This window comes from Netta rufina (genome assembly GCF_964035555.1).
Source record: "Netta rufina genome assembly, chromosome: 1".
Lineage (NCBI taxonomy): Eukaryota > Metazoa > Chordata > Aves > Anseriformes > Anatidae > Netta > Netta rufina.
Window position 1 is genome coordinate 100908744 of NC_140123.1, and position 72089 is coordinate 100980832.

The window sequence follows — 72089 nt, forward strand, 5'->3', positions numbered from 1 at the left end:
TTAGCAGCAGGAAAGGATAAGCAGCAATATCTAACAACTGCTGTTTACCACACCTTTTATTCAGACCTAAGTCCCTGGCATGCTGCTGACGGAAATCGCATACAGATCATGTTTAAACTCAATATGTGGATGAGTTTGTCATGACAGGATTTCTGTCTCTGAAGCCTCTCATGACCCTGGTATCACACTTGGAAATACAACCTCTCATGGTAAAAGTTTGGTGGACCTATCACTAGCACAGAAAAATGGTTGGTATGTACTCAGCTGGAAAACATATTCTTCACCACTGAAGGCATTGGTAACCCAGCAAGCTTCTCTTGCCCCACCAAGAAGGAAATCTTTTGGCTACTAATGCTCATCTAATGTTTAGATCACTTTCTATCTGACCTACAGTACCTGCGCTTATGCATTCGTAACATGTATCCTTCTACACAGCCCAACTGATGTAGCAAACTCAGAATCTTCCAGACAGATCAAAATCAGTATTCTACAATTTGATCAGCAGTTTTGAAGAGTAAGCGTGGCATATAGGCTGTGATTTGGGTGAAGAAAGGAGACACCTACCTTTGCAACTGTTATTTCCATCCTTATGTATTGATAATCTTCCTTCATAATATCTCTCAAGAATCTCAGAGTGTTTTTTATCTCTTTTAAGTAACCCAGTACTATTTTTTTTTCCCCCACTTTGACTGACGAATATACCTGTTTAGTCCTTTGGAAGGAAAAACAGAAAAATAGGTGAGATTCTGGGATGGTCTCTCTGGTCCAATTGTGTTCAGTTCTGGGCTCCCCAGTAGAAGAGAGAAAAGGACATGCCAGAATGAGTCCAGTAAAGGCCCACAAAGATGATTGTGGGACGGGAGCATCTCTCATGTAAGGAAAGTCTGAGAGAGCTAGGACTATTCATCCTAAACAGAGAAGGCACAGTGGATGTTATCCATGTGTATAACTACCCTATAGGAGAGTAAAGAAGAAAAAGGTAGGCTCTATCAGACGGACCGTGTAATTTATTTTATTTTATTTATTTTATTATTTCATTTCATTTCATTTCATTTCATTTCATTTCAATTTCATTTAATTCCATTTTATTTTATTTTTCACTTCAGCAATCAAATTGATAAATCAGCAAACAAAATCTTGGTTAAAGCAAACCAAGTGCCACTTCAGAAAATCCTATATTTGAATGAAAAGGATGTTTGCAAAAAAAACAGCCAAACAAGCAAACCTGCACCCTGTAGGTAATGAGGAAAAAAAAAAAAAAATCCATCTGGAGGTTGTAGTGCAGCCTGTACTGGTTCACACTCCACTGTCTTGTTGTTTCACATTGTATAAAAACTGAAATACATTTAGATCCAATTAATCCTTTAAAGTTCTTGAACATGCCATTGGCAATTTTATATAAAAATTTTCAGAATTAAAATGATCTATGAATAAGAAGGTTATGATCCCAATACTACTTCAGAGCAAGGTTAATGATTAACACAAAGCAAAATAATTCTAGTAAAGCACCCAGAACAAAGTAGATTCAGCTTCAAATGCTAACAGGCAGAAAACAAAGTATTACTTTTTTTCCATTTTGTTTAAATATTTAACTATTTAAAGATCCTTAACCAAAAAAAAAAAAAAAAAAAAAAGTATAAGAAAAATCTTGTGAAGTTTCTATTTTCTTAGCAAAAGCTGTTCATCTAATACATTTCAGTTCATTACAGCTTAATGGATAACACAAATTCACTGACTTCTTTTTGCACCACATATTATTTCAGTCTACCAATAGAATGTTAAAAATAGAATTCATTATTTATCTTATTTTAACAAAAGCAACCATTTTAATCTCTACTGTGGTCTAGCCATCACTGAAAAAGTTTGTTGGTTTGATCATTTTCCACTTTCCTAGCAGACAGAAAGGTGAATAACCAGCAACCACAGTCCTTCTGACTGTGACGTCTTTAATGACTAGAATACAAACAGATGCCAAGTAATCAAATATGATTCTGATATGGTAAATGTGAATCAGATTTCCTCTGATCCAAGACTTACGGTAGAAAAGATAGCACCTTCTTATGGTTTATACCCTGCACAAAAACATAAACAAAAAACAAACAAAAAAGATTTTATTTAAATGTCTATGCAGAAAATCCTGGACAGCTTCATACTTGAAGAATAAATAGAGCAAGACGCAGCATTATATGCCTATTATATGCTGTTAGGGTGCTCAGGATTAAATAAGGACAACAACAACAAAAAAAATTACACCTTTAATCCAGAAAATAATCAGGACTAAAAGTCTCACATTTCACTTCTTCATGTGGGTGTCTTAACATGACATTCAAAAACATTTACCTAACGGATTCTGATTTCACTTTGAATGCTCACTTGCATACTAATGTAAATATTAAGAGGGGGAACAAACAAACAAATGAAAAAAAAGACAAACAAACAAACAAACAAACAAAAAACTAACACCAACTAAACAAAAAGGAAATGATCCTGAATTGCCTACAGACATGAGGCTGCAGTGACATAAAGTATATTCATAATATTTAGGAGTTCAAATTGTGTACTTTTTCATTTTTTACACAAGGGGATTGAATACTTTAACATTCAAGGTTTCATCAGAATATAGATTTCCAGCACTATCACTCATACTTTTTATTTCCCTTACCACTCATTTGCCCAAGGTGAATGCTGGTACTCTTCAGAAAATTAATATTAATAAATATTAACATAGGGTCCACCAGTTAAAGGATTGCAGTGTTCCTGCAATCTACTGTTACTGCAGTGTTACAGTTCATTTAGAATCCTGGACATACTTCTTCTTTTTAATAAAATTGAGAATATTTTGCTGTGTAGAAAAACACATTCTGGTAGATATCAACAAAAAAGATAGAAAGGATAGGATATATATATTCATATTCACTATACTGCTCACAGTCTTTTCAATATTGTCAAAATTATGCTCACAATTTGTCTAGCTGGTATCTCATATTGATTAACTATATTATATTAATGAGAAAAACCCCTGGGGATGAAGAGATGACCTTGAACGGATATAAACATACAGTTTATTTTGTCTAATTACCTTATTAATGGATTACACTTTTTTCCACTTTTTTTTTTCTTTTTCCATTTTTTCTTAATGTATCTTTAAAACCAAACAGTAAGAAATTCTAATAATCAACTTGAATCCTCTGCAATGCTAAATTCCTCAATGAACTTGCTGAATTACCAAGTAGCTTACTGTGAACTCCATTTAATACAACTGTCTTCAACTACCTAATGGGTGATGATAAGGAAGACTGAGACAGATTCCTTTCAGAAGTGTGCAGTGAAAGGAGAATGTTGCATCAAAAGAAATCCCTAACAGATATAAAGAATAAAAGTCACCAAGAGTGACAAGTCACCAGCTCTCAGGCAGGTTGTGGAGTGTCCATCCTTGGAGATTTTCAGGACTGAACTCAAGAAAGCCCTGAGCAACCTCATCCAATCATGACAGCATCCCACCTTGGGGCAGGGAGTTGCAACAGAAGGCCTCTAGAAATCCCTTCCAGATGAAATAATTCCTTGACCACATAACAAGCATGATGTAAAATTTTGATTTTGTCCTTTTACAGCACTGTTTACCAGGTCTGAAATAGCCTGAAATAGAAGGGGTATTATTGTCATCTGATAAACAGTTCAAGCCTACTTTGTACTAAACTGGTTGCAAAAAATAGTGGTACTGGTTCTTATCATTTGTCTGCAAAATACCACTTTCCCACTCTCTAATTCCAAACTATATAGATCGTTCTTTTTTTAGAAAAAACACCTCATTAAAATCCTTTCTACATAATGTAGTATGTTTATGAATGATTATAAAATGTATGCAAAGAAGGAAGAAGAATCCTTCTTGAATTCAGTTCATTTTGGATGCATTATTATTATGCAACTAGATTCAAAGCAAATATAATTTAATTTAACTAAATTGAAATGGAGCTGTCCTAAATAGAGACACATAATCTGAAGTTTCGTTTTCATCTCATGTGCAGGGCCTGAATGAAATGTTTGTCGAGTTTGCTTTTATTAAAAGCTTAATGCACGTTTACTAATGTAGGTTTAAACATGGCCTAATTCTTAATCAAATATATTTCACCAGCAGGAGGGCCAACATTCAAATAATGATTAATTGAAAACTTAATTAAATACTTCAAAATGCACATGAAAGTGTTATGATAAAGTTTCAGGTCATGCAGTCTGCATCTCAGTCTTAGATATGAAAATGAATGACTTTATCCAAAACTCTTTAAAGTTAGTTACTGAAATAGCCCTAAAGCTGCAGATCTTCAAGATTTGAATATTGGCAATAAAGATTTCTGGAGCAGTTTTGGATTACATGGAATAGGTAAACAAAGAGTTTGCTTAATCTGCCTCTTTTAAGTTCCTGAGCTTCTCTGTTTCCTGCATGGTGAAGTACCACTTTATAAAATTTTACCCCAAAATAATATATATGTATATATATATGTTTTTTCCCAGTCTAATTGGAATTGAGACCAAAAGATTGTTGTTTTCAAGTAAATAAAATTTTATGGCTTATGTACTTTATGGCTAGGCACAGCACACTGATGGGGAGAAACTTACACATTTACTAAAAACTTACAAATTGCAAAAACTTAAATCCACTCACAATAGAAAACATTTGTTTAGTTATTCTGAATTCATGCAGCATTTTCCCCCCACCGACGGGTGACTTTCAGGGATTCATTTTATGTGATATAACTTTGGTTTAGCACTGCTTATAGACAATTTGGTGAAGAATCCTACTGATGGTTCAGTGACTCATTTTAAAATCTGTTATGGAGAGATGCATTAACATTGAGAGTCCTGTATACAATTAAGACAATGTGCATCCTTTACTATGTAAACTTCTCGGGACAAAGATTCATTTAAGGCATAACTTTAACACCAGAAACATATAAGACAAAAGGTAAGACAAAACTCTTTGTAAAAACAAATAAACTAGTTCATAGTCCTTTGTGAATTTGAATATTGCCTTATTTGGCAAATGGAGATGTGCAGGCATTTTTTTTCACAGAGATAAGCAAAGCTGTAGATTGTATGTGTGTGTATGTGTGTGTGCTTGCATGCATCTGCATTTGCACATGTGCCCCTACGTGTACTGGCAAGAGAGGATCCAAACTTGCAGGTCTGTGGAAATACAAAGGACAAGGACTAGTTATTCCTTATAATTGTGAGGTTTTGACTTTTAACAGCTGAGAACAATATTTATGACTGAAAATAAATAAATAAATAAATAAATAAATAAATAAATAAATGGGGTGAGCTGTGAGCCCATTCTGCCTACAGAAGGAAATAGAATTGATCTGAATAATTTCTCTTACATATGTGTTTGTAACAGAGCAATGGCACAGATCAGAGACTGCCATACAGCTGCATGAAAGGAACACCACCTCAGGGTTAACCATTGGTCATATGAAGAACTAAAAAGAAGTTATTTCATATTTGGACTCCAGAACCAGCTGACTACAAGTCACTGCAGGGACCTCCACACAGTGCACTGCATCTTCTGCACTGCAAATGAAATCTTGAATTCTTTACTGCTAGTAGCACAGCTTCATAAGGAGCATCTTCCCTATGCCCAGATGAGGAAAAAGAGCTATCATCATGGAAATACAAAGATTAAAATAAGCTTAACAAGTAATAATGAAAAGTAGTCATGTCTGTTGTCTCAGCTGACATTCTTTTAATGAAAAAGTAACTAAAACCATCTTTCATTCTCTCTATTTGCTCAGTCCAATCGCTGGGTTCCACATTATCATTTTCATCAGTACGAAGTGAACTTAAAACGCTTAATAAGATCAAGTAACAAGTTGTAGACACTTTGAGTTTACACAATTTCTACAGGTGAATGGTGAAACAGCTTTCACAATATTTTATTTTTTTTCCATAAGAATTTGTGTTAGTTAAGAAAACAGCAATGTAAACAGAATTGTAATAGCACAGAAAGCAGCAGCTAATTATAGATGAAAAATATACTTTGCCTACCTCATAGTAAACTGTCATAGAAAGCCTGTTCATTCCTACCTACCAAGTGGGCTGCAGGCATGTTTGCTACACAACAGCACAGAGAGGCAGAGCCAGAACACCAGATCCTACTTGTTGGAAACCTTACAATCACACCCTGCCTGGCTTAGAGGCAAACACAACTGCTGGTAGATTTGGTGACCTAAGCACTTGTCAGCCTACCTAGCTAAGCCCTGTGAACTTCAGGGACAACTTCTTCTGGCTCACTGGAGTGAGGTAGTAGTCCCTAACCATCCTGTGAGAAATCAAAGGTGCCCAGATGGATCTCTTGTCACAGATGAACTTCAGATGCTGAGTGTTTATTTAAGGAGTAACAGAATTTGGGTAGGAACTAGGACAGGAAGGTTGAGGGTTGTTAGTTTAAAATTATATTTACATTGGCACAGTAATTATTCTCTTATTAAGAATGTGCATGGGTAATTTTTCATGCTGTGACACTTTGCAGAATTATACAGAAACAAATTCTTCACCCACCCCCTTTACTTGATATTAATTTGTCAATAAAAACAAGCACAGAGATGTAAATTAATCTCTGCTGTTACTGCATAAGCTTCTTCTGACATAAAGGGATTCTGACTTTTGGGACATGCATCCAAGGTGCAGCTCCCTTCGACGTCCCAACTCACTTGAATTTCCTAAATGAATGCCATGGTCCATTTATTGAATATTTCTTAGCACATATCAATTGGTCCTGGCAGTACAAAACAATATACAGCAGTGTTCCAAGAACAGATGCTTTACCAGACTGCTAGACATATATTTGGTCTGTGCCCCAATGGGTTTCCAGTGTCTTGTTAATGTGCATATAAATATGGCATGTCTCCCTAGTGGCTGTTATTAGGGTCAATTTCCTAAACATCTATGGATTTTAGTTTTCCAAATCAACTAAGTATTTCTTTAAATTGTTTGATCAATTTCCCATTTCTGTCTGTTTCTTGTTTCTGGATGCCTTGCTGTCTTTCTCTGAAGTATAGAAAGGAAATTACATGATTAAATACAAAAAAGAAGAATCCCATTTTCTCTGTCAGCAGCAGCAGCAGCAGCATGTTTTAAAACTACCTATATCTGACCCACATTTATAAAGAAATCTATACTTAATACCAAGTTAAGCTCCTGGACTATATAACCTGTCCTTCAACAGAGCTATATCACATTCTGGTTACTGTCATGAAAACCAAAACTGAAAAGGTAGTTCAAAGATAGATTTCTGAAGTAAACCTGAGATATAGATTGTACCCTTCAGTCATATGCAAGAGTCTGTCTTTAATACATAAGACAATGTACCCTGCCGAGCTTTTTATATCCTTAGCTATACTAAAGCTCACAATTTATCACAATTTTTAAGAGTCACCTCCAATACATACATGTATATTTCTTTTTATTACTAACCTCATAATAGAACAATTATCGCCATGAATTCAATATTTCCATACCCTGCCCCAATCATAGTCCATATCCTCAAAAGTGCAGACTTTATGGATTAACTTTCAACTGTAAAGCTGGTGAAAAAGCAGCTTCATATCATATGGGGCTCTGCTTGGAGAGAGCCCCGTTCCAGCAAGTCAACTGCTTTGTAAAATCATAGGTTTTAGATAACCAGAGTGACATCACCTTGGCAACCATCCAAACCATCCCCAGTGGAGTTGTTCAGTTATTTCCTCTCTGAAGCATCAGGTTGCTCAAATTTTTTGCAGCAGATGTTCTAATAGGCTGTGACTATGCTTGTTCCTCTTTAACTGAAATAAATGGAGCATTTATAATACATAAGTGATTGTTATGATGGATCAGAAAATGATAATTTGTTATAAAACATATTTAATCCAGATATTATTGAATTCTTTCCATTTGCCTCCCCTCTCACAAAACCATGAAGATCTAGAAAAAGGGAGTGGACAAAATCATCCATTTGTTTCTGTTCCCAAATTTAAACTCTGGCCAAATAGTGCATGTTTGTGGCAAGCCACCCTCTTTTTCTTTGCTTCTATGCTAAACCAGCAGCAGAAAACACGTATCACCCTGTGATCCCCACTTACGTAGCTTCATAGATGGGCTTGATCACCCAATTTTGTTGTTGTTTTCAATACCAGTGAGAACAGTCAAATTGTGAACATACACCTTGGCATTTTGCTTTCTATGGATTAGTTTCCTTACAGGCATCCTGCTGCCCTGCAGCCACCATCCCTTTCAGCTTAAATAGTGTGCACAGATGTTCTGTTCCTGTGTACCTACCTCAGGTTGCTGGCAGGTTGATCACACTAGGACTCTGAAACATTAAATAACTCTCATCATTGATTTTCCTGACTCCTCAGGGAACTTCAAGAAACATTTGCCTTACACGTCAGGTGCATCATCTCATATCAGTTTTACTCTGAACTTTCTCCCATCTCATTCAGTCTGCCTTACTGTCTGTCTGTGCATGGAACAGTGCAATATAAAAGGACATTCCATTCTCCCTTATCTTTGTGACACATTTGCATACAGTATTCAACACAGGGTGAAGGCAATCAGATTCCGGTGTTTTTTGTTGTTGTTGTTTGTTTGTTGTGTTTTGTTTTTTCTTTGACATTTTTATTTTTGATTCCATTTTGTAGTAAGTTGGTAAGTAAGTAGACAAGCTTATTTATAGTCCTTCTGAAGTCAGTTTGCATTGTCTTGCTCTTGCTTCACCATCTTTCTCTCTTAACTGTCTCACTAGCATTCACCTTATCTTGTACCTCATTTGGTCTACAGATAATTCTTGTACTCAATCACTTTTAGAAAATTCTTTGTCCTAATCCACACCTACCTTACAAAATATCTAAATTGGTATTTTCATTTCTGAAACTGAGTCATTTTATTGGCTTGATTCTTTTCAGAGCGGTTTTCATCTTTTCCAGACAATGCAAACTGAATTCAGGACTATAAATAAAGAGCTACTTCTGTGGTCTAACTCCTCCTAATTCTAATTCTAATTCTGATTCTAATTCTAATTCTAATTAATTCTAATTCTAATTCTAATTCTAATTCTAATTAATTCTAATTCTAATTCTAATTCTAATTCTAATTCTAATTAATTCTAATTCTAATTCTAAAATTCTAATTCTAATTCTAAATAATAATAATAATAATAATAAATAAATCATTCTAACCACTTCACAGGTGTCTTCACTGTCATAAACTTCTGTTTCTTCTGTTTCTCCTTTTTATCTCATCCACAGATGTAATTCTAATGAACATGTCCACATGTCCTTTGTCTAAACACCTTGTTACTACAGTTTTCTTCCAAACAATTTTCAAATTCCTTCCTTTCACTTCCTGAGCAGTATTCAATCTCACAGCATTTCCACTGTCTCCTATTTTTTCCTCCCTTCCCCTGACTGTCAGCTTTGACCTGAACACTTTGACAAAGAAATTAAAATATATTTTCTTTCATAGGAAGGTAGAATAGGAAGAGGAACATAATGATGTATTTCCACAGAGAGCAGTATTCTCAACCAAGCAAGTTAGCAATTCTTAAAAAATTTAATTGCTTCTGTTATGTTTCATGTGTAACATTTTTCTTGAAGAAAATTCTCCCTTACAGAGGAAATTCTGCAGATTCTGAGCAGATTCTGAGTATATGAGCAAATTCTCCCTTGCATGTCCTTTTTCGTCTTTGGCCTTTCTCAAACACAGTGTAGGAGTTTAGGAGCTTTCACTATGTATTTTATTGGAGTCCAATTAAAAATGTATATCATCAGTTCTGGCATTTTCAAAGAAGTGTTACCACTGAACTCCGGTTTCATCCATATAGTCCTTTGGAAATTAGGCTTCAATCTTTTTATTATTTTTTTTTTCCTGTAAAAAAAATTGTTCATCTTCAAATCAAGCCTGCAACAACTTCATTTTCTTGCTCTTTCAACTCTCTAGTGTACAGAGCAAAGCTGGCAGCTTCCTATTGTGTGTAACTGCTATGGAATTCTCTTTGCAATTTACAAGAGTGGAAACATTCTAGTCTTAAAAGAAAGTTTTAATTTGTTACTTTTTATAAAGCAATGTGTAAATTGTATGGTTTATTCTCAATTGTGGGCATCACAATTGTTTGACTCTCCAGTGAAGGCATATCCTATCTCTTTTACAGTTCAGATCAGAGCACTTTTCCTCTGTTCTAGAATAATAATGTTTATTTCTCTGTTAAGGGCATACCCTGTCAAATAATGAAGAAAAAATAAATTAAACAAGAAATTTTTCAGAAATCATTTTTTCAAAACTCCACCAGAGAAACGTGATACAGAAGGTGAGGTAAAGATAAGGATGTGAAAGTTTTATCTTCATTTACAGAAAAGGTGTTGAGTCACTGTGAGATATCTATATATCTATATATCTATATCTATATATAGATACTATGAATGTACTGCAATCTGAAGACTGGTATTGAGATGTAAAATATGTTGTTCAAGTTAAGCCACAATTATGACCACAGTGTCATAAGAACAATTGTACTGTAGATGCGCGTAAGTAGCTAGTCACAAGAATAGTATATTACAGAGCTAGGAACTGGTCTTCTTACAAGTCTTGCTCTAAGGACTCTATTTTTCCTCTGAAAATTAACATTCTACATGCATAGTTTAGGAACTGCCTAAGGCAATAGAACCTCATGACAAAATAAGATAAAAACAGATCATTTATACATATATACATATATGAAAGCAAATTCTTTCATAATTGTGATTATTTATTACAGTTTAGTGAAATATACACTTCAACATATTTCTTTTACTCATAACTAGTTAGATCCTCTGAGTACTAACATGAATATAAAAGTGGAACAAAAATCTAAACAATTACTTCATTTTTTCCCTGTCCAGCCATGGCAAATTTATAATTGATTTTAACATTTAAGCAACATGATTTTGCTAGAAAATAAAATAAAAAATAAATAAATAAATAAATAAAATAAAATAAAATAAAATAAAATAAAATAAAATAAAATAAAATAAAATAAAATAAAAAGATTAATTTGTGTGGATCTGTTTAATGTTAATGTTTAAAGATATTATTTTAAGAACTGGTACACAGACCTTCCTAAATTATTTTTCAATAAGTTTAGACTTATTATTTTCAACATACTTATTATTTTCAACATTTTCAACAGAAACTAATGAAACAGTTAAAAATTTTCTTTCTATTTTAAAATTTGTGACATTTTCCTTCATATATATATATGCAGGAAATATAGGATATATATAGGAAATAGGATAGGAAATAGGATATATATATATATCCTATATACACCTATTTTGTGGAAAAATATTCCTATCTAGATCTGTACAAAGTCACTTCTCTTTTTCATTTCTTTCTAACTTGGAAGGACATCCTAATATATTTGCTGGTAGCATTATTTTTAAAGAAAAAGATTTTGGTAATAGCTTTTTGTTTTACCCAAAGCAGTTGGCCCAAAATTTTACATGAGTTCCTTCAAAGCTCCTGTATTTCACTTTACAAAGCACATGCTTCTTTTATGGTGCTTAGTCATAGATGGAGTTCCCTGTAGTGGTCAAGAGGTTAAAGGACAAAATACTTTCTGCTGAAGTTTCTAATTTATCTTCGTTTTCACACTTTTGTCCTAATATATATATAACTTCCTTTCTACAACCTCCACCTCCCCATCTACAGCCCCTTTGATTTTTCTTTTTATCAGAATTTTTGTCAAAGAACCAAAATAAGCATAGTTAGGTCTAGTCTTCCCCAGTGTTATCTAATTTACTCATCTGCTCTTGCATTAAATACATTCCAAATGTAACTAATTGAAAATAACTGCACTCAGAATGATTTGTAATACTTTCAGTGTGAACATAAAACATTTTTTCCCAGTTAATATACTGCATATGTAACAAGAAAGATGCAGACACCTTTGATTCATATTTACACATGCCCTTTATTAGTGTTTTGTTTTGTTTTGTTTTGTTTTTATAAGATGGTTTTGACAGCTCATGTTATCAGAGAGCTCAAACATTGATGGATAACTTTTATTTGCAAATAAAGTATTTACAAAAACCTATTGTATTCAGAAGATCAAATTTGAATAAGGGATTTCAGCAACTTGTTTTTATATATAATGGATTTTCATCTACATTAAAAGTAATTTTTGAGTGAAATATGAATGGGCAATCACTGCCTCATGCTGAGGAAATGACCACCAATTGGACACATGCCAAGATATTCTTGACAGTTCTTAAAATTAATGTTGTAAGAAAAAAAAAAAAAAAAAAAAAAAAAAAGAAGACAGAGAGAGAAAGAAAGAGAGAAAGGAAAGAAAGGAAGAGAGGAAGAGGGAAAGGAAAAAGAATGCAAAAGAATTCCAAAAGAATGCATATAAGCTTTGCAGTTTGAAATGTTAACTGTGAGGAGTAATTTATTTTATGGCTGCAATATTTTTGTCTTTGCATTATTTTTATTGTAAAGAAAAATCATTTAAAAAAATCAAAGAAAACAAACAAACAAACAAACAAAAAAGACCAGTTCACACATTATTTTGTACATATTATCCTGATATGAAAAGTAGGTGCCTGTCTGAGAACCCTCCAGGAAATTTTCAAAACCTTTCCAAACAAATTTAGGAGGCCTGTGTCCTGTCCCATTTCTAGCAGAAATCTGATGGATCTGGGTAAAGCCAAATAGATTTAGGCTTTTGACTTCATTTTAGCTCTTTCGTTTGGCCCTTTCTTTTCTTTTATGTAGTACACTCATATTAAATTTTTATCAGCATTATCTTGTTAATAATGTTAGGAGATGGAGATGAAAAGAAAAAAAAAATCAGCAAATGAGCAGAAAATTAAACGAGTAGAAGTTTTTCTGTTTCATGGGCACCTATATAATGACAATAGTTGATGTTTGTCTTTGGTTAGGCAGATATAACTGGGGGACACCAGATTTAGCTGCATTAACAGGTATATATGTTATAAAATTGATATAAGAACATATAATACTAACAAACTGTTTTTTCTCCTGATTGTGAAAGAAAAGAATGCTACCTGATTTTTAAGTGTGGAAGGTACACAAATACTAAGAGTTTTGTTATGTTTCATAAATAAAAAGATAGGAAGACAGCTAGTTAAAATATGAATAAAACATTTTAAAGTTAAACTAAAAGCAGTCACTGCAAAAGACAATCCTTTTTCACCATTTCTGACCATTGGAAGAATCTGCAGCTGATCATAATATCATCGTTTTCTGTTTCAGATGCGAGACAAACTTCTTTAATTTGTCTTCTCTAATACAGGGATAAAAATAAATAAACAAATAAATAAATACACAAAAATACACAAACAAACAAATAAAAGTTAATGTTATGTACACACTGTTTATCTCCCGAGGAGAGATGGAAAGATAATACAGACTGTGACTGATTGTGTTAAACCCATTAGTTAGTGTATTTCTGGAAGATAATTTGATGTTACGTTATTAAAGGAGGTATAAGAACTCACACAGAAAGCAATTTCTTGTTCATTAACACTTGGTCCTTTATCATATGATTTTATCTGTAAAACTTTTGACTGCTCCATTAGATAATGTAGTATGAGAAACTTCACAGACCTTTTCAATAAATAAGTGTACCTTACACTTGCCCTCTGTAGTATGCTGCACGAAACTGAATGCAGTCATTAGAGCTCTCTTACAGCTCCAAAGCCAATGCACAGACACATTTTACAAAACCCTGGATTTCTTCAATCATTATTAAGTTCTTTACTTTGTAAATTGAGAATGAAGTATATGGTGTCACCTCTTTCTCATTGTCCTGAGAGTCTTGCACTCTCAGGTAGTATTCACTACAGGTAGTATTCTACTTTTAAAAAACAGAATCATACTTTTTTCTTCAAAATATCAGCCTGTCATTTTTCATTCTGGTTTTCTGATTAATATTTTACCTGTCATTTATTTAAAATAAGTTAATAATTGTGTTTCATATACAGGATTCATATTCCATGAGAGAAAATCTATTGGTGCATCCTATTGTAAATTTCTCACTTACTGCATCTTTATTCAGTGTCTCAATAGTGCAAAAAAATTAAAGATTGTTTAGTTCATTTTCCTGTTTCAAGGCTAGAAAATGGACTCATTTCAAGTTTGCATTTAGGTCTGATGGTGCCATCAGTCTTCTGCATGAAAAACTCCCATTACAAGAAAGACCTACCTCTGTTCTCAATGAAGCTGTTAAAGTTTTGCTATTGCATCTAAAGTTGGAAAGATCCAACAGTGAAAGCTATTGTCATGAAGGACTTGAATGATTAAGCTATTAAACTATTAAGCTTTCTACTTATCATTAATATCATCTAGAGGTTGTTGGTGGTGTTTTTTTGTTTTGTTTTGTTTTGTTTTTGTTATGTTTTATTTGTTTTAAGTTTTCCTGAATATCACGGGAGCTACATCTGTGAATTACGAAATCTAGCTATTTTGAAGTCATTAACTGTAATCACACTAGACAGAAGCAGTTACTCTAAAGCTATATCAGTGAGCCAAGCCTTTGGTCTAGTAAAATTTAATCTCCAATAAATATCTCTTCTATGGTTTAACCTTGCTTTAAATAAGTTTAATTCAGACTGATAATATTCTGAGAATAAATGATACATATGAACAGGGGCACATGAAGAATAAAATAAAACCATTGGTGTGACAATGGCATAGCCCTAATAACCCTACCTTCCTATTATTTGCAAACTCTAGTACAAGTATATTCAAAAACAACAACAAAGCAGACAGAAGCAACAACAACAACAAAACAGAAACAGAAGGAACAAGGAATTCTGTGACTAATGTCATGTATAAACATTTTCTTTCTGCAATCTAATCATCTGTTTGTTTCTTGCTGAAGAAGTGGCAATATGTCAAAGGCTAAAATCAATGGGGAGGAGCAATGAAGCAATGAAGCTAGCTCCCGTATGCTGCTCAAAACACAGTGAACATGGATAAAAGCTATTCCTACCGCTGTAGTGAGGCATCCAGAGCTGCTGTTTCTAAATAGTTTCCCTAAAAATTGTCCCCCTAAAAGTAAAGAACCCACAGAATAACCCAGACAGAATTAGAAAAACTTAAAGGAAGGATCCTGAGGTGAAGATTGCACAGAGGAATTCGTGGTCAGTACTGTTTACCTCTGAAAGCCAGGTCTTTTGCTCCACGGCTGCAAACACTGGAGATAATGTGTCACCTGTGGGCACAGTTGACCCTCACTCAGCTCGTAGGCTTAGTCTCAATGGCTTCATAGCCCTATTGCCTATTCCCAAAAGAGTGAGGTGATGGGAGAGTGTCCTGGTTTCAGTTAGAACAGAATTAATTTTCTTCCTAGTAGCTGGTGGAATGCTGTGTTTTGGCTTAGGATGAGAAGAGTACTGATAACACCCCAATGTTTTAATTGTTGCAGAGCAGTGCTTATACCAAGCCAAGGACATCTCAGCCTTTCGCTCTGTCCTGCCAACAGGCAGGCTGGGGGTGCAGTAAGAGCTGGGAGGGGACAGACCCAGGACAGGTGACCCAAACTAGCCAAAGGGGTATTCCATACCATCTGACGTCATGCTAAACAATATATAGGGGTGGCTAGCCGGGGGGAGGGGGCCGGACTGCTCGGGGTTAGGCTGGGCATCGGTCAGCGGGTGGTGAGCAATTGCATTGTGCATCACTTGTTTGTACATATTATTATTACTTTCCTATTATCACCATTGTATCATTACTATTATTATTGTTATTATTATTTTGTTATTATTATTTTCCTGTCTTATTAAACTGTCTTTATCTCAACTCACGGGCTTCACTTTCCATTTCTCTCCCCCGTCCCAGAGAGGGAGGGGGGAGGGTGAGCGAACGGCTGCGTGGTGTTTAGCTGCCGGTCGGGTTAAACCACGACAGTCTTTTTGGCGCCCAATGTGGGGCTCGAAAGGTTGAGATAACGGCAGATCTGACCAGAGTGTGTTAAACTAAAATTGGTGTAAGTATTAGACCTGCTTAATAGTCACTTGTCATAATGCTGATTGCTTTAATCTCAACTCTGCTGCGCCTGTTTTCCAAATTGAGTATTATAGTACATTATTTTCCGTATTTGCTCTCTGTCATGTTGTTTATCCTCTCCGGGCCCTGGTTTCAGATCATTATGGTACTGAGTGTTGTAGCAATGGCTTATGAGACGATGAGATATCTGGTCATGACTCTAACTTGGTATTTGTACTCAGCAACATCATCGACTCTGTATTTTGGAAACTGTATCTTGGAAACTATTAGCAATTATACCTATAGTTTTTTTCCATTAGGGAGTCAATCTGTGGAGGGGAAAGGGGAAGATATTTTTTCTTACTTGATTACTCTCCCTTTCTCCTTCACCACCCCTGTATCCTCCTGGATCACTATGCCTTCCTCCTTCACCACCTTCTTACCCTCCGAGCTTGCTACAATAGCTCTCCAAGATATTGAATATCCTTGGGATACTCAGACCAGCATAGTCTTGTTGTTCTGTCTCCTGAATGCACTTCAGGTTCTGCTTAAAGTTAAACAACTACTTAGGAAGCTCATCTGGAGATCTGCCCGGAGGCAGTATAGTTGTGGGTGGCAGGGAGTATGGGAGGATATGGGCAGGCATCTAGAGCAGTTGGCACCCCCAGTGTTTTGGAAATTCACCCCTGAACAACTGCAAAATCCTCAAAAACTGGCAGAATGCTTGAGAAAAAGGTGTCATGATTCTGGCAGTTCCAAAGTAACACAAATCATTGTAACATGCTGGGGCCTGGCTCATGCCTATTGAGCTGCCATTGATACTGCTATCAACTTAGTGACAGACCCTGCGGCCACTCCAAGCCCTGTGACAGATCCAATGGCCACTGTGACCCCTACGGTGGACTCTGCAGCCGCTCCAGTCCCAGCTCCTGCAGCCGCTCCAGTCCCAGCTCCTGCAGCCACTCCAGTCCCAGCTCCTGCAGCCGCTCCAGTCCCAGCTCCTGCAGCCGCTCCAGTCCCAGCTCCTGCAGCCGCTCCAGTTCCAGCTCCTGCAGCCGCTCCAGTGCCAGCTCCTGCAACTGCTCCAACTTCAGTTCCTGCAGCCACTCCAGCTCCGGTTCCTGCAGCTGCTCCAACTCCTGTGGCTGGGTCAGAGAAAAGAGCTGTAGCAGTGCAAGTTGACCCTGCAGAGGGTATTCCAACCCCTGTGGCAGACCCTGTAACGGGGTCAGAGAAACGAGCTGTAGCAGTGCAAGCTGACCCTGCAGAGGGTATTCCAACCTCTGTGGAAGACCCTGTAACAAGGTCAGAGAAATGAGCAGTAGCAGTGCAAGCTGCCCCTGTAGAGAAGGTGAAAAAATGGTATAGAGATTCAGGTCGTTTAGAACGCAGAGAGTCTTCTGCCAAATCTAGGTATAGAGACGACGGAGACGACGACGACGCTGGGCCATCAAGGGTTCAGGAGGAGGAAGATGAGGATGCCGAAAAATCAACAGTAACTACCCAAAGCCTAAACGAGCGTGAGTTACGAGATGTGCGAAAAGATTTTGGTCGCTGTATAGGTGAGCAGCTTGTCACCTGGCTGCTCCGATGCTGGGACTCTGGAGCCAATTGTGTGGAATTAGACGGCAGGGAAGCCAAGCGACTGGGATCCCTTGCTAGAGACGCAGGCATTGACAAAGCAATTGCAGATGGAGCACAATCTCACAGCCTCTGGAGGCATCTCCTCTCAGCTGTGAGGGAAAGGTATCCCTTCAAGGAAGAACTTTTATGTCTACCAGGCAAGTGGACCACTATGGAGAAGGGAATCCAGTACCTGAGGGAATTAGCCGTACGGGAAGTGATTTATGAGGATCCAGACCTCAGACAAACATCCAAAGATCCAGATGAAGTCAGGTGTACACGACCCATGTGGCGGAAGTTTGTACGGAGTGCACCATCATCATATGCCAGCTCATTGGCAATAATGGCCTGGAAAGAGGATGAGGAACCCACAGTGGATGAAGCGGCTAAACAACTCCGGCAGTACGAAGAAAGTCTCTCTTCTTCCTTACAGGCCTGCATCTCAGCTGTGGAGAAACTTTCTGAAAAGGTTCACCAACTTGAAGAGAATCTATCATCCTCCCCACCTGAAACAACCAGTGTCCACCGACCAAGAGAGAACACTTGGGAGAAACTTTCTGAAAAGGTTCACCAACTTGAAGAGAGATTATTCTCCTCCGCACCTGTGCAAAGCAGTGTCTCAGCTATCAGGGGTAGGCGTTCATCCACACAAGGAAGACGATATGGTGGGTACTCACCCCGTGCCACCCTGTGGTTTTACTTACGAGACCATGGAAAGGACATGAGAAAATGGGATGGAAAATCTACTGCGACCCTAGAGGCACGGGTACATGAGTTGCAAAAGAAAACAATCAAGAAAAAGGGATTCTCTGAAAAGTTTGCTGCTCCAACTTCCAGCAGACAGTCCTTCAAACACAGAAATGAAGAAGATTCTGACCAGGATTAGGGGGTCCCTGCCTCCAACCAGGGGGAGGAAAGGGACAATCGAGTTTATTGGACTGTGTGGATTCGATGGCCTGGCACGTCAAATGCACAGAAGTATAAGGCTTTAGTAGACACCGGTGCACAATGTACTATAATGCCATCGAGATATAAAGGACCAGAGCCCATCTATATTTGTGGAGTGACAGGGGGATCTCAGCAGTTGACTGTATTGGAGGCTGAAGTGAGTCTGACTGGGAATGAGTGGGAAAAGCACCGCACTGTGACTGGCCCGGATGCTCCATGTATCCTTGGCATAGACTATCTTAGAAGAGGATATTGCAAGGACCCAAAAGGGTTCCGGTGGGCTTTTGGTATAGCTGCCTTAGAGACAGAAGGCATTAAACAATTATCTACCTTGCCTGGTCTCTCAGAGGACCCCTCTGTTGTGGGGTTGCTGAGGGTCGAAGAACAGCAAGTGCCAATTGCTACCACAACTGTGCACCGGCGGCAATATCGCACTAACCGGGACTCCCTGATTCCCATCCATAAGCTAATTCGTCAATTGGAGAGCCAAAGAGTGATCAGCAAGACTCATTCACCCTTCAATAGTCCCATATGGCCAGTGCGAAAGTCTAATGGCGAGTGGAGACTAACAGTGGACTATCGTGGCCTGAACGAAGTGACGCCACCACTGAGTGCTGCAGTGCTGGACATGCTGGAACTTCAGTACGAACTTGAATCGAAGGCAGCCAAGTGGTACGCCACAATTGATATTGCTAATGCATTTTTCTCCATCCCTCTAGCAGCAGAGTGCAGGCCACAATTTGCCTTCACTTGGAAGGGAGTCCAATATACTTGGAATCGGCTGCCCCAGGGGTGGAAACACAGCCCTACCATTTGCCATGGGCTGATTCAGTCTGCGCTAGAGCAGGGGGAAGCTCCTGAACACCTGCAGTACATCGATGACATTATTGTGTGGGGTGACACAGCAGAGGAAGTTTTTGAGAAAGGGAAGAGAATAGTCCAAATCCTTCTGAAGGCCGGTTTTGCCATAAAACAAAATAAAGTCAAAGGACCTGCACGAGAGATCCAGTTTTTAGGAATAAAATGGCAAGATGGACGTCGTCAAATCCCAATGGATGTGATCAACAAAATAACAGCTATGTCTCCACCAACTAACAAAAAAGAAACACAGACTTTCCTAGGTGTTGTGGGGTTTTGGAGAATGCACATCCCAAATTACAGTCTGATTGTAAACCCGCTCTACCAAGTAACCCGTAAGAAGAATGAGTTTGAATGGGGCCCTGAACAACGACAAGCGTTTGAACAAATCAAGCAGGAAATAGTCCATGCAGTAGCCCTTGGACCAGTTCGAACAGGACCAGATGTAAAGAATGTGCTCTACACTGCAGCCGGGGAGAACGGCCCCACCTGGAGCCTCTGGCAGAAAGAACCTGGGGAAACTCGAGGTCGGCCCCTGGGGTTTTGGAGTCGGGGATACAGAGGATCTGAGGCCCGCTATACTCCAACTGAAAAGGAGATATTGGCAGCATATGAAGGAGTTTGATCTGCTTCGGAGGTGGTCGGTACTGAAGCGCAGCTCCTCCTAGCACCCCGATTGCCAGTACTAGGCTGGATGTTCAAGGGAAGGGTCTCTTCTACGCATCATGCAACTGATGCTACGTGGAGCAAGTGGGTTGCACTGATTACTCAGAGGGCTCGAATAGGAAACCCCAGTCGCCCAGGAATATTGGAAGTGATTATGGACTGCCCAGAAGGCAAATACTTTGGGATATCATCAGAGGAGGAGGTGGGTCGTGCTGAAGAAGCCCCACTATACAACCAGTTACCAGAGAATGAAAAGAAATATGCCCTGTTCACTGATGGGTCCTGTCGTATTGTGGGGAAGCATCGGAGATGGAAGGCTGCTGTATGGAGTCCTACACGATGAGTAGCAGAAGCTGCTGAGGGAGAAAGTGAATCGAGTCAGTTTGCAGAAGTGAAAGCCGGCTTTTCAGTTCAGCTGGCTTTAGACATTGCTGAACGAGAAAAATGGCCAGTCCTCTATCTCTACACTGATTCATGGATGGTAGCAAATGCCCTGTGGGGATGGTTACAGCAATGGAAGCAAAACAACTGGCAGCGTAGGGGCAAACCCATCTGGGCTGCTGCTTTGTGGCAAGACATTGCTGCTCGGGTAGAGAACCTGGCTGTGAAAGTACGTCACGTAGATGCTCATGTGCCCAAGAATCGGGCTACTGAAGAACATCAAAACAACCAGCAGGTGGATCAGGCTGCTAAGATTGAAGTAGCTCAGGTGGACCTGGATTGGCAGCATAAAGGTGAATTATTTATAGCCCGATGGGCCCATGACACCTCAGGCCATCAAGGTAGAGATGCAACATACAGATGGGCTCGTGATCGAGGGGTGGACCTGACCATGGACGCTATAGCACAGGTTATTCATGACTGTGAAACATGTGCTGCAATCAAGCAAGCCAAACGGTCAAAGCCTCTTTGGTATGGAGGACGATGGCTGAAATATAAATATGGAGAGGCCTGGCAGATTGATTACATCACACTCCCTCAAACTCGCAATGGCAAGCGCCACGTACTTACAATGGTGGAAGCAACCACCGGATGGCTGGAAACATATCCTGGGCCTCATGCCACCGCCCGGAACACTATCCTGGGCCTTGAAAAGCAAGTCCTATGGCGACATGGTACCCCAGAAAGAATAGAGTCAGACAATGTAACTCATTTCCGAAACAACCTTATAGACACTTGGGCCAAAGAACATGGTATTGAGTGGGTGTATCACATCCCCTATCATGCACCAGCCTCCGGGAAAGTTGAACGATACAACGGACTATTAAAGACTACATTGAAAGCAATGGGCGCTGGGACATTCAAAAACTGGGATACGCATTTGGCAAAGGCCACCTGGTTAGTCAATACTAGGGGATCTGCCAACCGAGCTGGACCTGCCCAATCAAACCTGTTACGTACTGTAGATGGGGATAAAGTTCCTGTAGTGCATGTAAGAGAGTAAGTCCAAGCTTCTCTGTCTCGATTTCAAATTTCTCTTCACAGCTAACCAAAGATTTTGTGCAGTGCTCCAAAACATACATTCATCACATTCAATTCTCTTTTTCTCTATGATAGATAAATAAATAAATAATGATAAAAAATAATAAAACAAATGGTTTTGTTCTATACCACAGTCTCAGCTCTGCATCCATGGTTTTCCCCACTGTGTCCCCATATTCATTCATTAACCCTAGGAAAGTCTATAACTTTTTCTGTCTTATTCCAGAGCACACAAGACAAGAGAGTATGTTCAAGCATAAGGAAGGAAAAGAGAGAGGAAAAGAGAGAGTCAGGATTACTTCCTCCTGCTTCTCTTCATCTCAAAGTACAATATTAAATTCAGCCTGCTTTTACACATTTAATATTTTTTCTCAGCTTCCCCCATAGCAGCCTCCCCTCCACAGACCCTGTATTTTCTTATTCTTTCAGAATGACCCCGTAAAAATGGAAGTTATGAAAGAAGGCATTGTTTCTCATTGGTCTCCCAAGTTATATATAGTAGCAGGTACCAAAAACCTACCACGCTACTTCAAAAAGAGAAAATAAAGTTAGTTTCAATTTACTTAATTTCAGTAGTAATACAGGGGGGAGTGCTTCTTTGCAAAAAAAAACTTCACAGTGAGGGTGACGGAGCACCATAACAGGCTGCCCAGGGAGGTTGTGGAGTCTCCTTCTCTGGAGATATTCAAGTTCTGTCTGGACATCTACCTGGGCAGCCTGCTCAAAGGAACCTGCTTTGGCAGAAGGGGTTGGACCCAATGATCCTTTGAGGTCCCTTTCAACCCCTACAATTCTGTGATTCTGTGAAAATCTCAAATTACAGATCATTTTTAATTTTTTTAGACTGATAACAGATACTTAACAAAGACTTAGTAGCATATTAATTTCCTAAATTTTCTGCTGGTAAGATTTTATGTAATATCAATATATGTACAGACAATAATTAGAAGATTGCCAAAAAACTTTGAATGAATGTTCTAAATTAATAAAACGCCTTCCATCATGTGTTAATCTGGAAAGACTGAAATCTTCCTAATATATGGAAAAACTGACAGCACTCATTAATCTGAATTTAAAGTTGATTAAACTTGAATTAGAAAGGATATACAATGTAAATTAGAACATTAATTAATTAACATTCCCTTAGATCTTAGCATATAGTTTAAGGAGGAATTGTTCCTCTCCCCTCACCCCTCCTCCTCCCCCCCACCCTCCTCCCTAAATTACTACTGAAATTAAGTAAATTGGAACTGACTTTATTTTCTCTTTTTGAAGTAGCGTGGTAGGTTTTTGGGACCTGCTACTATATAACTCGGGAGACCAATGAGAAACAATGCCTTCTTTCATAACTTCCATTTTTACGGGGTCATTCTGAAAGAATAAGAAAATACAGGGTCTGTGGAGGGGAGGCTGCTATGGGGGAAGCTGAGAAAAAATATTAAATGTGTAAAAGCAGGCTGAATTTAATATTGTACTTTGAGATGAAGAGAAGCAGGAGGAAGTAATCCTGTCTCTTTCTTTTCATTTTTCTTTCTCATGTTGGTGCGGAATTTCCTGTGCTACATCTTGTAGCCATTACCCCTTGTCCTGTCCCCACAAACCACTGAAAAGAGGTTGGCCAAAGCCCTCTGTCTCCCACACCTCAGTTATTTATACACATTGATGAGATCCTCTCTCAGTCTTCTTTTCTCTAGGCTGAACAGACCCAGATCTCTCAGTCTGTCTTCATAGGGAAGATGCTCCTGGCCTGGTATCATCTTTGTAGCCCTCTGCTGGACTCTTTCAAGGAGATCCCTGTTTTTTTTGTACCGGGGATCCCAGAACTGGACACAGTACTCCAGGTGAGGCCTGACCAGAGCAGAGTAGAGGGGAAAGATCACCTCCCTTGACCTGCTGGCCACACTTCTTTTAATGCATGCCAGGATCCCATCGGCCTTCTTGGCCACCAGGGCAAACTGCTGGCTCGTGGCCAACCTGTCATCCACCAGGACCCCAGGTTCTGCTCTGCTGAGCTCCTCTCCAGCAGGTTGTCTCCTAGCCTGTACTGATACATGCAGTTTTTCCTTCCCGCGTGCAGGACTCTGCACTTGCTCTTGTTAAACCTCATCTGGTTTCTTCCTGTCCATCTCTCCAGCCTGTCCAGGTCTCGCTGAATGGCAGCACAGCCTTCTGGCATGTTGGCCACTCCTCCCAGCTTTGTGTCATCAGCATACTTACCGAGGGTAGACACTATTCCCTCATCAAAGTCATCGATGAAGATGTTGAAAAAGACTGGACCCTGGGGAACACTGCTAGTCACAGGTCTCCAGCTGGACTCTGTGCTGCCGATCACCACCCTCTGAGCTTGGCCAGTCAGCCAGTCAGCCAATTCTCAACCCATCTTACTGTTCACTCCTCTATCCCACACTTTCTCAGCTTGGCTATCAGGATGTCATGGGAGACAGTATCAAAAGCCTTGCAAAAGTCAAAGTAGATGACATCCACTGCTCTACTCCCATCAACCCAGCTGGTGATGCCATCATAGAAGGCAATGAGGTTGGTCAAACACAATTTATCCTTGGTGAATTCGTGCTGACTACTCTTCATAACCTTCTTCTCTTCCAATTGCTTGGAGATGACATCTAGAACAAGCTGTTAAAAACAAATCTCATAGGAAAATACTTCAACAAAAGCTTGACTTTCAGCAGTGAGCTGTGTGTTTGTTGACTCTAACTGGCTTTCTAAACACCAGACATAATGCATAACATTTGCATTTACTTTTATTTTGAAAGTGAGCTCTATTCTAACTCAGTTTCTGAAATATTGATAACTTAAGTTTCCACACAGAATTTGAAGAACGATTTCAGTCAATAAAGGCAGATACAAGTTTTTTCCACTCAAAGTTATTTTCTTCCTATCCTATTTACATACAGGTGTCCAGAAAACCAACATTGAAATATGCTATTAGAGATCCACAAAAAATACCCTCCAACCATATCATACATAAATAGAATTTCTCTGCACTTGACTGATGAGCCTAATGTCTCCCAGAATCTGCATTTGCATATTGTTGATTTGCATTATGTTGATTTCAACATAATACATTTAATGTTCCCAGCAGGTAGAGATAAATTCTAAAATTGTTATAATCTCTTTTTAATTTTTTCTTGCTTGATACATTTGCAGTTTTAACTCAGACTGGAACAAGTGAATGGTGATTAGATGGCAGTGACCCAAGACAGCACTTACGTTGGCAGCATTAACAGTAATACACAGAAATTATTTTCACAGGGATGAAATGTTCTTAACCAATGTTGACAATACATTTAGCTCAGACTTTTTTTTCTTCAATATCAGGTATGGTTGTTACACCTGTTTCTCTGCCGAAGTAAGACAATTTCTGATTTCACTTAGAGAACTCAAGTATTGCTTCATTGAAAGAGGGAAAGCTAAAGTGGCTTGGTGGAAAGACGAGTTACAGCTAATATATTCAAAGTTAGAAAGGCAATCTCAAATAAAAGAATTGTAATTGCATTACTGAATTGCTTCAGGCCCATACATTTGCGTTGTTTTATACCTTATGCAGCTGCTTCATTAAATGCATTTTGGTCAATGCTGTCAAATGCTATCATTGCACTGACCAAAAAAGAACATCTAGAATTTGAAACATGTTGTTTGCTTCAGTGCAATTGCCTATAAAAAGCTCTTTAGTAGTAGGTGTTTTGTTTTGTTTTGTTTTGTTTTGTTTTGTTTTGTTTTCAGACACTTAAACTACAATCTGTAGATAATGCATAGTGTCCCATTGACGCCATCACCAGAGAATATGTTCTGGTACTACCCAAAGAAAATTCAGAAGTATTTTTCCTAAATTAAATGCTATTATTGGTATTATTAGTGAAATTATTGTCAGACAAACTGAAATAAGTTGGTGTAAAAAGAACATATTTTCAGTTAACATCAGTCATTGCAGTTTGCATGAAACGTACTTTCACATGGTATTATAAAATTCACTATGGTTCACTAAGATTATCAGACAAATGTGTTACAATTATCATGTTAGGAGTACATTTAAGGATACAGACAAAGATCTGGGCATAGGAACTGAACAAACACAAAGAAATACACAGTTTCTATGCCAAGGAACTTACAGACTATAAAGAAGAGAAAAGGGAATGAAGAGACAATAATGGAACAAAAAGTGGGTAAACACTCATAACAGGGCAGATCCAAAAATAACAGAAGAGCCTCAGTACCTGATTATTAATTTTGCTCATGTTGTCCTGTACTGCAACCTGTCCATCCTGCTAATACACGGAAAAACAATATACATTTAGTAAACAGAATGCAGTTTCCACACTTATTTATACATTTTATAATAATACCTTTTATTATCCATCTTTGTAGAAGTAGCTTTCTTCTTAATTAATTAATGCATAATCCTTGACTTTCTGAAAGACAGATGTGGTGATAAGAATATGAGATTCCTTTGCCACATAATGATTTCTTCTCTATACCATAAAATCACGCTTACGTTAGAAATGTTCAGGTTCCTCAAAAGACTGGTTGATGATAGTACAGCATACAATACTGTATAATCACACTACAATTGTGTTCATATTTGAGGACCGCTGCAGCAAATAGTCTTTTCAGTTATCATAAAAATAAAAATGTGAATATCTTTCTGACCTGCAAACACAAATAATGAATAGGAGACTTTCCATATATAGAAAATTCTGACATTTTGACTAACACTTCCTAGAAGAAAAAAAAAAAAATCTAGCCGATATTTCAGGATTTTTTATTGCACATGATATTTCAGTAAAAAAAAAAAAAAAAAAAAGTCAAATCACTTTCAGGTACTCAAGTTATACATTGTTTTTGTTTGTTTGCTTCTTCTTAATTAATTAATTAATTAATTAATTAAAATATTAATTAATTAATTAATTAATTAATATTTTACTTCTAAAAAATAAATCTCTAGAAAAATCATCCATTGTTCTGAATCTTTACATACAGGTCAAATACTAATATTATATTTCTTTTCTTCTGGTGGAAATATGCCACACATATAACAAAGATATATTATTTTGGATTTCAGAACAATTAACATTTTTTTTTAATCTTTGAAAAAAGTACTCGCAGATTTATAAGCACTAACTGTGACAGCACAGATCATGCTTATCTTCATTAGTTTCAGGTTTATTTAAAAAAAAAAAAAAAAAGAAAAGAAAAGAAAAAAGTTTTCATATTGGCACAAAGACAGCAAATTCAATATTCATTAAAACATTTTCTCATTTCAAGATGATGGTGCAATCTTACCCTCACATAACTCTTAGTAATGTTGTTAAGACTCCCTTGTTATGCAACCTTCACTATTGCAATAGATCTGAAAATAATTGTTAGAAACAGCCAGTTCAATTTCACAGGAGCTATCACTGCTCAGAGAATTCCTTTCTTCTTCCTTCAGGGAGATACTTATTCACATTGTCTACATCTACTGTGTAATTCGGGGGTGTCCTAGGAACAGGGTTTGAGATCAAAGTATCACTTCCTTTCCAGAAATATCAAGGATAGCTGAGCAAGTTTCTTTTGGAACAGAAAACTTCACCTTGTGTGTGGGGACCCATCTCAGACTGCATGAACCCCAAGCATCCACGGGGCTTGGTGGCTACCTTCCTACAGTCCATGTATACTTATGACAGTAAGCCATCAATATGCAGCAAAGACACAAGTGTCCATAAAACTGCCTGGAAGTCAGGTGAGATCTGTAGAGCAAGCTTTTTATATGAGTTAGGTGGACCTCATAATCCTGGTCACTGGTCTTGGGACTTCCCATTAGAAAGTCATGACAGTGGGAAGTGGCATACTTAGTGATACTGGTACCTTACAAGTGATACTAATATCTTAATGAATCAAGTTGAAAGAATGCTCAGTTTTGAAACAAGATGTTGAGAAAATAATTTTTAGGAATGTGTAGATTTTCAATGAGTGATAATTTCACATTTCTTCCTACAATTATCTTTTCATAATACAAAAAATGTTAGACCTACCTATGAATTATAGACCTAACAGTATGAAATCATACTGTATTTCCAGAATGTTGTTTAGCACAGATATTTCTATAATTGTGATATATCAAGAGAACTTTGTATTAAATTGCCCATAAAATTCTTTATTATTATTATTATTATTATTATTATTATTATTATTATTATTATTATTATTATATACATATCTATATAGTCTACCAGGAGACAGTCAAAAACTGGCCCAAGGGGCAAAGCATTTGGGATACTACTCAATCTGTTTTACATAGTTGGCTTTTCCCAGCACAGCTGTCTAGTTCTTCAACTGCTTTAACCTATCCAGACACAGTATTTATATTGGAAATTATATGTGTGAATCTAATATATGTACTCAAATAAAATACACACATGCAGATGATTTTTAGAGCAGAAGCAGTCAACCAAAATATCTTTGATTTTAATGACTCTGCCACTTCAGATAAGAATTATTCATCATCAGTAGGTGGTCACAATGACAGCAAGCATAAAGAAGTGAAAACCTGCTTGCAGCTCTATTTTGGAAAAACAAATAGCTCATACCTTGTATGATAAATAGTATAATGATATACAGCTGGGACATTCCCAAAATTCAAGGAATACATGACAAAACATATACTTTTAATTTATAAAGATAATAGGAAGTGTTTTAGTTATGTTAAATTGCAATCTTTTGGACAATCTTGCAAATTTTATCACACATGCCGCCCCCCCCCTCCCCCCACCCCCCCAGCTTCTTTTTACTTGTAATAATTTCCTTTCATTTCCTATCACATTGGTGACACTTCTCCATGCCGTTTAAGAGCTCAGACTTTTTTCTTTCTGATCCCTCAGTTCTGGATCCCTGTGGTACAAAAAAGAGAACAAGTCCATTTGACAAAAATAGAAAATAAGGATGATTTCTTCAGTAGCAACTCACCTTAAAATGTGAAAATCTTAGCTCTTGAGCTTATCACGGACTTCATACATAATTCCTTTATAAATTGATGGGGGTAATTCCAACATTACAGATTTCTTTATGAGCCAAATTAATATATATAATGTAAAGCCCTAACTAACCAAGAATTATATTCTGAAACCTTTAAAGTAACATGTTCTCATATCTTATTGGGTTATTGTATAAACAAAAAATGTATAAACAAACAAAACAGAATCTTAATCTGTATCAACCAATAGCATTTAATTATCATTATCCCAATTATTAGTATAATTGCTTAAACTTATGAAGCTGTCAGCTATTTGCTATGGTTGCTAATCCACAGTTCAAGACCAGTGCCAAAACGTAAATGCTTCTGAAACACTGCTTAGCAATTTCTTAATGAAAAAAAAAAAGAAAAAAAAAAAAAAAAAAAAAAAAGAGCAATATTTGCATGTCAATAGGATTACTTAATATTTGCCAAGTACTACTTAAGTATTGTGTTATTATTCGATTTCTATTAGCCAAAATAATTATTCTTTTTAGTCATTCCAATGACTAAGTAGGATTATTTTATACTGTATACACTGAATTATACAAAGTTTTATTTGACAGAGTTTGCAGTGCTGCATTTGCAAAAACAACTATTACTTAACTCCTATTAGAATTAAATAACAATCATTAAACCTATCTGTTCAATCACCAGTGGAAACATTAAAAACAGATTAGTTCAAATTGTGCTCCATTGTCTTAAAGTGTTTAAGAAAATAATCAAAAAAATATTTGCATTGTTTTTCAGAAACAGAGAGAGACCATGGATAAAAACAAACAAATAAAAACTATATTAACTTCCTTAACGGTCTCTTCACCTTCATTCTACTTAATTTTTAGTTAAAATTTCTCAGCTAAGTGTGACAATTTTAAAATATATATATTGTAGTTTATAACTTCTGTGTTATGGTAGCAACTCAAGCAACAACGTTAAGGTGCTATTGTATGCTAGTACTACTGGCCATATTCCTTTCAAAACAAACAAACAAAACAAACAAACAAACAAAAACCTATGAGCAAATCCTTTCATTCTTTTTCTTTACTGAATCACTAAAGAAGTGCAAGGAGGCAGGAACTAGCTTTCACATCCAAGTCAGTGTCATCAGCTCTGTGCAATGTTAAAGACAGAAATTTGTTGAGACATAGTGTGCTGTAGCTATGCCAAAGACACCAAAGTGCCTATCACCTTTTGATGACCTTGTCTCTTTTCTGAATTTAACAAATGTTAAAGGAAGGAAGGTTGTATTAGAGGAAGGAAGGAAGGAAGGAAGGAAGGAAGGAAGGAAGGAAGGAAGGAAGGAAGGAAGGAAGGAAGGAAGGAAGGAAGGAAGGAAGGAAGGAAGGAAGGAAGGAAGGAAGGAAGGAAGGAAGGAAGGAAGGAAAGGCCTTCAAAGGAATAGAAGTACTCAAGGTACTATATATATAGTACCTTGAGTACTTCTCCTATATATATATAGGCTCTAAATATATATAATTATATATATAAATTATTTATTATATAAATATATATAATAAATATATATATATATAGGCTCTAAACCTTTCTGTTTGTACACAAATTGGACAAAGACAAAGAAATGGTGAACAAAGAATATGCATCTAAGCATTTGTCTAGTTTTGGTCTACCAACACTTCACTTAGTTATCTTGGAAAGAAATCTTAGAGAGGAGATGCTCTGCCTGTCATGAAGTGCAAGATAGGGTTGATAGCCTGGGAAGGTAAGAAAAGATACAGGGCAATCAAAGATTGTGACAAGATGCTGCTTCCAATACATGACACAGCTTTGTCTCAGAGAGGCAACCTGAAGCTAAGTCAACTATAATATTTATATTAATCCACCGATAACCTTTTAAAATCTTCCAGGAAAAATACAAAGTAGGGTAGGTGTTGCCAACAGTTGCCTTTAAGAAGTGGAATGAAAACACTTAACTTACATGTTCCCTATTTAGGGACAAATTCAAGTCCCGGTCTTTTACTTCTTCCTAGCTCATTTATTTCAGATCTTCTGTAAACAATGAAATTAAACCTTTTTTAAAAGTGTTAAAAAATAAATGAACATTAATAAAATGTTTTCAACCATATGTTATCAATAATGCTAAAATATAAAGGGCTATATACATATGAATATAAAAAAAAAAAAAAAAAAAAAAAAACATAATGGAAGATAGTAAAAATATTTTTATCTTTATTAAACTATTTATTTAACTATCACCAATGCTTTGAAGCATCCCATGTGGGCTGGTATATGAGGTCTGTATATTAGCTGGGCTGTATATATGCAGAAGAAGACTATCCATAACTCAAAGACTTTGCAGATATAAGTCTGTAGGATATATCTGTATACAGATATGAAAATTTTATATAAAGGTGCCTGTGTGAATCATATACTAACGTGTGGAATCTGCCAAATACTTTTAAAATAATTTGGAAGGGTGTTACTCCTCCCCACCCCACCCACTCCCTAAAAAATGTATCTACCATTTGCATACAGAATTATGGAAAACTTCAGCCACATAAATCAACTGCATGGTTTTGGAAAAGTCAAAATGTTATGGACTACAGTCTTTCAAAATGGGTTGGGCTGACATCAACAGCATGAGTGATGGCATTTATTAAGTCCACATTCTTGGGTGAAATCCAGCCTGTTCTTCCAGCCTGTTTTACAAGGACATTTTTGCCTTCAGGGCACTGATAAAATGTCTTACTTACTGAGTATGCCATTAAGCATTTTTCTATATTAGAATGTATTTCTGTACATTTTCTTTTTATCTTACAATGAAAATTAGTTGGATTATTGCAATTTCTTTGCATTTTCAATGATATTGTATATCTAAATTGCTATCGCATTTAGTTGCTATATAATGTCATATAGAATCAACATAGGTTACTAACGTGTCAGTGAATATTTCAGTGAACAACTTTAAACACAGAGTTTATATTTTAAATAACTATTTTATTTGTTAGTTTATTTAGAAAGGAAAGAAAGATGGTTGATTTAGAGCAAATATACTGAAAGTTCACAAAATTGGTGAAAATGAAGAATAACTAGCATAAGGTATTCAACAGAAATCAGTTGCTACTTGCTAGTCTAGATATTTCAATTAACTAATATTTTGTTCCTGAAAACAACAACAACAACCAGTATCTGACAGTAACTAAATATTTTATTAAAAATATAGAGTACCTATGGTTTAGACTAGACTCAGTGTTTACTCCTGAACTTCAATGGGAAAACTCCATTGAAGGACCTATATGATTACAAAATTCATACAGAACTGTGAAAATAAATCATTACTCCTCAGATGCTTCCCTCTGAACAAGCACAATATCAAAAATTTCAAAAACCTGAGCATCTCGACATGTCTATTTCTGAGCCTAATTGGATCCAGAAGGCAGACCTCTAAATGACTCAATATTGTTGGTATTCCAGGGAATGACTAGCATACAGAAACAAAATCAAGGCTATTTTTTCTATTGAGAATGAGAATAATAATTATATTTTTGAGACAGAAATATTTCATTCAGACATCTCCAGTTTAATGAAACATTGCCAAATACAATGCATTTTTTTAACAGATTAAGACTATGAGCCAAACATCCTCTCTCCCTAGTGATGACACCATCAGGATTGAAAAATTATATTGTCTCTGCATGACTCCTCCTGGCTCAATGAGTGTTGCACCCTTTGTGTCTCAGTTGTCTCATTTTGAGAGTATTGCTTCATTATTGCTTTGAGAAGTCTCAGGCTGAAGCTCCTAAAAAAGTCTCTTTCTTCCTTTCTACTGTATAGGCAGACTATTACACCGTCACCATATATATTCAAAATTTTGGTTCTTTTTTTTTCCATTAAGTTTACACAGTCTTCATCCTGAGGATGTGAGTATGTGAGGATGTGAGGAAGTGTATGTGTTTGTTGCCAGGAGAGAAACCTACCATTTCCATCCTACCATTTCCAGTAGAGTGGCCACACTGAGCCCTGAGTACATAATGTGTCCACCCAGCTAACACTGGGTTACCTGCACACTGCTGAAGGGCAGGTTTCTGGTCCCTGATTAGCATGCTGCAAGTATTAGATCTCATTGGATAGCCTCCAAATACTTCTACCAATATAAAGAAATTCCAAATATCTTCAACAACCATGATGTTGGATGTAGTGTCAAGTTTCTTCCTGGTCCATTGCTGTAACTGGAACTGGAACTGCAAACTTTCTCAAATGACTCTGCTCATTTCTGAACGTTATCCTACCACAGTCTTCCTCTGACTTCAGGTGTTTCGAAGGTGAGGAAATAACAAAAGGGAGTCTTAAACCTACGTAGTAGGCCCTTCAATTTACAAGTCCCATTTAAAAACAAGTAAATATATGAAAAACATGTCTCATTTCTTGAAAAATTACAATTTGCAATGAACATTTTTTCACAGAGGAAACAGATGCTTAACATTGTTCACCACTGATAATGCAACATCTAGTCAACTTGGGGCACTAGCAGGGTAACCAGACACCACAGTCATCTGTTTGTGTTGATTTGTGCTGCCTGGGAAGGATGGTGGAATTGAGGAGAAAGGGTAGCTGTGGTGGAAAGATCAATAGCTGGAAAACATTTTTGGAAAATAATCTGAAGAAAAAGAAAGAGGTAATATGTTGTGTGTGTCAGGAAAGGTATTACCAACCGATGGTCTCTACCTCTGCCAGTTTGAAACAATATAAAAGGATTATGGTGATTACTAACAGGCAGCTGAAAAAGCAGAATGTTTTTAATTTCATCTAACCCATTTTCCGCCAAAGATCTTCACATCTTCACATCTCAACTGAAAGTATTTAGCAATGCTTCTAAAGTACTCTGATTTATAACAGAAAACTGAAATAGAATCATAGAATCATAGAACAGCTTGGGTTGGAAGGAACCTTAAAGATCATATAGTTTCAGCCCCCCTGCCATGGGTATGGATGTTATACACTAGATTAGGTTGCCTAGGGCCTCATGAAAATATTTTATCAGCACATTATTGAAGGAAGAAATATGTTACAGATGCACTTTTTAATATAGCAGAAGCATACAAATATCACATGCAGTCGGTCACAGAACATAAAGTTTATCATACCAAACATACTATAAAAATAATTATTAAATACAGTTCCAGAGGAAAAAATGATTAAAAATTTAAATAAATTAAAAATAAAACATATATATTTTTATATATGCATATTGTAAAATTGCATCCCTGCTATACAGTTTCTCTTTAAGATTTATTCTGATTGGTTATTTACAGAAGTGTTTAATTATTCTGAGTAACAAGCTGGTCTGGGATTCAAAAGGTAGCATTAATTACACGGGATTCCTGGAGTCTTATTTTGGTTACTTTGTCACTTGTGTATTTTTTTCTTTTCTTCCTCATTAGGCCTGTCTTTTTTTTTTTTTTTTTTAGTCATCTGTCTCTTCAAGACAGACGATATAGTTGCTCATATTAGGAATCTGGCACAATGAATTTGTAATCCCTAATGATAATACATATAATACAAATAATAATAATAATAATAATAATTTCAACTGTAATTTTTCTAAGTATCTTCTCCCGTAAAATCACATTTGATTGAAATCCTGTAAATAAATAAATATATTGACTAAAACAAATAATGTCTTTACTCTGCCACTTTCTCTTTTCTCACTGTCCAAGACCAGCTGATTGACATTTAAACAAAAACCACAGCCACCCCATACACCCATCTATGATTAGATGCCATGCCACTTTGATGTCTTGTTTTCTTTCCATTTTTTTTCCTTGCACTCCATTGGTATTTGAAAATATGAGGTAATGCCTGCATCTTGCTCTGAAGACATAAATTTTCTAATTTTGTGTTTCCTTCTCTTCCTTCCCTGAGTCTAGTCAGTACCGTCTGGCATCATCCTGTTCACTCCCTCACTATGTGGGCAGGTTACCATACAGCTTTGAAGACTGTAGTCAATGCCATAGAAAGTCTGTCCAGGATCTCTTGTACTCCGGTTGTCTGCCTATTTCTCCTTTATTACACTCTCCTGTGATGAAATACATTGCATTATTTTTTTTTCTTCTGGCACCACATTACTGGTATTTGTTTGCTTGTTGCTTGCTTGTTTTGTTTTGTTTTGATTTTGTTTAACTAGTGCACACCTCTATTTCAAATTAAATCTGTTTTGATGGAGAAGCAGAGGAAATTAATGAAAATTAATGAAGCTATCCTTCTACTCTGAAGTGGAATATATAGCCTAGTACAATTCATGAACTGAGAACCAAAGAATAGGGTGAAATAACGAAATGCTCTTGTGGACATAATAAAAACTCACTTAGATTTCATTTTTTTTGTCACCTATTTTCTTGTCTTTGCAGGTGTTAATCTTAGGTTATCGCTTTTTTTTTTTTTTTTTTTTTTTTACAGTGTTGGTGTTAGAAAAACATTTCAAAATAATCCAAGAACTGAAGAGAAACAAGTCAAAAATACCACTTATTGGAAAAGCAGGTTGGGGAAGGTGGATCATTATCCCAATTCCATCTAGCTACATTCCAGAAAAGCAATTGCCTTCAGTCATTTTTTCTGAATTGTATTCAGTCATTATTAACACCTCCTCTTTTTTACTCTTTGCATATTTTGCTGTGACAGTTTTCAAAACTCAAACTCTGAATTAGGGAAAGGTGGGTAGAAACACTTTTCCTATTGTCTCATACTACACCTATCCTTATGTACTTTGAGACTAGTACATTAAGCCACACACGTCATATTTAATGCGAAATGGTAAAATTCCATACTCATTTCTTTCCATAGGGAAAACGTTTTTTCTTAGGATTTCTTTTAGACAATCTTTAAACATTTTTTTTTTCTCTGAGCCTGAACAATGCATCTATGATTTATCCCCATTTGAATATTCCTAAAATCATAGCATTTTTAGTTTATACTTAATTTTGTGAAATAACCAAAAAAAAACACTGAAAATATAACATGAATAGAAAAAAAAAAATCTAAACAAACCTATGAGCTGCTGAAGGCAAGGCAAGGAATATGCTTTGTACTGTCACACATTAAACCACTTTATGAGAACACTCAATCTCAAATAGTTTATTTGAAACTCTTAGGTACACTGAAGTAAAAAGATTGGTAACATCTACTTGCATCTCTTTTAGATGTTCATTTAAAATTTAAATGTTAGCCATATTATATTTCCCAAGAGTGGAGACTATGAATGTGTAAATGTTACAAGAGAATGAACAACTGTTTATCTTTGCTAAGCAAAGAATTACCTGATAAGAATGGAGGAAGGATTATTGTGAACTGATATTTTCTTCTCTGTCACTCTTAGTTAACTTCATTAGCTTTTCTTGTGTTCAGTCACAGGCATAATTTTAAACAACAACAACAAAAAAAGAGACTCTGAAGACCAAATAGTTATAATTTTCTCCATCGAATTATCAGCTTTACGTCTTGTTAAAGGTTTTAAAATATAAATTAATTAAGTTAAATTCTGGATATTTTGAAGTCATTTGAAAAGCTTTCACTTCACTAGGTCCAGGATTTTACCCTTCATATTTAGTAGTCTGAAATTACAGAAATACATCCCATATGATTAACAAATATAGTTTATTGCACATTGTATGTGCTATGCACTTATTTTAACAGTGAATTGATTCACTTTTAAACAAATCAGGACTAATGGTGTTAGCTTCCTCCTCCCCAACTATGTACTGCTTTTAATCTATAGCTTTCTTATGGACCAAATATTCTCAGTGTGGTGGATAGTATTCTGGTGAAGAAAACTATCTTGTTTGGAAGCCAGAGTAATTCTTGGCAAAAATAACCAACATCAATGTATCAACTACATTACTAAACTTATTAATTCAAATTCTCTAGTCTTAGTTTTATTAGACTTGCCATCAGACAATAGCAACGTCAATTAAATTGTATTTAAAACATCCCGACCAAGTATTAAAATGATAGGAGACTACTATTTATCTCCTAATATTTACCAAAAATTTTTAATGATTTTCAACAACGTAATACTAGGTAATTCTACAGTGATTATGTCAGGGAGTACAGGCTCTTCAGTGATTGTTCTTCAGGGTTGTGGTTAATGGGACAGAGTCGAGTGGGAGTCCTGTATCTAATGCAGTCTCTCAAGGGTTGGTAAAAGGACCAGTGTTGTTCAATATATGCATGCTCTGGCAGGGGGATTGGACTAGATGATATTTCAAGGTCCTTTCCAACCCCTAATATTCTGTGATTCTGTGATTCTGTGATTCCAGGGACCAGATATTTCTAGATGTATAAAATGTGTTAAAGAAAACTGTGTTAATTAAATGGGAAACAAATATTGCCTTCATGCTGGTAACTTACACTCATGTTGATAAAATGGAATGGTTTCAACTAATGTTAAGTCTAAATTTTCTCTGAAAACTTTCAGTCATCTTTTGTCCAGATACTTTGTCTTTTCTGGGTGGGGGAGGTGGGGAAATGTAGGTGATATTTATATTTCAAAAATTATAAAGTTATCTGACGAAAAATCTTACTTGTGGATGTAGTCTTTTCTCTTCATCATTCAAAAGCTAGACCTAGTTCAAAGACTGCATTCCTTCGTGCAAACACATACGGGCTGACACTGAACATGTTACTTAAAATCAGGTATTTCCTAAATTTGAAAAACTTTTTTTTTTTTCCTCCTGTAGAAATATTCCTGAAAGACTGAAAAACCAACATATCTTTATTTGAAAAGTAAGCACTTACTATAAAAATATAAAAAGGAATTATCTTATAAAAACACTTTTTTACAATGTCGAATGGTCTTGAAAAAGAAAAGATAACATTAAGCTTTTCTAAACTTGCAGTAGAGGGAAATTACATTCCATGAGATTGGAATGTAAATAAGAAGATGGAGGTTTATGTTTGAGTATCAGAGGAGAAAAGACGTGACATTCAAAGGGTGATTTTGTTTTAGACTGAGCCTGAAATTCTAATATTATTCTGTGAGGAAGCATAGAAGAACTGTATTTAGTTCTTAAAAAATTAAAGGGAAGAAATATATGATATTGAGAAAACAATTGGTAGAGAATCTCTATTTTTTAGAATTTTGAAATATACAGTGATGTTATGTGAAATAATGTATCATTGGCATGACCAGAAGACTGTAATTCTCTTTAAGAGATAGGCATTGTCAATTGCTATAAAGAGTACTTTTAAAAATATGTTTTCTTTCATGTTGAATTTTAGAAAGTGAACTTATAATTTGACCTTCCTTGAAATCTTGTGTTTTATAAACTATAAATTTTAAATTATTTATAAATTATAAATTATTATAAATTATAAACTATAAACTATATAAATGCTTCTGAAAAGCACTTAAATAGAAGCACAAATATGTTGCAAGTAAATTGATTGGAGAACTGATGTGAAAAAAATAATTTTATTTTTTCTACTGTTGAAAAAATGGTCAAATTAATGTTTGGCATATGTTTCAAATTCATGAGCTTTAATATTCACTGTTCTTGCACTGTTTTAGTCCTTTTCATGATATGCAAAATAAAACATCGAAAAAATCTCAAATTAGAAAAACTGATGAGCTGTACAGCATTGATAGCTACTCTTCAGATTGTTGTTACAATAAGCTCTTTTGTCTGAATTAGTTTCTTTATCTCCACAGTGTATCAACACAAAGAAGGGAGAGGAAACTTCAACTCATGATCCCATGATAGAGCATTTCAACATTAATATAGATTCAGCTCCATCCTCCTGACAACTTCTTGGTGCAGGAATCAAGGCAAAGAAGTGACATCTACTTAATACCCTTGAAATATGAATTCAGCAATTGGTCAGCATTGCCACATTATAGAATACAGTAAGCCCATTTTCTCTGTTCTAGCATTTATTACAGGAATTAAGAGATTGTTCAAACAAGCTACTTCTTCCACATCTGTTTGCAAGGCTCTGCAAGTAGTAGGTTAAGAAGTACTCTGGACTTTTGGTGTAGAAGACTTCTACTCATCAGCTTATGTCTGAAAGTTAGTATAAACCCAGAAATTATTAGGGTGATTTAGCTTACTACAAAATCATGGAAATGACTTATAGCTATATAAATATGTATGCAGTTATTCAATGTCTTTTTTCTTCCTTTCTTTTTCTTTCCTTCTTTCTTTCTCTTTCTTTTTCTCTTTCTTTTTTTTCTCTTTCTTCAGTTATTTAAAAATAACTGAAAATAAATCAAGAAAATCTAGAAACTGAGCTAAGAACTTCTTTTGAATCCAAAATAGTATAAAAATATTAGAGTTTAAGTGCATCTTTCTTCCTTCTTCAGTCATAACAAATCCTTCCTTTCTGCCTACTGCATATTTCTTGTTTTCAGCTAAAGTTATATAAATCCAGAATTATGCAAATGTCTTGCTTGATTGTGCAATGCATACACAGTTTTTTTTCACTGATATAAATTATAAATACCTACTTGTTCATTTGTTTCTGGCTTGTTTACAAAGTGGAACTTTCTATCATTATATCATTCTGTCATTCTGTCACCAGTAGAACTTTCTGTCACTGATGTCTGCTTAAGACAGCTTTCTGTAATGAAAAAGGCCTCTGTTTATTGCATATGCATACAATGGTTCTTCTTTATTGTTTGCTTGTTTTCCTTATATTTTCTAAAGTTTCATCCTGGAAAACAGGAGTATCACACCTACCAGGGTAAAAATTTACAACACATGACATTTGCTTAAATCCCACAGTGATAGCCTGTGAGAACTGATCAAAGCAGTAAAATTCTAAACGAAGAACTGTGAATAACTGTGAACTGCTTCTTTTATTTTTTCTCAGCTAATGTTTCTTTAGAAAATGAATGGATCATATGGATACCTCCTGAAGAAGACTGTAAGCCTCTGTAGAAGAGCAATAGAGCAAGTTTACCTGCAGAGAGGGGTTGAAGAGGATAGAGTCACACCAAGGTGAGGAAACCTATATCTCAAGCAAAGACTGTGGGAGATAAAGAGGGTGAAAACAAGGCAGCCTCAAAGGTGACAGAAGATAAATATAAATGAAAACTGTAGGCCAGTTAGATTGGGTGCTGCCAGGGCTCCCAGGGCTTTTGACTAGCTCTGTTCTGGTTGACAGACTGATTGTCCCTGACCTCTTCAGTTTCATTTGCATGAGCCTGGCTTTTTGAAGCCAGCTCAACCCTCCACCTGGTTTCACAAGGCAAACCAGAGCACATTAACTGGGACTAAATGGAGGTTTGCTTCAAAATGACTGCAGAGCTAAACTGATACAGTAATGTAGGTGCACCCAGAAAGAACTTCCTAAAGAAAAGGGAACTGCAAAGAATTCATTGTGATGGGGAAACTGATTTGGTTGGTTGAAACTAAACCCAGAAAAACTTAACATCAAGGGCAGAGAGAACTTGAGGTGTGCAGTATAACTTTTTCACATCTTTTTCATTTGTATCTGACCTAGTCACTGAGTTTTAAGAGATTAATTATTTTAATGGAGTTTAAAAGCCTTCTGGCTTTTTTTTTTTTTTTTTTTTTTTTTTTTTTTGAGTTGCTTTCTCATAGGAGAGATCTATGTAAATCCTTCTCCAATTTCTGGCTGTCTGGGCATCCCCATTCACACTGGCAGCTGTTATTGGTGTCAGACAGGCAGACAGCAGAAGGTTTGAATACTAAAAATGTCTTGCTGCAACACCTTTTATGGGGAATACCAATAAACTTCACCAAGTCTACATATTTCACATTTATAACTTGATATAAAGTACTTTAGTGCATTTGCATTTCTGTAAACTCAAGGGCATAATTTTACAGATGTACAGGCTGAGTAGCCAGAAATAAGGAGACACAAGGGGAAACTTTTACCAAGCAGAAAAAAAAAAAAAAAAAAGCATACACAAAGACCACATAGTGGGATAGAATATTCCAACACATGTTAGAAGAGTACTACTTCCCCCTCATTTTTATCAGTTATAATAACACTGCTTATCACCAGAAAGTACTGAAATGACAACAAAATAATGGTGCTAAAAGCTTCCTCTATTAGTGTAGCCTGCCTAAAGTGAGGTAGAAGGAAAAGCTCTGATTTCACAGCATGTGTTCTACTGGCTTCTGCTGGGATGACTACAATCAGCTCTTACAGTCTATGCCTGTGCAAACTGCTCAGGCAGATCAAATCCATACTAACCAGGATTCAGGCATTCAAGCAATGTATTACTAAGTTTATTAAGATCAACTTTTTCTTTGGGAGCTGTTAGAAATGGCTCAGTCTTCAAAATAGGATTAAATAAAAAAATATGATTTATTAAAAGAATAGAGGTAAGCAAACAGCTCTGGGTGCACCAGGAGTCTCCGCTCCACCAGGACGCACACCAGTTACATCAAGCAGCTGATTTTTATGCTCCTAGACTAATACATATTCATTACTACTTCTAAAAAAAATAGATTATTATAATTAGCTTCCGGGGTCCAGTCCCTCCTACTGGAGCATGCGCATCAGTCTCTGGTAGTCCCTCTGGGAGTCTCTAGAGGTCTTTCATGCTGAAGGCTCGTAGTCTTCCTCTCCAAGTTTTTTTCTTGTCCTTCCCCTTTGTACTTCCTTGGCATCGTGTCAAGTTTACACAGCATCCCCTGCAGGTCTTGTCTCCTAGCCGTCCTTCAGCTTCTTTTTTTTCTTCTTCTTAATCTCTTGGCCACCTGGCCAGATATCAGAGGCTTGCATAGTATCCCATAACAGTCACTAGTTGTTATCAGTTGTTCTGAAACCCCCAGACATCAAAGACTTCATACAAACACAAATAGCTTTCTTATTGACACTTCACAAGTAATTAAAACATTCCTCATCAGCCATTCACAGGGACAGTCACACCTATAGCAGTGTTAAGTTAATCTCGAAGAAGACAAAAAAAAGGCTGTAACTGTTAGAAATAGAAGTCTGGAATAACAAAGGCAAACAGGTTCATAAATTTGAGGAGTATTTTCTGAAGACTTGATAAATTGACTAGAATGAGGGGGAGACTAGGACACACTGCATCTGTGGTTCAAGAATTAAATTGCCAGTGCAGGACCCAGAGGCAGACAGGACTGTTCTTTATGGACACGAATTGTTAAAACATTCCTAACAGGAGCCCTTCTTGGCTCCTCATAGTGTAAGATGTAAACATGCTGGCTGCACAGAGTAGGTTAACAATGTTGAGTAGGAATGTACAGCTAGATATAACTGTCCTCATCTTCTCCCATTCCCTATTCCTTTTCCTATCCTCACATTAAATATATATATATAAGTATTTACAGACTTTTTTTTCACAGTGATGGACTCACAGTCCTTTGTTCTGCCTATAAAGAAAGCATCAAGTCCAGTGTGAGAAGGAAATTTAGTGTCTCAGATTTTACACAGGACAAACAGTTCATTTTACACAGGATAAACACAGTTCATCATATACCCACACAGAAGTCACATACCCACACACACTGTCGCTGTGGACAAGACTTCAAAATAGGAAAAAATAAATAAAACTAATAAATCCAATTAAATATTTTACCTAGCTGTGGTTTCTTCAGAGGCTTTAGTTAAGGAGATAGGGTCTCTGTCGTGTGTTTGAATGCACCCAAGTTTACAGGCATGTCACTCAAAGGGCAGAAAATTATTCTTTTATTTCTTCTTGAGAGCTTATTTACCACGGTGCTTTAATTAATTAATTTATTTTTTTTCCCTAAGTCTAATTAAGTCTAATTTATCTGGCTTTATCCTTCTTTCTCAAAAGGAAGGATCCCATTACGCACATCCCTTCCCCCACACACACACAAAAAAGAAAGAAAAAAAAAAAAAGGAAAGATTAAGAATGAAAGCATGTTTTAACTTTTTCAAAGAAATAAAAGGAAAAACTGCATGATTATCTTATGCAAGGCTTTATTTTTCCTCATCTCAATATGTGAGAAAAAGAAAAAAGAAAAAAAAAATATATAGAAAAGAGAAGGAAGAATATAAATTATATTTTTAATTTGAAATTGCTAGATAACAATCAGCTCTTGTGTTTTAGATACTAGTGATCCCATTGATAAGTGGTATTGATATCTTCGGAAGATACCAAAACCAAACACGGAGAAAACTGATTGCTGTCCAAAAACACCTCAAAAACTAATACGAGAAAAAAAGCTACCTCGAGTTTGGAAGGAAAAATCTGAGCCATCATATTGATAGCTTTGCATAAACAGAATATATCACTTAAAACATCACTCAACATTTCATTGCAGTTTATTCTCCTAGAAAATTCTAACCTGATATTCAATATACAAATGGAAATTGAGCTTTAGCCTTATTGTATAAAATGTATATATTGTATAAAGAGCAGAATGCTCTGCTCTTTACCTCTTCCTCTTTAATATGTAATGTGCTTTTGATGCTACTTATTAATTAGTACTTCCATAACGCTCCAGTCAGCACTGGAGACTATTGTATCCATACAATTGTTCTGCTCTTCTTTAAAATCTTCATAATACTTTTTCCATGTAATTAGAAAATGTAATCCACTGACTTTTTCTTACTTTTATCTTACTTATCTTCTTTTATTCTGGACATATTTTTACATGTTTACATGCTCAATTTATGCTCCTAGACACTAAGTGCAACTGTCAGTTTAGATGCTATGCAGCTATGAGTTTACTGCTTGATCGTATTTCAAATATCTTCCTTGTCTCTTGTTCCTAAACTCAGTATTTCCCAATGCTAAATGATTACTACATTGCATTCCTAGAGCTTCATTAATAAGTTTCATGATAAGACACATACATGAAATGTTGTGGTAGAAATGCATGTATTTATCATATAATCAGGCTAACATGTTCCTACAAGTAAATAACAAATATATGTATTTGCCAGAAGGCTACAAGCTATAACTGTGAAGATTGGATTAAAGATTTTATAAGGAAACTGCAGAGGAAAAAAATAATAATCTGTGAACTGTTTTTAATCATTAATTATCATATACTTTTTGAATGAAAACCAAACCAACCAACCAACCAAACAACCAAACGAAATATCTTCCAGAATATAGTTATAGTAACTTCTAATTCCAGTCAATAACATTTAATTTTACTGCTTACCAGCAATGATAGTAGATTTCAAGATCACTCCAGTTACTGAGGCCAGACAAGTAAATACCACAAGAAGATTAACAAAGTCATTATCCTCTATCAGTCATTTCTTCCATTCAAAGGAATCTGAGAATTCACTGGTATGGGCAACAAGGACTGCAACTTTATTTTTTCTGTTAGGGAAACTGTGAACACAGGAACAATAGAAACTGATAAATCCAATAGCCCTAAATATCATGCAGTAGCCCTGCATCTAAAGGAATAAAAAAAAAATAAAAAGATAAAAAAGATAAAGATAAAAAAGATAAAAAAAAATAAAAGAAAGTCTTCGCAGCTCAGGTTCAGCTGGGGTAACTTCTTCATCAGTAATTTTCGAATCATAAAAAAAAAAAAAAAAAAAAAAGAAAAAGAAAGTAACGACTGATTTACCAACTCTTCATGCCACACAGAATACACCCTGTGGCAAACATATGAAAACAATTGATTTCCTGTCACCTTTTTGTTTAGTGGAGCCAGTGTGTGACTTATCCCTGGAGAAACAATTTGTGCAATGTGGAAGCTACTGGGACCTGAATATATCACTGGTATAGGTGGGAAGTGCTGTCTTCAGTGAAATAATGCATATTCATTATTCAGAGAAGCATACTTGGGCAAAGTTGACTTGCTAAGAATCCTATTCCACTATTAAGGCTAGTACACAAACCACTATAGTCACTGCAAACGCAAATGGGTTGCAAATTGCCCTCTGCTGTAATCATTAAAAATATTATATTTGGCTTCAGTAGCAGTGCTATTCCTTAGTGAAACGCTAAAGAGCTTGTGAATACATCCTCCACTTCGCAAAAAAATCACAATCTCTGAAAGGCTATGTCTGAATAAGTTATAAGATGCTGAAAGACTAGGTCATATTTTCACTGAGGTCCTTTAGGTACTTTATTAGAAACTTCTTTGTTGCAGTCCAGCATACTGGCAAAGAAATCAGTATAAGAGGGATGTAGAACTTCTAGTGAGGGTCCAGCGTAGAGCCACAAAGATGATTAAGGGATTGGAGCATCTGTTTTATGAGGAAAGACTAAGTGAGCTGGACCTGTTTAGCCTAGAGAAGAGGAGATTGAGAGGGGATCTTACCAACCTCTACAAATACCTGAGGGGACAATGTAAAGAGGATGGGGCCAAACTCTTCACAGTAGTGGCACATAGGAGAAGAGGTAATGGGTATAAATTGAACTACTGGAGGTTTCATCACCATATGAGGAAGAACTTCTTTATGGTTTGTGTGACAGAGCACTGGAACAGACTGCCCAGAGAGGTTGTGGAGTCTCCTTCTTTTAGAGATATTTAAAACCCTCCTGGATGCGATCCTAGGTAACACACTCTAGGTGACCCTGCTTGAGAAGGGGGGTTGGACTAGGTGGATCTCTAGAGGTCCCTTCCGACCTCAACCATTCTGTGATTCTGTGATATTCATTAAAGTAGCCAGAAAACCTGATTCCAATGTGTCCTGGTTTCAGTTAGAACAGAATTAATTTTCTTCCTGGTAGCTGGTGGAATGCTGTGTTTTGGCTTAGGATGAGAAGAGTGCTGATAACACCCCGATGTTTTAATTGTTGCAGAGCAGTGCTTATACCAAACCAAGGACACCTCAGCCTTTTGCTCTGTCCTGCCAACAGGCAGGCTGGGGGTGCAGTAAGAGCTGGGAGGGGACAGACCCAGGACAGGTGACCCAAACTAGCCAAAGGGGTATTCCATACCATCTGATGTCATGCTAAACAATATATAGGGGTGGCTAGCCGGGGGAGGGGTCCGGACTGCTCGGGGTTAGGCTGGGCATCGGTCAGCGGGTGGTGAGCAATTGCATTGTGCATCACTTGTTTGTACATATTAGTAGTAGTAGTACTATTATCATCATTGTATTATTATTATTATTATTATTATTATTATTATTATTATTATTATTATTATTATTATTATTATTATTATTATTTTCCTGTCTTATTAAACTGTCTTTATCTCAACTCACGGGCTTCACTTTCCATTTCTCTCCCCCATCCCAGAGAGGGGAGGGTGAGCGAATGGCTGCGTGGTGTTTAGCTGCCGGCCGGGTTAAACCATGACACAATGTCATTCATGATTTTGTTTCATATTTAATTAATTAATTGTTGTTTGCATTTTTTTTTATACAGAGGTTCAAATGGTGTACATGCATATGTTTGGGGAATATTTTAATTATAAATTAAACTCAATTGTTCTATCTTAAGGTGTATTTTTGTTTGCACTTTCCTGACAGCCTTAGAAAGAATGGTGGTAAATTAGAAACTCACTGTTTAAATCAGTAGTAGTTTATGAATACTCAGCTCTTTTTATCACTAATGAAATACCAGTCCTGTGTACTGCTTCTGCCAGGAAAACTCAAGTAAGAATATATAACAGCAGCAGGGAGTCAGTGTTTTGTCAGTTAAGTTCATGCTATGATTGCAGTGAGAACTAAATATTAAGAAATGGCTACATCTTATTTACAAAACAGTTGCTCCCTGCTGAAATTTTAAGATGTAAGCTTAATTTCCCAGAGAAAAAGTCATTTTCTATTCACATTTCATACTGCAATAGCATAACATACTGCAATGGGAAACCTAACATTCACTGTAGGAAAAAATATATAATTATTCTATTAGTTGTACAACAATGAACATGAGGAAATTGTAAGGAACAACTTCACTGTAAAATTTACATTTAGAAGTCCAACTGTTAAATTTAAATGTGTTTAAATTGGAAAAAAAAATGTTTTATTTATCTATTTATAAAAATATACACATGTAGGTCTTCAGATTCAGGTGATTCTTCTACAACTTTCTATACGTATATATTCGATATATACTCATAAATGTTGACAACATTCTGATTGTCGAAGTGCCTCCTGAGGATGTCAGGAGCATGAAGTCTATGCAGTATAATTGCTATGGTATCTGGCCACACCTCTCATATCCATCTTCTAACTGCTAGAAAGCTAACAGTGGCATTGGTCTATCAGATTGTAGGCATTTAAAACACAGACCTCTAAATTACCTTTGCTTCCCTTTACAAACTATGAGAGTCTATTTGCATTCAGTGGTCTAACAAATTCCATGGATACTAAGCCCTGACATCATCTCACTAAGTAAAAGACACTACATCAGGAACACTGCGCATCCTTGTTCCGTGACATCAGTCCAGCAAAACATGTATGATCAATTTGTATTTGATTAACTACAAACAAGACAGCAATATGTACTTCCATAATTTTAACACTTTCAATACTTAAAAGAAGACCAGTTATCTACCATCTAGAATGATGCTTATCACAACAACTAATGTCATAACATAACAGAGATTCTGGGAAAGATTTTTTTTTCTCTCTTTCTTTTTCTTCTTTTTCTTTTTCTCCCTTTTCTTTTCCCTTTTCTCTCTTTCTCTTTCTCTTTCTCTTTCTCTTTCTCTTTCTCTTTCTCTTTCTCTTTCTCTTTCTCTTTCTCTTTCTCTTTCTCTTTCTCTTTCTCTTTCTCTTTCTCTTTCTCTTTCAAGTTAAAAAAGATGGAATTCAATTGTTTATATGTCAGTGATAGCTTTGAAATTGTAATGCTTAAATTGGATGTTTTACAGACTATTCTTTTTTTTTTTTTCATTTGAATGAAAAACAGAGATGATGTCAATGCAACTAAATTTGGAACTATACCTTACTACGGAGTGTTTTTATTTGCTTATTTCATGTCTTAAGGGGGACTAAGTATGTTGTGACCATACAAGAGTAAGAAAAATCCTTGTGTATTAAGTTTATGTGGAAAGGTTTTGGTAGTGCAAAAGGCTGTCTGTGTGAGCAGAGCCCAGAAGCTGATCCATGGTAGATAAGAGACAGTTCCAGCTCGCTCAAAAAGAGACCTACAGCTGGCCACGACTGAGACAGTGAGTGATGCTGGTTGTCCTTCTGTGAGAGCATAGTTAAAAAACAACAACAAAAAAATGTTGTGCAACATCAGCTGGAGAGAGGAGTGAAAAAAAGTGAGAGAAACAACCCTGAAGACACCAAGACCAGTGAAGGAAGAGGAGGAGGTGTTTCAAGTGTTGGAGCAGAAGTTCCCTTGCAGCTTGTGGAGAGGCCCGTAGTGGAACAGGCTGACACCATGCAGCCCATGGAGTACTATGGCAGAGCAGATCTCCACGATGAGCCCTTGGTGGAACAGGTAGATCTGATCTGAAGGAGAGCTCCTGCAGGATCAGGCTCTGGGATGGAGCTGTATCCTGTGGAGATGAGCCAGTGGTGAGGGAGGGAATCTGGGGGGAGCTGCTGCCTTGGGGGACGTATGTTAGAGCAGTTTACTCCTGAAGGATGGACCCTGTGGTACAGACCTAAGTTAGAGCAGTTCTTGAAGAACTGCAGTCTGTAGGAAGACCACACAGGTCAGAAAGGAGAGCATCCTGTGAGAGGGACCGCATACCTGAGCAGGGGAAGAGAGTGACTGAAGGAGTGGCAGATGACAAAATGTTATGGCCTGACCACAGCCCCCATTCCCTATTCCCATGCGCCACATGGTGGGAGGATGTAGAATAGGATGTATGGGGGTAGATGTTTTTGGTTTGCTTTTAGTTTCTCACTGCTCTAGTCTGTTAGTAGTAAGCAATAAATTGCATTAATCTCTCTATGCTGAGTTTGTTTTGCTTGTGTTGGTAATCAGTGAGAAATCTTCCTGTCCTTATCTTAACTGTGGAGCTCCTTTTCATTTTCTCTCCCTCTTCCTTTGAGGAGGGGAAGTGAGAGAACAATTTATCTGCCCATCAGGATGAAACCACTAGACCTGGACTCTAAGTCTATCACTGGAGAGCAAAATAAATAAAAGATACTAAGCAATTAATATGAAATATAGTGCTTACATTATACAGCATGAGAAAGCATGCTTTGGAATGATACAAACTCTCATATTGGAAGAGAATCCTGGGTTAGTTTAACACTGATTGTCCTGGTTTCAGTTAGAACAGAATTAATTTTCTTCCTGGTAGCTGGTGGAATGCCGTGTTTTGGCTTAGGATGAGAAGAGTGCTGATAACACCCCGATGTTTTAATTGTTGCAGAGCAGTGCTTATACCAAACCAAGGACACCTCAGCCTTTTGCTCTGTCCTGCCAACAGGCAGGCTGGGGGTGCAGTAAGAGCTGGGAGGGGACAGACCCAGGACAGGTGACCCAAACTAGCCAAAGGGGTATTCCATACCATCTGACGTCATGCTAAACAATATATAGGGGTGGCTAGCCAGGGGGAGGGGGCCGGACTGCTCGGGGTTAGGCTGGGCATCGGTCAGCGGGTGGTGAGCAATTGCATTGTGCATCACTTGTTTGTACATATTAGTAGTAGTAGTACTATTATCATCATTGTATTATTATTATTATTATTATTATTATTATTATTATTATTATTATTATTATTATTTTCCTGTCTTATTAAACTGTCTTTATCTCAACTCACGGGCTTCACTTTCCATTTCTCTCCCCCGTCCCAGAGAGGGAGGGGGGAGGGTGAGCGAATGGCTGCGTGGTGTTTAGCTGCTGGCCGGGTTAAACCACGACACTGATGAAAAGTAAACTAGCTTTTTGTACTGAAATTCTTGATATTCAATCTATTTATACAATTCCAGTAGGCTGCTGCATTGGTTGTAAAGGGAAGGTGTTGGCAACAGGGCTCTGTAGGTATGACCTCTGTGAGAAGAGTAAGGAATGAAGGAGAAATTGAAGGAGAAGGAAGAAGCCTGTGAGAAAGTATTAGGAGGGAGGGGTTGCTTTAGGTTTTGTCTTTGTTTCTCACTGTCCATATCTATTTCAATTAACAAAAAATAATAATTTGTTTTTTCCCAAGTCAAGTCTGTCTTACCTATGACCATGATTGTAATAAACCCACCACAGATGCCTTATGATTTTTGAATGATCAATGTAGCTGATAAATCATTTGATCTAATCCAGAAATTTTAGTGTGTTTCTGTGCATAAATGTTGAAGCTATAACCGCTACTTACTGTAGATCTTTTAGAAAGTGTAGAGACTTTTTTTTGTGTGTGCATGTATTCAAAAGGAAGGTAGTGGTTAAGAAGTGACCAAAGGAAGAGAAATCCCATCAACTGTGAATCAAATTTTGATTATGCATTTAGGAAGTCCTCACATTGTATTATGTTAAATGGTGATCAGAACAGAGACATTTTTTGGATTCTTTTGTTAGGGAACACCAAATAAACGAAATCAATGTTAGCAAGGCATATCTAAAACTTAATTCAGCAGAAGACAGTACAAGTACATTAAAGCTGCAGTTACTGATTACTTTCTTTCTGTCATCAAGGTGATTTTTATATAAAAAGAAATAAAGTTAATCATTCCTCATTTTTATATGACTATACACAAATTCAATGTTACCCCCTTAACTAATTTTGAATGCCAAATACAGAATTTTGGAATTAATTATTAGGAATTAATAGGCTCTTGATATAAAAATTATGGAAAACATCATTTTCTCTGATCTTAATAGCAGGTCTTATTGTAGACTGTATTCAGAAATAATTGTATTTAGTAGAAATTCCCTATTCTTATTACTCAGTTTGCAAATTGGCATAGTTCAGACATACATATAAAGCATTGAACTCCAAGCAGTAGAAATGATTTGAAGGTTTGCACTTAAACCAAAGACATGCCAATGTAAAGAGCCTTTATGGTAGTACAAACTTTGAGAGCTGCACAGCCTCTTGAGTGTATTACATTCCAACAATAGTTATTTTCTTCCACAGTTAAAACTTTTATTAATATATTAGAAAAATCCTCTTAATCTAAAGCTTATTCCTGCATCCAAGGATTTCAGATGTATTCTCAATGCATTAATAATGGATACTTTCTCTCTCTGAAAAGGTCTACAAGGAAAAGCAGAAATGGAAATATATATATATGTCTGTACAGTGGAACGGACCATCTCACCAGTCTAGTGTTTTATTAAAAGTGAAGTGACAGTGTAATTTATTGTCTGAGACAAACACAAGACAACAAGATGACTAGGACAAGAGTTGAGTTGCATCTCAGGGAAAAAGAATATGTCTGATTTTCAGAAACATCATTTTAGTGAGCCTTTTACAAAGGAAGTTCCACGTATCAACACTTCATTTTTACTACTCATTGATTTAGAATTTTTACTTCCAGATTTCCTCTCTTGAATTTAATCTAAGCAAAATTGATTTTGCTGATGAATGAAACAGAATTCTTCGCCAGATTACACCAACTGTGAGACATGTTTTGAAAAAGGCATGGACATCAACCTCTGTCTCAGAAATGCTGCATACACTGAAACATACATAGCTTAACTGGCTATCTTGTTTTCCCCTAGCATGGAAATATTTCTGAATGTTGCGCAACCAGCATAATTCACTTCAGTATGTTGTTTTTATTCTCTGCATTCTTAAAATACATCTGGATCATAAGTAGAAGAAATGGGAGGTAGAGAGGAAAAAAATGCAGTGCTTCTCTACACAAGCCTTCACATAAAATCTAGTAGATTTATTGTGACAGGTGGCATGGCTTAGAACTAACCCTGAAACTGTTGAGGGGTTTTTGAAACAGCAAAGATCCCATGACTTGCTGCAGCTGAGCAAACCAAGCTACCAGGGCAACTACGAGAAGTTCCCATGACAGTGTTCCCATATCGCCCCATTTTGGAATTTAGAAAAATATTGTTGCCAGCAGCTAGCTTCAAGGATGGGATCTACGTGACTGCTAATCACAAGGGGGTTGTTTTCTTGCAGGTGAGGTTGTTTTCAAGCAGTTGTTTGTCTGAGTGCTTTTGACCACTAATCTTGTGTGAGACACTATCCGCCCCTGTTAAGTTTACTATAAAAGTCAGGCTATTCAGGTAATAAAGAGACAGCATGATCTGACCATACTAGTGTCTGTCGTGTTTTCGGCTGTTCTTCCTGCAACATGAAATGAAGGATTCATCTTTCCATCTGTGGTGGTTCTGGTCGAGTGGGCAGCCGAGCTCCACCACAACCACTCTCTCACTCAAAGACAAACAGGGAGAAAATACGATGAAAAGGGCTCAAAGGTTGAGATAAGGACAAGGAGATCATGCAGTAATTATTGTAACAGGCAAAACAGACTTGGCATAGGGAGACGGTAAGATATATTATTTATTACTAACAAGCTAGAGAAGTGAGAAACAAAGAAAAGATACCAAAAGCACCTTCCCTCCCATCCAGCCTCTTCCACCTCCTCCCCCCGAGCAGCGCAGGGGAACGGGGGAATGGGGGTTATGGTCAGTCTATAGCACTTCTTCTCTGCTGGTCCTTCTCTGTCACTCTTGTCCCCTGTGCTGTGGGGTCCCACCCACGGGATGCAGTCCTTGATGAACTGATCCGGCGTGGGCTTCCCACAGGCGGTAGCTCTTTCAGAACTGCTCCAGATATGGGTCCGTACTATGGGGTCCATCCCTCAGGAGAAAACTGCTCCAACCTGGATCCCCCACGGGCAGCAGCTCCTGCCAGGTCACCTGCTCCTGAATGGTCTCCTCTCCACAGGCTATGGGTCCGGCCTGGGATCTGCTCTGGCAGGGGTCTTCCACAGGCGGCAGCCTCTGTTGGTGCAGGGCCACCTGCTCCACAGTGGTCTCCTCCACGGGCTGCAGCATGGAACCCTGCTCCACCGTGGTACTCCATGGGCTGCAGGGGGACAGCCTGCTTCACCATGGTCCTCACCAAAGGCCGCAGGGGACTTCTGCTCTGGCACCTGGAGTACCTCTCCCCCTCCTTCTTCACTGACCTGGGCGCCTGCAAGGCTGCTCCTCACTCCTCTCACTCTCCCAGCTGCTGTGTGTGGCACAGCGTTTTATTCCCTGTCTTAAATACGCTCTCACAGAGGCACAAAACAACATCATTTATTGGCTCGGCTCTGGTCAGCAGTGGGGCCCTTACCAAACATGGGGAGCTTCTAGATCCTTCTCACAGAAACCACCCCTATGGCCCCGTGCTACCAAAACCTTGTCATGTAAACCCACTAAGCCATCTAAAATAAAAATTGAAAATTTTACAATTTCAACACTATAAGATTAATATTAAAACCAAGCAGAAACATTCTACACTTCAGTTTGCATGATTTCACCAGCATAAAATTTACAATTGTTTCAAATCTCCTGTGAGCATTTTTTGTTCTTAAATTAAAATTCATGTAGCCACATACTTTGAAGTTATTCTCTTTCCCCCCTCAAACTCACCTTTCACATATATCTGAAAGCATGTAATTTGTTCCATCTATGATGGATTCATTACATGACTCCTTTTAGGTGGATAGTGATATGCAGTTTCCCTAGGCAACAATAGTCATCAACTTGAATAATCTAAATTTATCATTTTATTTTACAAATTGCACATTTATAGTATATGTAAGTGTGCATATACATGGAAAGTTAGTTTCCATCAATACGAAATTCAATAAATCATAAGCTACTTTAGACAATTACAGCAATTCAGAGACCACCATATGACAAGTTGAAATATGTTTAAAATGTAGTTTTCCTTAAAATATAGATAACATTTTAGAAACTTTACTGTAAAAGCATCAATATCTTGATTTTACTTTCTATTGCCTTAGCAACACAGGGTTTTAGAGGTACTGAAAAGACTGGTTGGAAGGTAGAAACATATAAATGGGAGTCTGCAAGGACTGCTCCATTTAAATTTATATTAGGCTTTAGTCATTGGGGGACTTTGGGAGTATTGGATGGCATTAAGCCAAAATCTGGTAACAAGTTAATGTTAAATAGTATACAGGAAAGACTATGTGCAATTGCACACACCTAGGTTCTGGTCCTGTTTAACTTTCTCTAGGATAGCTATAGACTTTGAAGAAGGCTGAAGAAGCTGGCATCCAGAACACAGAGCAAAAGGACAGACATATTATCACATAGCTTGTTTCCTGGAAAGGAAGGTGAAGGAATCTTTCTTGAAGACAAAGTTGACCAGGGTTAGTCAAATTTTTCATTATGGGTGGGTCAAAGTTCCAAGTAGTAAATTCAAACTTTGCATAGATACTCTTCAGAAGTAAAAGATACAAACAGTAAGCTAAGCAAAATTGAGCTTTATAGAAAGAGCTACATAGATTTGTCTCCAGAGTTCTAATTCTTCTTGTGCTTCAGCTCCTAAGCAAATCAAATCCATTACCCTCCACACAGGCACAGGAACAGGTATTATGGACTAATATATAGAAAACACACACTATGTTAGATTATAATCACAATTATTTCATGTACTCATGTAGATGAAGTTCTGGTATGCCATTAAAGCATTAAAGTCATGTTGTGATTTTTTTTTTTTTCCAGTTTTACAAACCAATGACTCTTTTTCCAATTAACCATTCTTTGTGTACAGCATTGCTTCCAAATTTCCCAAGTTCTTTTTGATCCAGAAATTTAATTGGAGAAAAATATCTACTGAACATTAATTAGTTTGGAGGGCAATCTGAAAGAAACCTCAGCGAGATAAATGACTTTTGCCCCAGAGTGATTAATTATTTTCATGTCTAGTCTCATTTAGGAGCCCTTAATGAGACACACACAATTAACCTATTTAGATATATATGTCATATGCTTTTAATATACAGTTTGACTCAGTGCAAGGGCAGCAAAACCTGCGTTTCTTCAGCCGGAGAACCAAGAAAGGAACAGAAGATAGTTTTACATTATATTAAGAAAACAGATGTTTACAAAACAGTTAAATGACAGATGACAGATGACATCTAGTAATAACAAAGAGAAGTTTGCATATATGGAGAAAGGGAAGACTAATGTTCATGAAGAGCATAACATAACATTCCTCAACAGAAAGAGAGAACATAATGAGTTCTGGGTATGAGGATATACTAGTTTATTCTCTCTTCTCCATCGCCCAACACTTCACAGTGAAGACTGGCTAATGCAATCAACCAAGAGCAGAGAAAGCATGAAAGCTGATCATAAATATGAGCATCTAGAGGGAATAACAGCATGGTTTTTTGAGGGAAAAAGACTCATCTGATGTAATCTACTGTATGGTGATGTGGTTTCTTCCATTTCTTCACCAATATAACTTGTTTCTAACTCTGTTGATAAATAAAAGCTCTGAATAGAACAGAATAATATTTTTTATTTATTTATTTATTTATTTTTATTTTAGATGGGAAGAAAATAAATACATTTATAAGACTTTTTCTGATAATCTGTATCTCTTCCTTTGCATATTAGAAATAAGAAAATAAATATTGCCTCTTGGGAAGTCCAGCATTTTCCCACTGTGGTGAAACATAGATTTCTGAAGCAGCTTTTGCTGCATGTACTCTTTTGCAATTATGTTTTTACACTTCACTTGCCTTTTCAGAATTTTGTTTTAATTTTCATAAGAATCTTACCCATTTCCACTGGAAAGTAAAGCCTGAAATCAGCTTGCTGCAAATTCATTTGTACTTAAAAAATAGAAAGTGATTGCTTTCACAGTAGAATCTTTTTGTAGTAAAAAGTTTGTCCTAGAGAGCATGATTTTTGATATCAGAACAGGACAAATGTTTGAAAGCTTTCAGAACTCAATTTTTAATTAATTGTTCTTAAAAACAGCTTTTGAAATTCTAACAGAAATTTAAAAGTGGAACATTGAGGAATATCATATAGTGCCATAAAAATTTTCTTATGTACAATATTTTACTGATTTAAACTGGCACATTTCTTGATGACTTTTTCTTTTTTTTCTTTTTCTTTTTCTTTTTCTTTTTCTTTTTCTTTTTCTTTTTCTTTTTCTTTTTCTTTTTCTTTTTCTTTTTCTTTTTCTTTTTCTTTTTCTTTTTCTTTTTCTTTTTTTTTTTTTATCACATGCATGTGTTATGTGGCTTTAGAGATAGTCCTTAAAGTTCCTGTCATAATCTCAAGTTCCTAAACATAATTTCATAAGACAGTACTTGGTGTTATTTACTTCAGTTGTTTTGTAAGTATTTATGTGATATTTCTCAATAGCAAGCATCGTCCAGCTTATTCAAAATGAGAAATGTATGGCTTTGATTGAAATGTCATTTTATAGTTTGTTTGTTTTTCTAATTTTGTATATGGAATTTGTGAATAAGCACCTGGAGTGAGAGCCCAGCTAAAGACTTACCTTTAGAGCTTAACTAAGGCTATTTTTTAACTTTTTTTTTTTTTTTTTTTTTTTTTTGGTAAGGAAAGAGCTAGTATCTTTCACTTCATAGAATTTATTATGAAGTTCTTTATGACAAGAAATTTAACAGTCAAAATACTTAGACAAATGGTGTTTAGCATACCTGAAAGCAGATTGCATTTTTCTTTTGAACGTGAAGTACAGAGAAGCATAGAAAAGCAGTCTGATAAGTAAAGAAGCTTAGTTATACAGCAGACAAGTCCATTTCTTACTCTATTCAGAGGTAATTTTCTCCTTTCTCTTGAACACTCAAAAGCTTTCAAGGTGGGATAAAGAACATGTATTATTTCCCTGAAATGGTTTTTAAACAGAAGTATCTCTGTAATAGTGCAACTGAAAACTTAAATTTCTCACAGGAAGTAAGTCCATGAATTTGTTTGCAATTTAGTTTCTAATCATGCAGGGTCTCTGTTCTATCACACAGAGTTGGGGTTCTAAGGAGCTAAGAAGCCAATACATAAAGGCATAAATGTAACTGCAGGCAATTAGTAACATCTAATTAACTTATATAGTGTAATTTACATTCACTAGTTATAGCACATCCTGTCAACTTGGAGGCTAATCATGCACATTTTAATCCTATATTGCAGTTGGGAATCACTACTTTTTTGGAAAAGCCTGTGACAGAACAGTTTCAATAACTAATCCAGGGAGTACTATAAAGTGTGGAGGACCTCAAGCAGAGATTTTAGCTGTAGAATCAAATTATTTTTCTTCACCAGTCATATGCCTCAGGCCAACACCACTGCCTTCTGGATGCCCTTTAGAATCATGGTTATTCTGTTGATACCATTCACTCAGATGGATTCTTCAGCTGTTGAAGCAGTCAAAACCAGAGGAACTGGCTCTCAAAACTCATGCCAGGCTATGTTTTCCTCATAGGAAATGCCCTCTATTATTGCAGCAGTATCAAATGTCATGTTGCAGGAAAATAAACAAACAAACAAAACAAAACAAAACAAACAAAAAAATCCTGTTCCATTTCTTACAAGTAAATTAATTTTGGTCATGAGAGGCTCTGGAAGTGCTGACTAACAGCAAAATTCAGCACTTTGTCAGACCATTCTTATTTTATTATAGACCTGTGCTTTAATTCAATTAGAATCTAGTTAGCATTTAATGAGAGTTAAATGACAAGATCCATAATTTTTAACCATTGTTCTATTTTACAGGCTAAGAGAAATACTCTCCATGGCTTTTATTCCACTCGGAAAAACAGGGCTGTGAGGGTGAGAGAAGGTGAGAAAATGGATAATCCCCTCGCTATTGTTTATTGACATAATATGATCATAGATGTTTTCAAAGATTTATTCTGAACTAAATTCATGGAGGTCAGTTTCAAAACATTTTCCAATGCTACCCCCCTATTTTGTGGGTAACAAATCCAGTTAGTTAAATCTATTCATGTCCCTTTATTTGTCTGTTCTCAGTGTTTCTGTTTGTTTTCTTACAAAGTATTCTGAGTTGCTGTCCCAATGTGTAAACTAGAAATCTTTTGATTTCCAACTCCTCTGATCTCTATTAATTTTGCGAGGCTTTCCAAGTCTTATTAGAACAAATTCCATTTCAGCCTGGCAGTGGAGTACATTTGTTATTCATTCTTCTGCTCTTTTTCCTCTTTGTCATCCTTCTAATAAGCAATCTAAAAATGTCCTTTAAGTAATTTTCTGGAGCTAAAGTTTCTACAAAAATATGTCCTATGTAAAACAGGGGTAATGATATTCATCTTCTTTGTAAACCACTTGAGATCTTCAGATGGCAAGAACTAGATAAGTAGGTATTATCATAATAAGCATGTCCTTTATACAAACCAATAATCCTAACATAAATCAGATTCATTTGCAAGAGGAGTAAGCAATGATAACCTCACAAATACATTATCTCATTGAACAACACTCAAAGATGGACAAGGCAATTATTTAAAAAGTAATAAGGAGAAAATATTCTTAAAGAAATATGTGCCAAAAAATATATAGGAAAAATAAAATATATTATTGGTAGATTAATACTTCATTACTTACCTATTCACCCAAGAGTCAGAGATTTAGTAATTGCTATTCAATATTTACTCTGAAAGATTTTCAACCAAGTTATTCCCAGGTGTTTTCTATTGCAATAACATAAAATGGCCTAAAATTCATCAAGCAGAAAACTCTGAGAACAACTGTTTGGGAAGAAAGTCTCGTCGTGAAAAGTAATATTCACTGGATCTGTATAATGTGCTACAGAATTCACCTAGGACTCTCTCTGTTGATGTGAATCAGCGTAAGTTCAATTCAAGTTAATTGAATTACATTATTGTTATTATGACAGCAGCAGAAAAAAAAAAACTTGTATTTTGTTTTATTAATCAAAAAATAAATTTAAAATGTTTTATTAATAATAATAAAAATATTTATTTGTTTATTTTTCTGGTATAACACCTGTGAGTCACAAAGAAAAGCATTTGGTTATAGGTCAAGTAGAATTCAGATTTAAGCAATGACTCTGAAACAACCTTGCCAATCAGGTTTGTGGATGAGTGAATCCAGGCTTCATGCTGTAGAACTTGGTATCTTTCATGCACAAATCCTCTGTCATTAATACGCATGTTACAAGTAAGTTATAAGTTACAACTTATAAAGAAAGTGTGGACATTTTTTGAGTTTGGAGGGAAAGTGTTTGTTACAGAGAGTGTTTTTTGATGTTTATAGTGTGGAAAAAAAAAATTATAAAAACTGTTTAATATCAGTTATATAATATCTGTATTTGTGTAATATTAAGCTTTTTATATATTTCATCAGTTTACATATCTTATATAGTTCAAAATTTCTCTAACTTCTATGTTATACATTTTTCCCAAATTTACTTGTGAGTGTAATGTGGTTTTGTTCACCCAAACAATTATTTTAAGATTTGAATGGGATACAGAAAAAAAAGTGCATCAGAGAAAACAGTTAATTGTAACTTCTTTGATATACTTAAGAGACAGATAAGTGGGTTTATACTCAGAGTAATGTATGCCTGGAAATATTGACCTCACACATTTGAAGGAAATAAAAACTCAGTTGTTCAGAGTTAAAAACTTGGACTACCATATTTTCCTGACATGAAGAATAAATGGACATGGCCAAAGGATAATTGGTGCTAATTTATTTATTTTCTACTGTCATTCTTCTCTTTTGCATCCTCTCTTCCTTCTTTCCGAACATTGAAACAGTCTAAACAAGAAAAAAAATACATATAATACATAAATTTAAAACGTACTGATTCTGCAAAAATGGTTGCTCTTGGTTAAATATTAAACAAACAAACAAACAAAAGCCATTCTGAAATGTTGTCAGGACAGGTTGACGAAAGAGGCTATGAAATTACCATACTTTGAGATATTCAGAATGACTGGATAAGAACCTGAAGAACCTTTCTGCAGCATCAGCAATGACTGATAACAAGCATGGAAAAGAATCAAACATGGAATAAGTCAACTATATGAACTGCAGATTTGGAGAGAACCTAACTTTAAAAAATGTAAAATTGAAAAAAAGATCTGATGGGCTAGGTAAAAATCGTTCTGAAACAGAAGTTCTTCAAATAGTCAAAATCTGAAGTTTTAGTTCAGAACTGTCTTGACATAACTTGAGAAGACTTATTTTTTGTTCAGGACCATTTTCTTATTTTTACTTTTCACATTCTTTAATCATTTGAAAATTCAGTTCAAGATGTTATGTGATCTAGAATAATAGAAAATGCTGTCTCAGACATCAGAAAAATCAGTATGAAAACAGACGTCAAAATCCACACCTAGATCATGTCCATCGTGAGTCAAAATGTGCTCATCTATCTCATGCTTCCAAGTACTGTGCAGGAAAAGTATAATTATACACCCCATGCAGTAAGAAAAATGCATGAATTGAAGAACCTCAGGAGGACTGGGCTGCAGTGAGCCAGGTAATGAGGGTGACTGCAGTACCATCAGCCAAGCAAGGACTGCTGATCAGGGTAAGTGACAGCAAGTAGGTCATCCAGCCATACAGAGATGTATACCACACAAATACGAAATGACAAGCAGATCCAGCTAATCCATTAGTGGATCCAGCAGATCCACTAGTGACTGAGCCAGGCCTGTCCAGAGCCATGGCTGGGCACAACCTGTCTATGAGACCAGAGCTGAAACAGGGCTCATGCGCCCTTGGGAGCGGGACTTTAAGGAGGTCCCAGATGGGGGGCACTTAAGGTAATACAGGCCTGCTGCTTCACTTGGAGATCCAACATTGCCCTATTTATACACTCGTGTTGCTTATTTGAAGTAATCCTTAAAGAATCATATATAACAGTGTATATATGTATATATGTGTATATATATAGTTAAATATGATTACTAAACATGATAGATATATATTTCCTTATAAGAGATTATGAAAGTTTGGATTTTTCTGCCTTTATCTTACTTTAGAAATATCAATTTAGAAAAAAAAAAAAAAAAGAAAAGAAAAGAAAAAAAAGGCAACAAAACATATACAGCAAAGAAACAAACACTGAGGAAATCAGAGCTATTATTTCTGAAAAAAAATAAAATCAAGTTGCAGGTACATTCAGAGTACTCTTCTGAGTTTCATAAATATACAGTTATGTGGCAGCTTTCCTACTGTGAATGGTCAAAGAATTTTTGGTGTTACATATATTATAAGTGCAATATATCTGGTCAAAGAAATAGGAAATCAGAAATAAGGGAAATTGATTTAAGAAGTAAATTTTGTAATAATGCTTACCCAAAAGGCATCACAAATCATAATATAGTACCTGTAGAGTAACTAGTAAGAAATTATTCTAAAGCAATATTTGTATTCCTTGCTATATTAAGTTATACAAGTTATTTTTCTGTAGTTTACAGACATAACAATCACATAACAATCACTCCTTATTAAAGAATTAGCATGCAATTCCATTACTAGCAGTAGAATTGAAAAAGAAAAATAATAATAATAAAATAATCCCCTAGGAAACATCTGTATTGTCATTCAAGGACTACATATGCAGGGTTACAAATTTACATTTTAACTATTGCAGATCATTTGCAAAACACATAGGGAGCAGCTTTGACATGCATTCAATGAATGTACAGTTAATGTGAGAAACTATAGGTTGATGGGAACGTTTTCCAGGAAAACAAATTGCTTACAGAAGAGTTGATTTACGACCATTGTGAAATTTAGAAAAGCAATTGCAATGCAGACTAATGATTTTAAGATGCAACAGTGTCTTACATCAAGTTAGTGTTTATCAAACTATATCACAATCTAAGACAAATTACTCCAGATTTCTCAAAATGAAAGAAAACATCCAAAAGGAGAAACACATAGATGGTGAGTGGAAAATAGAGAAATATAGTAAAACATTTGAAAAAGAAGTTATAGATTTCTTCTTACAAGAACATGAAATAGAGTATCAAATCCCTTTTTAAAAATAGGAATATAAATATTTTCAAATGCATTTACTTTGGATTGAAAAAATTATATTGAAGAAATGAGCAATAATAATTTCAATTCCATAAAAGATTTCATGATTGTAAAATTTACTCATATAACACTGCAATGAAAAAGACGGACAAAATAACATTATGATTATTTAAAGATTTAAGAACAAGTTTCCTTCATTTGGCTTTAGGTAGCACTTACCACTTGCTATCAACCACCTTGAACAATTATGGCAATATGAATAACTTTCTGATTCCCCCTACTTCTACAGAATTCAAAATCCTTCTCATATTATTTAAGACAAATATATATATGTACATATTTAAAATAGGATCGTAGTATATTTATATTTATAAAAAATTCTCTTTAACTTCTCTTCACAGAGGTGCACCTTCTTAGAAAGTTGATTAATATATAACCCTCAGGCCCAATGGGAATAGTACTCAGTTCCACATCTCTTACTTGCAATGAATCCATTTTAATGTAAATATATTTAAACCTATTGATATGAATTTCAAGATCTTGCTCAAGCCTGAGATTTAATTAATGCTCTTAATTAATTTATGGGAATTCAAATTAAACTTTATTATAAAGTATCCTCCTTCCTACCATTTTTCAATTAAATTTTTATAGTCAAGAGACAAATCAGGCTGAAACTGATAAGTGGTCATAAACATTAAAATGGGAGAATTTTACAATTTTGTGTTTTGTAAATCAAAGGTTTGAATTATATATAAAATCATTGTTTCTTGTTTATTCTTAGTACCTTTTTACTGCAGAAAAGTACGGGGCTTGTCAGTCACATAGAAATAATACATCAAGGAATAATCTAGAAGGCAGAAAATATCTGAAAAACCAACTCAAACCATGGTTCCCTTTTTCTAGGTAAAGCTAGAATAATATAGAAACAAATAAAGTTTCCAATTTTGATCGACAGAATTGAACAGAAGGTTTCAAATATATTTTTAAAGAAAATGTGTATAGTGAGAAAACTCAACACCAGATCAGTTCTGCTGCAACTAAATCACATCGTTGGTTGCTTCAAAAACAGCAACTGCTGTACTTAAGCATGAACTCTAGATATTATCTCAAGAATTTATGTCTCTCATACTGTTCCACAAAGGCCTTTATTCAAAGAGAATCACAGAATGACACAGAATCACAGAATGTTAGGTATTGGAAGGGACCTTGAAAGTCCAATCCCCCTGCCAGAGCAGGAACACCTGGATCAGGAACCAGGTGGGTTTTGAGTGTCTCCAGAGAAGGGTATTCCACAAGCCTCCAGGCAGCTTGTTTCAGTGTTCTGTCATCCTCACCACAAAAAAGTTTCTTCTCATATTTAAGTGGAACCTCCTATGTTCCAGCTTGCACCCATTGTCCCTTGTCCTATTATTAAATGTCACTGAAGAATGGAAAGGCACTTTTATAAAGTCTTTCTAAAATATATTTTCAATGCTGTAGTACTTTCCCCCAACAAAATAAAGTTATTTTTTTCACAGTTGTCATGTAGTAAGTGTAAATTTTAAGAAGATGTGCTGTTGAAGAAAGGATAGCTTGCATGTAACTACCAAGCTTAGGTTGAATATTTTCATTAGCTTTATTTTTATTTTTGAGTTTATAACAAAATCACCTAGAATGTAAAACCTATTATTAACCAATTATCATCATCACCATCATCATCATCATCATCATTGTCATCGTCATTATTATTATTATCATCATTATCATTATATCATTAACCTTCAGAATGTATTTTCAATACAATAAGCTACATTTTTGTATTACCTTAATCAAGGTTGTCTCAAGGCAGGCAATCTATAATAGCAGAGATTCAATTAGGTTTTCTTCATGTTTTCTATATTGATTATCATTTATTCTGTCTTTCTAGAGTTTTACATAACTGTTTGTTTAGCATTAAATATTAATAAAACTTTTTTGTTTATTTTTTTTAACAAACAATCAATACCTGGATCATCACACTATCCTTCAACTGTCTACCCTTTAATTTATTAGAAATGTTATTTTCATTCTTAACTATACTGGACTATTTAATAATTAATGATGTTTATCTGTTATTTTCTGTACAATTTATTAATTGCAATAAAAAAAAAATCCCTTGTGCTTTGAACAAATAAAACACTATTATTATTTGCCAATTTTTTTTTTTTTTTTTGATAAGTGTTTCTAATGTTTTCACCTTCAAGGAACAGAACCAAGTGCAAATTGTTTTCTGGTCTTTGGCTAATTCTTTCTTATCCAGTGTAAGCTTTTGGTCTTGAAACTGAAGACCAAAAGTACTCTATGAAGACCAAAAGTACTCTATAGAATACTCCATCAGTACTTCAGTGTACTCAGCTCCATGATAACATCAGAAGTGTTATCATGACCACAGCACCAGCTGCGTGCTGGGGAACACAGACGTTCAGGAAGAGGTACACCTCAGCTCCTTAACCTCTAACCACCTCATGATATCCTGCAGATGAAGGTTCCTGTTCATTTGTTCAGCTGTATGTATTGTCTTCAAGGATATCCAACACTAGGGTGTGATCCTCATTTTCATAAACTGGGACTCCACCAGAGGAACTGCTCAATTCCTCAGCTTCGTGCTGTATACTGATGTTTTTCTTATGGCCAGAACCAGCAGGGCTGGTCTAACCTCTGTCTGTATTTCTGCTTATGATGTAAAGTGTAGCTGAAAAGCACAGAGACAGTGTTTTATGTTGCAGTGAGTTGTGGCCAATTAGCTGATTGGCATTTTTTCTGATAATCCGTCTAGTCATAACTTCTCAAATGTGCCATTGGTAGAGACAGTTGTCTCTATCAGTATATTGGTAAAGTCAGAAGAAACTTGCTGCACGTTGTGATAGAGTTGAAAACTTCAGATTAGGTCAAAATCAATCCATAATGAATAGAGCTGTACTGAAAGGGAAGAAAATGCTATGCCGTAAAGACTTGAGTCACACTCAAGTAAACAATACTTTGTAAATATTGTAAACAATACAATACCTTTTAATATTTTGATTTTAACAGAAAAACATGCTAATATACTTGATCAAGCAGGAGATGAGAAAATAAACTTTTTTTTTCTTTTTTTTTTTTTTCAGTAGGTAAATAATCCCATGTATACTGTCTGTTGTTTGTTTGTTATGCTCTGTGAACATATATAATACTTAAATATTTCAGATTGCAAATGCAAGGAATGACTTGCATTTCCTATGGCAGTGGAGCTGGAGTTAGATGATCTTTAAGGTCCCATCCAACCTGAGTCATTCTATGATTCTATGATTCATTCTAAGACTAACATTGGACACTCTTCGGAGAAAGAAGAAAATCTGGGGAAATGCGTAATAGATCTTTGAATCATAGAACCATAGAATATCCTGAGTTGGAAGGGACCCACAAGGATCATTGAGTACAACTCCTGGCTCCACACAGGTCTACCCAAAAATTCAGACCATGTGACTAAGAGCATAGTCCAAATGCTTCATAAACTCTGACAGGCTTGGTGCCGTGACTACATTCCTGGGGAGCTTGTTCCAGTGCGTGACCACCCTCTTGGTGAAGAAGCCTTTCCTGATATCCAGCCCAAACCTTCCCTGTTGCAGCTTGACTCCATTCCCTCTATCACTAGTTCTATCACTAGTCACTAAAGAGAATAAATTGGTGCCTGCCCCTCCACTCCCCCTCATGAGGAAATGAGAAAAAGGCAATCTTGCATGAGAATAAACCAGACCAAAGATGTCTCACTGTATAAATATATTAGTACCTAGTAGACTAGTTTAAGATACACACAAATATATAGCTATACTCATAGACTTAATCAAATATGCATACACAACTGTACTAGGCATTGTTGCATACACAGGATAATTTATTTTGTTCTAGAAACAATGCTTGTGTGACTGGTACATGCTGAAACTTCATGTTACTGTGCTCCCATTGTTCTAGACTCTACATACGTGGAACAGAACTCTTTTACATGTAAGTAAGACCATTTTGTCCCTTCCCCCTCAGCCCCATATTTTTTCCACACATCTTTACAAAGGAAATCACAATTCTCTAGTACAGGAAACACAAATATTATACAAGTCTATACGAGGAAAGATAAGACCTAAGAACTATTTTCTAATGATATTCTGGAAAATTGGAGGAGACAATGTGATTTCCTTTAATTAGTACTCTTTTATTGGCCTTGTAAATAGAGGGCTAAGATCAAGGCAAAGTCAAAGCTCTACACTCAGTGTAGCAGGTAAATCTTTCTGTGCATAATGTCAGCTGCCTTTTTAAGGATTATCAATAAAAAGTGCTTCAGAAATGAAATCATATATACATTTGAATGTGGTTTTTACTTAGGACATTAAACTGTGTGTCTGAGTGTGTTATTACACAAAACGGTCCATACCTAGTTATTTGGATACTAGTAAGTGAGTTTAAACAATATTGTCCCTACCTCTCATTCTTACAAAAACATTTGGAAATAAGAGGGAAATCTTTTTATTTTCAAAGATTAAAATACCAAGATAGCACAGTAATTACTCTTATTGATACATAGCTAGATGGTAATGGTAAAATTGGTTGCCTTAAATATATACTTAGAATGTAGTGTATTTGGGTATTTGTACACAGAGGTCTGCCTATTCATCTTTGTTGATACCTTTAGCAAAAATAAAATGTAATCAGATTCAGACATTTCTATCTTTCTCAAGTTATAAAGAGAAAGGGATGCTTGGAATGTTTTCACACACATTTCATAGATTTTCCCCTCTTTTCCCCATTCTTGTATTTTCATTTAAAAGTATACAATTTTTTCCTACCAATTACAAAAAATGTCAAGACAAGAAATCCCCAGATGATACTATGCCAGAATACTTTTCTGCACTGCTGAACTGAAGTACTCATTGGTCATCTCAGATTTCCCTCTTTTTATTCTGTGTTACATTTTTCTTGATCATTCCTAATCATCTCTCTTTCTTCTTTTATCCTCAAATCCTGTCCATATAAGTTTGCATGGTTTAGAGGATTTGGATCATTTATCTTCTAAATGATTAATTAGTACATGTATTATAAGTTCAGTCAAGTTTGAAACATTTTGGAAACTTGCAAAAGTTTATATGAATTCAATTTCCCAAGGCAAATCCCTTTTCTTTTAATGAACAGAAATGGAATTTTGATAAACATTCATTAGCTACACAAAACAGTCAAACTAAATAAAATAAAAATAAAATAAAAATTACATACTCTTCAGTATATGTTAAATTACTTACTGTAGCTCTTTCATATTTGGACAGAAGTTTGCCTCAGTCTTTGAGACAAAAGAAAAAAAATATTATAGTGATCAAGGAAGATAAGTCTTTAACACCAGCTGTCCAGTAGTTGATAGCTCATGCAAATAAATAAATAAAATATGTTTCTATGTGCCTGTGTATGTGTGAGTATACAGTTTTTGGTATTTGCTTTAAGTTTCTTGAAACCAAGAAACAGATAAAAGCCTGCCTCATACATGTAACTCTCTATATAAAATATTAAACTTGGGTGACGCTGGTCTATAACAGATTATACATCTATACTATACATATATATATATACTATACATGTGAGCCACTCTATAATATAAACTAACCCTTTGCCAGGTGCTTGGCATTGCCTATTACAAAATCCTGTCTGTTTATGCTTTGCACCCATTCTCACAGGAAACTGATATTCTGCTTTTTTCTTTTTTTTTTTTTTTTCTTTTTTCAGTTTTCTTTCCCTAAAAGAAATTCTGAGTATTCCAGACAAGAAGAGTACCAACAATGGAAAGTGATTTGAAATATAACATATCCTTTGGTAAACTGAAAGATACAGACTATGACTGTGATGATAATTCTGTTAATTTCAATTTTGAAGGAACAACATAAGAACATATGTAGTTGAACAAAGCATTTCTAAAACTGCCACTGAGTATTAACAGGCATAACTACCTCTGAAATTGAAGCCGAGGAAAATCACTTTGATCCAGACATTCTGGATTCAGTCCCCATGAGAAAGTATCTCATTTGAATGTTTCACTCAAAGTTAAATGCTTTTTTATTTGACATGCAGCTTTTAAATATACAGCATTTCTTCAAGAAAGGTGATTTTTTTTCCCCCAGCATTTTAGGATATGGTCCTTTTACACTGAAACCAGTACATGCACTGTCTTCTAGAATAAAAAGCATACAAAATTTGCAGCAGTAAAAACAAACTGCAATGAAGTATTTCTTCTATTGAAAGAATGCCATCTATTCATTGCTGCTTCCTTGTTCCTCTAATATTTCTAAATATTTAGTACAATTAATAACACATTAAAAATAACAAAATATATTCCTGAAAATATATTCCTGAAAACTAACATTATTGTAAAGTACACACAGACATTGGCTTTTGTTTTAAAACATTGTAACCAGGTGTACAATTAGTAGAACTTTACTGGGCAGGTGCTTAATATAACATAAAAGAAATTACCAAGTTGACTTCAAAACGACTAGTAATAGGTTCACAAATTGCTTCTCTGTGAAGACAAATAATTATAAATTTTAAGAAACATACTGTTAAATTGACACAATTGTAATGACATCTCTGTAGGTGGCTCATATCATGCACTGTTTTAAATGCTACTAGGAACATAATGGCAGCATTCGCACAATAGGCCAATGCAAGGATGAGGTAGCATAATTGCAGTATCACTGAAGCATGAATATAGACTAATTAACAAAATTGGAACTGCTACACTCATGCTCACATTTCATCTATCTTATTTCATTTACTTTTACATGCTGTTGTGGTCACAGAATTGCTGTGTTTGTTGTCTGGATATTGCAGATAATATTGTCCATTTGCTGCCTCCATCTTACTGTTTACTTCTGAATGTATCAGTACTCCATTTTTCAGGAGAGGGCTCCATTTTTTGGAGCCCTCTCCTAAAAAATTTTACTACAAAATATACCATGGAAAGTGAATTTTCTCTTGCATACACAGAATGTTTGTACTTATGCATAAATAGATATACACAAACAAATCTCTATACACACATATTTACATATGCTCTGTTTTACATATGCTCACACATGTAGCTCTGTTTTTTCCATACTTTGCCATTGACCTATTGGTGTTATACAGCATGTGTGTGTGCATATGTATACATATGCACACATACATGTATATGTGTATGTACACACAAACTCTCATATGAACCACAAACTGTTTTGTGTATGCTTATACATAACAGAGGTAAGATGTAAGTCAACAAGGCAACATGCAAGGATAAGTACAAAAAAAAATTACCCTCCAGGAGATTTAATCAACTAATTAAAAGCTATGACAGGCTTCTGACAAAAACAAAACAAAACAACAACAACAAAAAAAAGTACGAAATATATATTCAATATTAAGACATGGTGATGTGCACAATAAGTGGTACACAATTTCTGCTCATGCTGCAGTATAAAAAATAATGTTTGCCACTGATACTGCTTCTGAGATGAATGTGCTGGAATACACTTTCTTTTCTGCAGTATGTGTAGTGCCACATCCAACTCTAAATACATCATTAATTGTCAAACTTGGGGAAAAAACAGCCAGGGATATAAACAGTCAAACAGTATGTTCCTAGAGTTATGTTATTCTTTAAGTTATAGATTGTAAGTGGTGCTAAACAGGATGTTTAAGATCTAAGAAATATACATCCTACTAAGCAACAATTACATTTTGTTTTTCAACAAGAAGTGGACAACTAAAGCATTGGCAGATTTCTCACCTGCCTTAGGGAATATGAATCTGCATCATCAGTAGTTAATTTGCTGATACATGCATTTAATATTTCAGCAGAGACCTCAGCGTTGTTCTCAGGGAATTCGTTTGTTCTAGGCTTCAGCCTAGACTTCAGATATTTGTCTGTTGCAGATATTGTCCATCTGAAACCTTCTTGAGTGAAAGAAACCACTTACTAATCTTTGCAACTTTTCAGCAACAGAAATGTGATCCTGTATTGAGTTAACAGAGAGATTATTCTTAGGGTGTAAATCATTATAAAGAAGAATTTGGGATAAAAAAAAAGAGTAACTTTCACTGAAGGAAAAAAGGAAACAACTACGAACAAACCAATCTTGTATGGAAGATCTCTTTCATAGATCTTTATAATCTATATTATATCATCGATATTATTATATCACCTGTAAGAAACAGGTAAAGCCTGTCTTTGCATTAGTATTGCTGATAAATCCAACCACAGCAATACTGTATGCAACTGGAAAAGGCATACATGAACAGTACTGAATATTAAATTAATATTCATAGTTATGCACGTTACCTCTGCTCATTATTTTTTAATGGTCATCATTATGCCTGGGAAAGAAGGTTAGTTACACCATGTGAAATGCTTCTGGAATTTAATAGCATGCATTGTCATGCAGTGACTTAACTAATTACACTGGGTAAGCACAGTGGGCCTTGAGCCTCTGCAATTTCCTGCTTTGCCTCAGGTTGACTATTACTCCGTGCTAGCTTTTTCACTGTATATCCCTGCTTGTGTATCACACTGGATTCTTCTTCATATTCCCAGAATCAGATTACACCGGATTACATCACAAATTGCAGAACAGGGAGGGCTATGTGGAATAAATTTGCCAGACTAGTATAGTTGCTTTACCTAGGATTAATTCTATGTTTTCTAGTAGACTCTCTGTAGATCTCTCATTTCAGATTTCAGTCACCATCTGGTCTCCTGTTGGGGATTCAGCTTTCAATAATTCTGAGAAACTTAGATCATACAAATTCTTCTATTTTCACCCTTTCTGAATTTTATGCTTTAAAACTTTTTTTTTTTTTTCCCACATCTCATTATATATGGATTCTATGCTAAAAATATACTTATAAAATAATGTATTCTGAATTATCCTCTTACTGTAACTATGAAAAATATCTTTCTAGAACCAGTTATTGCTGGACATAAATATATTTACTTTCTGTCATCAGCATCAGTCATCAACTGCTTACAAACACAGTTTGAGGCTTCCATTAACTTTCTTTGACACTCTTATTATATTTTTAAATTCTTTTGGCTATCATGAACCTTTTGAATCTCTATTTTTCCATGTATCACTAGATAGTTTATTCATGACAATCTATGTTCAGAAATCACTCAGCCAAACATAATTAAGGTCTATATCTATTAGTAATAAGTTTTGTTAGATCAGGAGTAGGACTCAATGATCTTTGTGGGTCCCTTCAACCTCAGGATATTCTATGATTCCAGTACTCCTATGGTTCCAGAAGCATGGTGAAACTTATATACATGTATAATCAAACAGTCACTACAAAAGAAATGAAACTCTTTTTTCTCAGTTTTACATTAAATACAGAATTAATTTCAAGACAAAAAGCTAATGAGCAGGAAGGTCTTTATCCTTGTGGCTAGGACAGTCCATGAAAATGTTTTTGAAAAATATAATTGTAAATGCTTGAGGGAAGGCTTAGTAGATAAATATTTTCCATTTTATTAATTATTACATACATATGTCTTAATGAATGTAAAATTATTTTACTTAATTTCTTTTACCTCTGTCATGTTAATGTTGCTGCTCTACATTAACCAATCATACTATGAGAATAAAAGACACAAGTGTTATTCTTCTGGACATACAGGGAAAGATAATTAATGATGACAGAGACATGGAGCTCCCGGAGTGAGTCTAGTGACAGGTTACTAAAATTATTAAGGGACTGGAGCATCGCTTTCAGGGTCTGAGGGAGCTGGGCCTGTTCAGTCTAGAGAAGGGCAAGGAGGGATCTCATTAATGTGTATAAGTATCTGAAAGAAGGAAGTCAAGAGGATGGGGCCAGACTCTTCTCATTGGTACCCAGTGATAGGACAAGAGGCAACAGGCACAAACTGCCACACAGAAAGTTCTGTTTGAATATGAGGAAAAACTTCTTTACCATAAGGATGACTGAGCACTGGATCAGGTTGCCCAGAGAAGCTGTATCTCCATCCCTGAAGACACTCAAAAGCCATTTGGACACAATCCTGGGTAGTGTGCTCTGGGGGATCCTTCTGTGATTCTGCGATTCCGTGAATCTGTAAATCTGTGATGAAAAACACAAATAAATCAGTGATTGTGAAAAGGTCTCTCTATGACATTTACAGTGACATGAATTCAGTTTTATTGGATGGAAGACATTTTCTTCTCAAATGAAATTCACTTTCAAAAGGGAAGACAGGTAAAATAATCAATCAACCCAAACCATTATTTTTTACTTCACATATTGCAAACTATTATTAAAATATTGATAACACATATTGAAAACAAAGTGTAATGTTAATATGTTCTGCTTATTCTACAAGCCATTCTCTGTTCCCACTCTCATATAACAGTAGTAGTATTTTCTGGAGTTGAGAAAGAATTTTCCCCATCTTGAGGAGAATTATGATGCATTTATTCCTTTGGGAGGGAGGAGAGCAGTTCAGAGCAGCTTTGATACAATTTGATGAGCTTTACTAAGGAGGTCAGCTTACTGAGAGAACAACAGCCTTAAAGAACAGACTCAGGCCCTTCTGCATATCCAGATACAACATAGATGTACATCAAACATAGTCCTTTCCATAGTATACTCATTGAAATGATCATATATTAAATTGCATGGGGGGATAAAAAATGTGACCTTGCCAGCACTTACTTTAGAATAATGTACTGTATCTTGTATTTGATGTGAAACTTGCTCATG